Consider the following 72,089-nt stretch of genomic DNA (forward strand, 5'->3'; position numbering starts at 1 on the left):
TAGAAAATGACAAAACAAATGGGATGAGGGAGGACTAAATCTGATGTTCCTGCAGGAAAATAGGGATTTTTTCCAAATGGAAACATGTTCCCCAAAAGGCTATTTTTCTAGCCAAAAAATGATCATGTGCCTTTTGTGCAGGGCAGTGAATTTTTGAAGCAGTGTTGTAAGCAGCTGTCAGGAAGGAAAGATTAGGCTTTATTTTAAGTTGGTCCTCACACATAAAAGAAGCTCCTAATGACCTGTGGAGCTTCCTATCCTCGGCTGGTGCCTGCTCCCCCAGAGATATAAGACAGACCAGTACAATGATACTGGGCAGGCACCTATGTGCAGGCAGCCAGTGTCATCTCTTGGCAGGCCTTGGGGAGTACTAGCTGTTAATGCTTGTGTGTGGGAAGAGAAGCACTTTAGGAGGCAGAAGTTGAGCTGTAAAAAATAATGCATTGCCTCGGGTACAGGTGAGTCCAACTGGACTTCTCCATAGAACTGGAGCCAGCTGCTAATTCCTGCTCAGACTGAGTGGGAACCGGTGCCTGATCCCTCCGTTCTGCTTTGGGACGTCTCAGCCAGTTTTAATGCAGCTGACAGGGTTGAAGTCACATGTGAGGACACAGAAATAATTTCCCCTAAGTACCCCACCAATGTAGATCTTGTTGCTGTTGTAGCGCTGCAGTTCTCATCCCTTAGCCTGGAGGCAGGTGTGCTGGCCTGGCAGCAGCTGTGACTGGGAATGCTTTGGGAGATGTTGATGCTCCACATGGTACATGTCAAGTTACAATGGGCACCTACTTAAGCACCTGGTGCTGAGTGGGCAGGTGCTTTTGCAGGACCACACTGACACTAGCACAGCTCCTTGTGTGCATTCAGAGCCAGGGCACCTTGCTGCAGTGTGTGCATGCTTTGCAAGTCAAGAACCAGGGACTCTGTCCCTAAACATTCAAAAAAGTATGAAAATGATTGCAATATAATCTAATATCTTCTAACATGTTGTTTTTTTACATTTCATGCATCTGCAGATGAAGGACTTGCAGGAGAGTGGCTTTCTTGACCTTCTGGTGCAAAAAATTTTAATTTATTTGCTTAGGAGAGGTGAAATCTGATTTGAAGATGCATTTGCCATTAGTAAGTGCTTGGCACTGGTATTTAAAACAGCTCTTTTCTATCTGTGGCAGCTTTTACCTTTGCTTAAGCCTCACAAACCCAAGATTTACAAGCTAATGAACTCTAACTGACAATATGTAGATGATACCCTGTGCACTGGCTGTTTGGTGTAGATAACTGAGGCTTGTGAGTTTACTCTCAAACTGACTGCCTAAGCCTGGATATCTGCTGAGATACTTTATCCTTTTATGAGGGTGAATCCAGAGTGCACTGAGTAATGCATAATAAAATTAGTTTGGGGGGAAAGCAAAAGATAAGCACGGTAAAATAAGCTCAAATGACTTCACTGTTCAGTAATGACTCCTACCAAATAACTGCATTGTAGTTTTATCTTTCCAACCAAGATTGTGTTAATGCTCTAAAATTAAATCTCTTGTGAAAGTTATCTGGAATTTCTCAAACAAGTTTTAAAGGGGTTTATTTTTTCATCAGAGGTCATGCCTCAAGAATTTGTAGGAATTCCGCCTGGAAAGTAATAATCAGTGGAAACTGGCAGTCAAAGCTAATTTATATTGCTCTTCCAGATAAAAATTCCTTCCGTCTTAGACCTGCATTTCAAAAAAGATGATTATCACTCTTGAGAGAATACATCAGTGAAAAAAGAGAAGGAATGACTTAAGAGATGTCTCCTGGATCTGTAGATCTGGGGTTTATGGTGGTGCGTTTTTTTTCTTATAATCCTTCCTTCTGAAATGTGTGAAGGACAGAGACAAAAGGAAAGGAAAGGGAGAAGGAGAGGTATGTATGAGGAGACACCAAAACAAATTAAAGAAATCGGCTGCCAGTGTGATTTCCCAGGAGTTTCAGAATAAATGACTTCAAAACAGGGTGATGTCTCACCAAACAGAGATGCTAGAGCCTATTCTTTCTTTTTGTTCAGCTTATGGTGTTACACCATGTCTGTCACTACTGTACCTGGCTTTCTGTCAGTATTTCAGTTTAATAGGTTAACTGCTGCAAGAGGAAAAATAAAGCCATCTCTCTAACTCAGCTTTAAAAAGTTTCCGTCTCTGAGTGCTGGTGGGCCAGTTGTCACTCACTGGCTCGCAAACGCCCCGCGCCACCAGGCAGAGGCTGGAATGGAAAAGCTCCTAATGCATTTACAGAGCACAGCCTGGATCTGCCTGTCCCCACATGGGAAAGGGATTCAGAGGAGTGTGCACTGTGAGGTCAGAGGAGCAGGAGGGGGTATGCAATCAAGATGAGGGCATCCTTGGCAATGACACCTTAGGTAGCTGACATGTGCCTTCACCTTTCTCATATGCTGGCCCTGCTGGCAGACAGTGCCTGCCTTGAAAGCCCCATGGAGTAAATTTTGTCAGAAGTAGTGTTAGCGAGACCTGGTGCCTGATGTTAATCATCTTCTGCAGGGCAGCGTGGAGCGATGGGCAGAGCTGCCTCTGCTGGGTTTGTCATCAGCCTTGTAGCTGAAGCACTAAACTGCCAGCAGCACCAGTTCACGTCATCTGCTTGTAGAAAACGATGTCAAACAACCCCTCACACAGGCACAGCAAGGTTGTTTGTTAACTGGATCTCAGTCCAAGATGCTGCTGAATGCTATGCAGCCCATATGAATGTTACAAAACAATATGTTTTTGCTGTTCTCCTGCATAGTCATGCTAGATTAGCTATTTCCTGTTCAAGCACAAAGCAGAACATTTGTGAATAAAGGAAGCCTTCTATTTATTACAAATTCAATCTCTCTATTGTAATGTTTCATCAAGTTTTTTAACTTAAATCTGTCAGTGTCATACACATGTGTGTGTATTTATTTTTTCCACAGAATTCCAAATCATAATTTTGGTGTAAGGCCATCAATAACCCCATGCGCTTCAGAGAGTAGGTAATCCTTTAGGAGTGGAAACAGAAGACAGATTTGATTCCAATGGTGAGCTCATTCCTAGATCACCACTGAAAGCAGAGAGAGAAACATGCTCCAAAATAAACAACAGTTTGAACTCGAAAGCATTTTTTCTTTTAGGGTGCCCAGCTTTGCATGAAGGCATTCCTGCAAATCCTCCTTAACTGTTCTGAGGACTCTCTTGGTTTCCTAGGTCATTAGTCTGTGTTTCCAGAGCGCGCTGTGACAATGCACTGACTCTGAGGATCATTTTGAAGAGAAGGATTTAAAAGAAATACATAACCAGATCCCTCACAGTTGAAACTACTTGGAGAGGGGAACTGGGGGGTGGACACAAACCCCGTTATGAACTATGCAAATAAATACCTTGATGTAGTGAGCAAGACAAATTTGAGTGAGCTTCAGGCAGCTTAATTTTTCCTAACCTATTTTTTCAGCAACTATTGGCTTGCAGGTCACTCTGTAGATTTGCATCTGTAGGTTCCTGGAATCCTCCTTCTATTAAGCAAACAAAACACAGTTTCAAGTAGGCTACACAGAGGTGATTAATGAAAACTCCAAATTGGTTACCCTTAAATAAAGCAAGAAAAAGCACTTGCTTGTAGAGGTCACGCATGTGAGGAGTACCATGTTGTGTAGTACCAGGTGAGGACTTACCAGACCGAGGGATTTCTGTGGCAGAGGAAATCCCAGACGTTAAAAACAGGCTCTTTTCCAATGACCTGACTCTTGTTCAAAGGGATATCTGCCTTTTGGACACCCAGGCCAGTGACTGGTAAGATGCGGGTTGCCTCTGATGTTAAGGCAGACAGCTGACAATTTGAAACAGCAGGAGCAAGCCCCTCTGTTGCAGAGTATTTGGTTCGGGGAGAAGCAGAGCAAATGGTTGGGTGATGTCAGATATCCCCGGTGGAGGACTCAAATGCAGAAAGTAGATGGACTTATCTGCAAAGACCAGCCAGCTCTGAAGAGGAGTTAGGTAGGACTCGGGATTCATGCTGGATGAGCACATGGACGGTGACCGCAGTGGAGTGCTGTCCCTGCAGAGAGAGGACCACAGGACGGGAAGGACCTGGCAGGCCTGTTAACTGAGTGTTGTATATTTAGGTGGTTCAAAGTTAGGACACGCTGCTGCTGCCGGGAAATAGGCAGTCTTTAGTTTTTGTCTGGTGTTGGATGCCAAATTTGGGGAAAGCTCTTTTCAGAAAAGCAGCAGAGTTTCAACACAAGTGTTCTACTAATTTGCCATGGCTTTATGTAATTAGTCTTGCTGATCCTCAAGCCTTCCCCAAGCTGATATATTTCTTTTCTGCATTTTTGAATGAAAACATTTTAGTATTTGATAAGCAAAGTTACTTTTCGTTTAAAATATCACCTACTTTTATTAAAATGAAAAAAAGTGAATTTGAGACAATGGAAAAAAGGACAAGCCAATGAATAAGAGAAGCTATTGATATGTTTGTTTGAGACCTTAATCTCATGCTACCCCCCTGACTCATGCTTGCATTTGTTCTGCTTAGCCAAAAGTATGCTTTTGGGGTTGAAAGCTCTGTCCGCTGGGGGCCATCTCCCTCCCTCCCCAATGGAGGCACAGGAAACTGGTCTTAAATGTATTTCCTCCCATCCATCCATCCATCCATCCGCCTTAGAGACAAGGGGTGGCCTCCATCCAATTCTTTCAGCGATCTGCTCTCAATGCTGTCAAATAAACAGATTATTTAACTCCTGCTAATCACATCAAATAACCCATAACTATCTTTGAAAAAAACCAACACCCAGCTTCCTCACAAAGCGATTTCTTCATTCCCAGCCCTCTAACTACAGCTACCATCAGTCTTTGTAACAATCATTACTTATTCTCTTTATAAGGATAATTGCAGTGATGAAGATTATTTAAGAAAATAATATAGCTATGGGGAAGAAGTAAACCCTGAAGATCCACAGCCATTAAATTTAATAGGTAAGCCAAAGCTGCTGGGAACAGAATTAGTTTGAGCAGAAGGTATCTACCTGCTTACCCCTGTCAGAGCTCAGACACAGCCGTAACCTCAGAGGCAGCCTTAGGGGGATCTGCTGAGACCATCCAGACACTCTTTCTGCAAAGGATGGATTAGTGAGTAGTTTCCTGCTTTGGGACTCTCCCGGTAAAGACACCCTAACTGCTGGAAAGAGAATGGCTTGTCTTTGCATTCACTGCTGGGAAGGAGAGATGTGCTACTGGTGTCGTGGCAGCCTGCTTTCTCTTGAATGACTGTGCCACCTTGTCCTTTGCCTTTTATTCCTCGGGGGGTACTTTCTCACCGTGCTTCTCCTCATTACTCTTGGTCTCTGTTTTGCTTTGATGGCTGTTTTTGGTTTTGTGTTGGGTTTTTTTTTTATATATCCCTCAGTTTAAACTGCAGTCAGCGTCATTGAATCACTCTGATCATAGGAGCAAAAACCTGTCATAACAGGACTGAGGAAAGACACTTTGAATTTGCCAGTATATGGTAACTAGCCGGGTTTAGTACCAGTTGCCATTCTAAGTGGTTAAATGAAGAGTCCAACCATAACTAGTGATCTTTGGAGGTTCCTTGCAGACCCTGCGACTGTGGGCTTGGGACCTGGGCTTCAGCCTGAGTCCTCACAGCTCCTGGTGCCTGTGCAGGTCTGACTGTGCCCTGGTGGGAGCAGGCAGAGGCGAAGCGGTTCCTTGGGTAGGCAAATGAAATGCAGTTTTGGGACTTGTTTGAAACAGATTGTCACTGCCGTAGAATGATGATACAGTGAACTTAAGAAGTTTGGTATGGCTAACAAACAGTATAGGCAGGATCTCGGTGAAAAATCAAAAGGCCATTTTAAGTCTGTTTCCATGGTTTCAGAGAAGACAGGACACTTTTCTTTTTACATTCTCCTTTTTTTCATTCCCTGCCCCCACTAGTGCAAAACCAGTGAATTCTGAACTCCCCCTTCCCATGCTGCCTCCTGCTCTCTGCAGCAACAGGGACGTTTGTAGCTGTCTTCCAGCAGAAGGCTGGAGAGTCTGCTGAACAACCTCTATTCCCTGTTTATTTTCTACCAAAGTGTTCTCAGCAGGGTCTCCACTCGGGATGAGGGGAGAGATGTTCACCCTGGAGTCTCTGGCCAAGTGTTTTTTATGGGGGATATAATCCAGTGGCAGGTCCCGATTTATGGAAGAGAACTGGGCTGTGATGAGCAAGTTACAGCTCCCACCACGTATTTCAACATCTGCTTTCAGGCAGGAGCTTTTAGGCCTTGATTTGTATGTTCCTAAAAATGGAAACACTTCCTTGTTGCGGAATGGGAAAGGAAGAGAGAATTCTTTTTTCTCTTTTATTATATTTTTTTTTTTTGCCAGAAGGCAGTAAGGCAAAGGGAAGTCACTACAGTTTGTTCTCCCTGTCCTTAATCAGTTTGCACCAGCTTATTCTTTTCATTCCTCATTTCTGCCTGCTCCTGCCCTATTCCTGAACTGTTACTGGCTGCAGCAGCAGGTGAATCGGGCTTTTCCTTTGTAATTACATCTTAATAAAGTAGTGGTGGTTATACTGTCTCATGTTGTCCAACATCACTCTGAATTGACTCGTGAAAATTTTTGTGGAAACCCCCTGAACACATCTGGGAATTGTTCATTGGCATTGGAATGGTGTGGTGATGATTGTGTTGCAGTTTCATTCTGAATACTGGTGATGCTAAAGGGGAGGCAGGTGCTGGTTTAACAAATTCTGAAACCTCAGATGGCTTTCACCATTGGTTTCTGACTAGGTTCAGGACCAAAAATGCCATTACAGCATTTAAAAAATTATTTAAAGGTATTTTAGGCAAGTGAAACTACAAAAAAAAAAAAAAAAAAGATATACTGTTTCTAGCTCAATTATACATATGGGCTCAGCTCCTACAAGTTGTCAAGTTCTCAGACTCCTTTGAGAAGGCACTTCTGGAAGACCTGTTATAAAAGGAGCCTTTAATGGTATGACAGACAGCGACTGACTGGCTTGTGCGATGGACACTTCAGTTTAGGGGTAAGAGATTAAAAATGAGAGCACTTTTTAAGATTACAAAAATCTTGTATGTTTACCTAGGAAAAAGTCCTGAGGATTATTCATCACTAATCCTGAGATCTACAGTATCTTAACGAATTAATATTTTCTATATACATGTAAAAATGTACTTAATTCAACAGTCTTTTCTGAAAGGCAGAATTTGTAATGTGCTGTTAAAAACAAATGAACAAAAAAACCCCACCCCAACCCGAAACCAGAACAGCAGAACGCCAGCACTTGCTCTTTCCCAGCTCGTATCACGCTGCATTTCAAAGCTTCATCTTAGCTGTTGTGCTACAGGCAGGTCAATATCCGGACTGAGAAAAAAGTAGACAGTAAACATGAGTTCTTGAATTAAATGTTGTTTCAGATAAGAACTGGTAGTGTCCTTTGTAAAAAAATTCTGTGTAGGAAAAAGTAAAATGATTGCTGCAGCACTCAAGCCATAGGCTATTTATTTTGGAAAAGAATCATCATTGTATTTGAACAATTCATCAGGTAAGTATGGTGGCAGGCACTGCCGAGGGTTAGCATGTGGAGCTGTAACAAGGCTCCTGGTTGAAACTTCTAATTCTGGACAAGTCACTTAGTGTTTGTATTCTCTTGGGAAATTTTGTAAAATATTTCTTGATGATTGCAGCACTGGTAGCCAAGTTACTTGTATTTTCCAAGAAGAGATGCAGCATCTGTATCCTGTTTTCCTTCTCTACAAATTATCAATAATATAATTTATCTTGTGTGCATGTCATGAAACTGAACAGATTAATGATGGCATGAAAAAGAAAGGAGCAAAACAACTCTGAGCAAAGCTCAGGCGCAAGCTACCACATATGAGGTGGAAGGTGGTGGTCCCATTTTATCACTGCTACTTTATGACCAGTCTTAAAGCTACGTGTGTAGTCCCCTCTCACAACTGAGGACTCTGTGAAGAGTTGCAACTGATAGTCTTATTAAATACAGCTGAGGTACCCTCCAACCAAACGGAAAGGTCTGCAGTGAGCGGCTGAACCGACACATGCAGCTTGCCTTGCGGACCAGGCAAATGCTCAGGCAATGAGTAAAGTCAGACGTTCATGCTCACAGAAGCTGGCAACAGGGAGAGAAGTCGGTGGGCAACCCTTCTGGGTTTTGGGTGACGGGTTGTGGTTGCTTCAAGTTGTTTTCCTTTGCGCTCACTGCTTAACTTTCCAAATACCCTGTAGCAAGCAATAAATAAATAAATAAAAATGTAGGTTCAGAGCCTTTACAATAAATTCCAACCCTTAATCCAGTCCTGCAATGGTAGGAATTCTTTCTTGTGGTTGGGGGCTAAATATCTTCAAATGTCACCCTGTGTTTCTGTAATGTCTTCAGAAAGAACATGAAATCCCAAGTTCTGTATAGAGAATGCACTTGTTTTTTGTTATTCCATCCTTTGTCAACATTGTATCTGTTCATAGTGCAAACAAATTCCTTTCGGTCAGTATCCTAGAGAAGGGCAGACAAGACAGGGCAAACCAAAGTAAACAAACTGTTTTTTTCAACTTTTTTTTCACTGTAAGAGAATTCACTTGTGCTCTATTACTCTGATTGGATTCAGCTTTTACATTTTGAGACTACTACACACAGTGGGTGTTTTACAATAAGTATCACCTAAATGAATTTTTCTTTACCAGCGGAACTTTAGAATTAAACTTCTGTCAGGGCTGTCAGATTTGCATGAAAGTGATGTTGCTTTTTTATCAGACTTTGTAACAGCCACAACATTTGTTTGCAGCATTAAAGATGTGCTTGCAACAAGTATGTTTTGTGTCAAAGGGAGGTATGTCTTCTGAGGAAGGTAGCAAGCATCTGGCTTTTTGGTCATACGGAAAATTAATTCTACATTTTCTTGGAAGTATGTAGTTTCTGATGGGAAGTAGATTTTGAATGTACTAGAGTTAAATTTTAATGATTTTTTGATGATTTTCTGAAGATGCAGAAGTGTCTGAGTAGATTTTTCAAAAGTGTCTAGCCATGTATGAATTACTTCTTCAAAAGAATGTTTCATTAGGATCCCACTATCTGTCTCTTTCAGAGAGTAAACATCAAATTTAATCCATAAAATCTAGATTAACTGCGTCTCCATGTAAAATATCTTGAAATATTTTGTAATATGCAAAATAACCTGTGTCTCTGCCTCAGCCAAAATTTCCTCCCTTCTATGGATAGCAGGGTGAAATCTTGAGCTGAAAATGATTTTCACCTTTATTTAAAACTGATGGTGTTTAAACCCCCTAAGTTTCAAAAATGACAGTGGCACTTAAAAACCTCAGTCTCACAGAAATCTGATGTGACTTCAGTCCCTGGTGCCTAAGGGAATTAGGAAAGTGAGATGTGGTGCTGCTTTTTTCTTCTTTTTTTACTTCAGATCATTGAATTAAACATATGAGTGCCTGTCTTAAGACATTATGTATGGATTTTTTAGAGATTTAATTGGGGAACAAGGTTTATGGCAATAACCTAACTGTGGATATACCACGTTTTGTTGTCTCTTTGTCATTGTTTCACTCCTCCTTGGAGCTTAAGAAAGACTTTGTAGTGCTTTGTCTAAACCACAGCCACACAAAGGCAGCTATATACTATTCACTGAGGGGCTCCAGGTCTGTTTTGTATGAAGTTACTAATGAGCTAATGTGTTGTTACTGCTTTGGAAAGCTGATATATGCGCCCTGATGTGCCCTTCAGCTGAACGGTGATGGGGACTGAAGCCTGCTTTATTGCCTCGACTGGAGGTTTTTCCAGAAAGGAGGCAGGCACATAATGGAGACGCTAATCTACTGTACTTCTGATCTCCCCTGAATGACCCTTATTGCAATAAACAAAAAGCTGTGCCTATTAATCCTTGCCTGTGCCCACCCAAATAATGCCTAGCTTCAGCTGCAATTGCTTTGAAGGGTGTTAATTAGCATTCTGCAGAAAACTGAACTGGTGATCCTGCCAGTTACCCAACGAGAAAGTGGATTCGGATCATTAGACAGAACGCACCTGCAATACTAGATGGAAATGACGGTCATCTGCAATGCAAATTGAATTTTAGTTGTCAAAATCAGAGTACAAATTTTTAATTTCACATTCTCAAAACATTAGAATCTCTAAAAAAGATGGATCACACAAATGTCTTTGACTTCTTATTTTTATTTTATTTTAACTTTCTAAAAACTGAGAACACTTGGCCAACAAGCACAGGCTCTTGGTGAGGTAACAAACATGCACAAGGAACAGAAAAATTTAAGAGGAAAAAGAGAAGGCTCTACTGTATTTTTTCTTTTATCATATAGGGTTTTTTTCTTGCTCCTTTATTAAAATATTTCACAGTTAAAAATCTTTGAAGCACAGGGATTTTCTTAATTTGATTTTTGTTTAAACAAAGAAGAGCGATACATATGAAAAGCAGTGAGAAGGTTGAGGAAAGCTATAGCTGTCCACATCCCTGTAGCATTAGGATGCTGCTGCTGTCAGTGTGCTCCCTGTCATACAGGATCACAGGCTGGGCAGGGACCTCCTGGGCTCCTTGGGCCACTCAATAACTGCATTATACAAGCTCCTTTCATAACTCACCATGCTCCAGCTGAAAGTAGGTCAGTGTTTCACCTATTTCGCCTGACTACAAGACTGTTCCAGACCCTGTACTTAAGCTTCTTCTGAAAGCTTCATTTATTCATGAATTGTTCAAGATCATTTGTTCATGGGCCAAGAGTATCCTTTAAGTAATTCTTTCCTTTCCCCTTAATCCCCATGACTGGCTCGCACAGATCAGTCATCTTTTCTCATTTTTCTGTGCTGGACAACCAAGGGTTCACCCTCCCTTCACAGGAGACACATTCTTTAATTTAGTTAATCCTTCCAGAGCTGCGCAGTGCAGTTCTGATGCTATCTCACCAGCACCCTTCCCCCTGGCAATCCTCCTCCTCCTCTCACTGAAATCCAGTGAAGCAAGTAAGGTTAAAAGCTTCCCAAGAAAGTTTATCAACAAGGATATCAACCGGTTCCTTACATTCTACGGAATTTTAGAAATGTGAATGTCTATTGAAAATTATTTGTATAAGAATGAAATGGGCATGGTTCTAACCAGATTTGTATTTACCAATTAACTACTTCTGTCCTAAGCAATTTAATACTTATTTTTGGTTTTACCCATCATCTAGCCAGGGCCAGGTTGGAAGGCAAGTTTTGCTGACTGATTCTGCAGTGCTCCAACGGCAGCGTTGTTTGGAATGGGTTCAGGGATTCATCGGAGTTAAGGTGGTGGCACAACAGTCAAAAATCCATTCTGCAACCAGGTCTCTTCTTCGCTCGTCAGCTTAACTTAGGAAAAAGAGGTAAAAGGCAAACAGATTCTAAGCAAACATTAATATCTTAGAATTAAGTAAAATGTGCCATTCATAAAAATAATCTAAGTTCAACTCAGAATATTTTTTTCACACAAAAAGCAAGGTGCATTGCTTCATTCTTTGGGTAAATTCTTAGGACATTATGTTGCTCTAAGAGCTCAGGTAAATTTCTAACTGAACCTTGATGATGAGTTGGTAAAAATAGTTTGTACTTAAAAAAGTGGAAGAAAAAGACATTTCTGAAAGGAAATCCTGCATTTAAAAAATTTCATAGGGAAGTACTTGGATGTTTTCTAAGTAATTCCTGCCCTCTTTGGGATCAAAAGCATGTGTAAAAATTCCATTTGCTCACCTAAAATGAGGGCAGGGAAAAGTAACCAAACTTCAAGGCAATGGAATCCTGCACCTGACTTCAGGCACTTACCTCCTGTACCAAGATCTCTGCAGTTGCAGAAGTTTGCAAATGTGGTTATGAAGCACCTGAGGCTGTTTCTGCAGGCAGCTGGCACAGCTGGGGGCTACCGGAGGGCACGGGGAAAAACCTTCCCATTTTGACCAGAACTGGCTGCTCTGAGTTGGGATACAGCTGTTCTTCAAAGACTGCAATTGTCAATGAGCAAAACCTAATCTGTGCTGAGAGCTAGCACAGTTGCTCTCAAGATCTGGTTAATTCTGGGTCCTTCAATGAACTATAAAAATATTTGGAGGGGTCTGATTAAAACTAGCTAGAACATCTGGAAGATAATTTGTTCTGTGATTTCTTTGGGAAAAAAAATTACATATTGTCCCTAAGTTTAATAAGTTAAATAACAAGCACCCCTTCAAGTGCTGTAATAAATGCTTTGTTAGTACTCTTCTAATAGCTGTAGGACAAAAAAACCCATACCTTCTAAACAGAAACCAAGCAACCCAAAACCTAAATGTTTTATTTGGCTCTCTGATGCTCACGAACACAAGTTTTATGAATACCGATTGGTCAGTATGTAAGTCAGGTTTGACTGGTGTCTGAATGAACAAATGGATCATGAACACAATTTTACCTGTGTAGAAATAGAAAATACACACAGGCATGACTTGTAATTGCAGTTATTACTATACAAAAGAGGTTTTTTAACATATTTATTGGTCTTGGTTTACCTTCATGTTTGTTCTTGTGGAGCCATCCATCTCGGAGGAGGTTTGAAAATAGATCATTTTATATTTCTTGATCATTTGTAGCTTTTTTTTTTTTTCCTAAAACCTCTTGCCCTTTGTTCCCCTCTCCCCTAAAGTTTTGCATCAAAGCCTCAAGAGCCACGGGCTTCCAGTCTGCTGTTTAGACCTCCATTGTTTTCCTAGACAGAGGCATTTCAACAGAGGAAACTTTTCATAAGTTTCCAAACCTCACATATCCAACCATGATATTGGAATACTTGCTAAAGATTCCTTTGTGACTTCCATTTGTGCTTGACTAAAGCAGAAAGTACAGACTTTCCATCATAAATGTTAATATTAAACAGACCATCGCAGACTGAAATGGAACAGAAGTGAAAGTCAAAAATCAAACATGGCTAAACTCATCTATGAACTTGCCCCTGGAAGAAATAGGGAGGTAAAAGGACACACACCAAAGCAAAGTAAGCCTTCTCTGGCCATTTTTAAAATGCAGGCTGTAATCACCCCTGGAACGAGGGGGAACTGATGAAGATCATCATTACCCCCAACATATGGTCTAGGTGATGCTTCTGTGGCTGTCAATACTTTTGTTCAAATATAGGTGTTGCGCCATAACTTAACAATAGAAGAGAGTGTGACTAGTTAACCTAGAAGAAAAAAGATCCTGTTCCACAGATCTTACTGCTGTGAAGGTTCATTATAAGTGGGTGAGTGTGCATGTTTTTGTTTTAGAATATTGTTCCCCAGTAAAACTATTCAATAGGTCAAAATTTACAATTGGTTTTGGTCAAGCAATGAAGAAAACAGCCAACTCAGAGTTACCCCACTAGTGCTATCCACTGCTAAAAGATTTCACCCCTGTAGGTCTTGCTGGTAATGTGGCTGTTAGAATTAATTCTAATTTACTGCAATTTTTTTCTTTGCTATAGAAAACACACTTAAACCATGCCTTTGACTTATATTTGTACGACTGATGACAAAGAGAGCAAACAATTGCTTCATGCTGACCCAAAGCTGTAAAAGTGTTATTTCAGCAGTAAGCAAACAATGCAGCTAGAGAGAGCACACAAATTCATACCGCATTTATAGTAAAAGTTTCACTTTTAGTATATAAATAACCCCCCCAAACTACTGAGTCCATTGCTACGTATAACCTCATTGCTCTGTTTGCTGACAGGCACTAAAGACAGCACTTTCACACAGCTGGGCTAACGGGTAGCATTTGGGGGCTGGCAGCACTTTGAAGGTTTCATTCCTATCTAGTGATAAAGTCACGCTACGTGATATTCCTTCCCCCCTCGCCCCCACCTTGCTCACTGAGAAATCTAGCTGCCATCTGGGAGCGGAGGGGCACGGTACTCACAGATGCTGCACAGCTCAACCTCTAACTGAATGCATAATCAATCTTAATTGTTCTTTGTCTATTCACCCCAGAGGTCTCAAAGACTATTTAGGTCCCTTTCAGAAAATTGGGGTATTTACACTTTCTGCTTTGCTACAACTAAAAAAAATAAATAAATTAATACGGTATGTTTTCTTACTCTCTTATTAGAAATATTTTTTGGTCAACTTACCCTTAAGATGCTGTTTGGTAACTTGCGCTCATGTGAAATCTGTTTCAAAACCAAAGCCCTTAACAATCACATAATTTTATTTTCTGTGTATTATTTCTGTACTGCCCTGTTCCAATCCATAATAATTCTGACAGTACTACTAAGTGTCAGAAGAAGCTGGCCACAGTTTAACAGCTGTGAGCTTATTATGCACTCATTTCCTGAAGCAATGACCTAGAAACTACTTTTTTTTCCTGCATCATACCAAATAACTTCAGAAGTATGGTAAGGTACAGTGGCAAATCTAATTAATGTTTTTTGGGGAACATGTGGGTTTGAAAGATAAACCTGTGCAGGGGTTGGAAAGTGATGTGTGCAATCAGCTAGTTCCAAGGGCAACACCAAGGTTATTTAGTCTATAGCAGATATTTCAGATATTTCAGAAAAACGTGAAGGTGACTGATTTCTATTACCAGCAGAGAGATCCACCCAGACTTCTTGAAATTCTGGGGGCTTCCGATTCCCTTGGAGAAAGTAATCGAAGCGGCATCCAACATACAAATCAACAACTGGCTATTATGTCTAGGCTTTTCAAGAAGAATTCAAATGAAGTAAAAGCTTCCAAAACTTAACCTAAGAGTTATTCAGAAGTAATCAAAGATATTAAGGAGCTGAAGAACACGTCAGCATCCTCTGAAGCATTACACGATATCTAACCACCCACCAAAGGGCTGAGTTTATCAGTGACTTCTGCTGAGGATCCCCCTCTGGCACTCGCTTTCTGTTTCTTCTCCTGATGTCAAGCTTCGCAAGCCTTTGTGGTAAGTCATTCTGGATTTCTTATTTTTCCACGCTGTCAAATACCCCCGAATACTTATTTGTTCTCAGCCTTCATGCAGTAACTAATGGCTCCACTGTCTATTATGCAGAATCTCACGCTCTGAGACCAGGTTATTTCCCTTTTTCTTATGCAGGGCACCCATCTTTACAGCAAGAACATTTAAAATCTGTTCCTTTTCATCTTTAGATCACAAACTTTACCCCTCTCTTATCAAACTGGTGTTTGGGTTTTTGCTACCCTAATTCATTCCTGTCTCACTGACTTGAATGCTGCAGTTTACTGTGAATAACCACAGTAGAAATAATGAACAGACATCCCAGTCAGAGTTTGGGTCATCAGACTGTGAGATGACAAAAAGATGAGTCCGATGGACCTTGAGTCTGAGTTTGGCAAATGACATAAGGTAGTAAAAACTAGAGAGTAGGTGGAAGCAAAGAAGCGATTGGATTGTGTTGCTAATTTAGAAGCAGTAATTCCAGAATCAACATTTTTGATGTGCAAAGACAAATCTTGATCTTATAGTTAAATCTTATCCAGAGACTGATGAATTAGGAAAGGTCTATGGGAAATTCTACGGAAGAAGGTACTAAAGTGCTCCAAAGAAAGCTAGGCATACTAGCTTAGAAGCTGCAATCACCACCAGGGTTGAAATGAGAAATTATGACCCTAAACCACATAAAATAAAGAAACCTAGACACAGACCAAGATCGTTCTGTTTGGTCCTAAACAAACACAACCACACACACACCAAAAACAAACAACAAAAAACCCCCAAACCAACCAAGGGGTGGGTGAGGGGAAGGTGTTTCAAAGTATCTTGCTGCCACATGAGTACACCAACAGGTAAATTACTTTAAAGCCACAAGGTCATGCTTTGGAGAGCATAAAGGCAATAAAAGATGGAGAGAAAACTCTGCCAGTCTGTCCCACTGGTGTCTTAAGCTGTCAACAGGTACACTACAAATACACACAAATCATATGGATACCAGATTTTATATATTGCCTTTAGCTGTCTGAGGGAAAAATGAAATCACAATGAGGCTCCCCATCATGAATGAAGGGTATTGAAGTCGCCTGCATGTGTCCTGGCAGTGCCATATGACATCATAGGATAGCTCAAGATGGATTTCATGTTGATGTAAACCACTGTTTAATTTCAGGAGTATAGGTATCAAACAGCTCTAAGACTTGCTTCATGGATGTTAAAAGAAATGTTTACTTTTTAAAGCAATTACTTAACTTTCCCAATTATCCAGAAAAATGACCTCATTGTAGCATGTAAATGTGCATTGGAGAGTCTGTATGTAAGCTATAAAAAAAATATAGCTTTTAAAAATAGATATGCAACAGGATCGAGATACTTGAGCCCTAGACACATGCAGTATATATGCAGTGAGAGTAAAGGCAGCTTTTGTACTGCTGTTACCACCCAAGCCCCACTGAACATTTACAAAATTTAGAACATCTCCCTAAAGTGTTTATAATGGTATCTACTTTACTTGCAAGTAACCAGCCAGATGGGATGGCAAAGATCAAGCTTTCACATTGTGTGAAAAACAAGTCCTTCCTTCCAACCTCCTTCTACAGCCCTTAGGATAGTTCTTACTACCTACTTTGTGCTGGCACTTTGCTCTGCATTACCTTACCAGCATATAGATAAGGCTGTGGGATGGGACCTTATTAGATAAAAAAAATCCGAGCTACTGCATCTCTCAGCCTCTAAACTGATCATAAAGCAAAACACTGGGGCTTTCATTAATTCCATTTACCTCTAAAACATTTTAGGTGGCATCTAGTCATGCCTCCCTGCAGTTTTAGTAGGAAGACGGCAGCTATAATTTTCTCCAGCAAAAAGGTATTTTTGGTGTCTCATACATGGTTTGAAAGGTTTGACAGAGCTTCTGCATTTACCAACACAAGCACGACTTGGAAATACCTTTCTTGGACAAGAGGCTTGTGATAGAAACCATTATAAAGGTAAGTAAACGCCTGCCTAAAATAAAAGGTGAGGTGCTGTAACGTCAGGAAGTTGGGAGACACTTCCTAAAAATTTTGTCCTTACTTGCCACCTTCCATTCATCTGTGTCCTTCCTTGTAAATCCCGCAGGTTTAATCTGTGCAAATTGGGAAAGAGCAGGCAAAGGCTGGAAGACAGCAGTGCCAGCTACAAATTGCTTCTCATGTTCTTCAGCAGCCTAAAAGCCACGTAGGCACAGGCATGTGCAACACACGTGTGAGAAAAATGGGTTATGTCTCAGCTTACTAAGTATCTGTAGGATTCAGATCAGTCCTGTGGGTATTCATTCTTCCAGGAGACATTGCATGTCTTTTCCCAAATAAAATAATACAGTGGAGACTGTGGGGATAAACTCACTGAAAGGCATGATGCAAACATGAGCTTTCCCTACTGTCACCTTCTAATGCCTCTCTGTAAAATATTAAAAGGAAAAATTATCATCAAAAGAGGTTTGCATCCAAGGTTTCGAGAGCGCTGGTTAATATGCACAGTTGTCCCAATAAATTGTTAAATGTGTTTGCAGTGAATTCGTAAATCACTCTGTGAGGCATTGAAATAACTGGCACTACTGTTTTGGCTCAGTTACCAGTTTTACATCAGGGACTTATTTTCCAGTTTTTTTCCTCTAAGTTGCTGTAATCATGTGCTGCAGTTGAATCTAAACTGAATGGCATGCACAATAAATACGCTCCCTCACTGAGATCATGCAAGCACTATAAAATGTAAAAGAAAACAGTGGAAGGCATTGAAGTGGTTCACACTGTGACCTTTTATAAACCAAGAAGAGAAAAACAGCAGAAAAGCAAAATTTGTCAGATTTATCTGCTCCTTTTGGCTTAATAACAGAGACTATGTTTGCTTGTCTTTTGAGGACATCTATGGTGCAGGAAAAAGCCTACCTGAGCATAAAAGAAATCCCAACTCAGAGCTTTCTTTCATCAACTCACAGATGCAACCCAACTGTGTATTTATTTTTTTTTTTTTTCCAGAATCCTACATCTGAAGTGATGACCCTTATGCAAAAGGAGTCACTGGAGTGAGCAGACACTGACTTGCAAAGCAAGCAACGTGTTTGGAGCAGAAAGACTCATTCTGTACCTCAACAACAACCCTGTCTGTCACAGCCTTGTTATAGCTTGATCTTATGCCATGTAAAACCCACAAATCTCCAGAAAGCAAAATAGCTATGAATGCCAGAAGGGACATTAGCATCTCTCAGTCTCTTCCAAATGTAAACAGCTACAAATCAGAAGCTGATCTTACAAAGTGCCCTTATCAGTGTTTAAAAACAATCAGGATCCTACAACCCCAGGTTATCTGCTTTTGGTTTTGGTTCTTATATTTACAACAAATGCCCTAAGTGAGACAGAGAAAAGCGAGCTGGGCTAACCCAGAGTACAGAAGACCTGGTTTCTGATCCCAAATCTGCCTCCCGGCTTCCTGCAGCAGAAGCTCCACAAGGAGCATCATGGAGCAACAGCTACTGCTGCCTCTGGTTAGCTGGTGATCTGGTCAAGTTAGGCTGTTTTACAGGGCAGGCGATCTTTTTGGTAAGCTCTGAAGTAAAGCTAATGCAAAGTGACAAGACTTTGATTACCGTACAGGTGATATATCAGCAAAAGGCCAGTTCTTCACATTTCTTGCCTTCACAATTGCGCTTCAGCTGAAGGAAACAAAAGAAGGCAGTAGTAAGTGTGATCATCTTAGCTTTTCTTAACAACATATAATTTTTGTTTTCCAAAACATCCTATATGACAACTCTGTGCTCATGATTTTTAAAATGCTAAACTATGTACATTAAGTGACTGGGAATGTATAAATCAAAGTTTATACAATCTAATACACACACACAGAGTCTCGAAGAATGTGACTTTGGTACTTTTCAATGCATATTAAGAAACATTACAGTCATTCTCTGCTTTGCAATGGAAATATACTCTTTTTAATGGTGCTTTACTTTTGAAAAACAGGAGCTAAAAATCTTAAGGTCTTCTGATTGTAACTGGATTTCTCACTTTCAGACTCTAGACTATTCCTGATTTTATTTTCCAAAAGAAAACTAAACTGCTAAAAACTAAACAGCTGGAAACCTATTTTCTCTCAGTTGGTCATATAGATACATACCTGTTTCTCAAATCCTCAATTCTGGTACTTGTTTAGTTGGGTTTTTTCCCTTCTTCCTTAAGGATGCTACCTCTGTAAAATGAATTCAGATTCATAGAAAAAAATTAGTTTGGAAGGGACCTCAGGAGGTCACCTGCTCCAGCCGCCTCAGAGCAGTGCCAGGTTCAAGGTGAGATCAGGGCCAGCTGCAGTTCAAAAACCTCCAAGGAGGGACTTTCCATGGTGCTTACCCACTCTTATGATGAAGGATACATTCCTCACATCCGAACAAAATTTCTCTCATTAGAACTTCTGATCATGACCTCTTGTCCCTTTGTCATTGTGTCTGTCAGAAAGCCTGATCCCACTGCCTCCAAAAGCTTCCTTTGGAGAGTGGAAGATGACAACTGGATCCTCTCACCCACCCAATAGCCTTCTCCAGACCCAGCAAACCCCACTGCCTCAGCAACCCCAAGCACCTCTCATGCTCTTGCTTCCTAACCACCCTGGTGCCTCTCCTCTGGCCTCACTCCAGTTTATCACTGTCTTTACTGGGGGCTCAATGCTACAGAGAGTTTTTGAGAAAGAGCTACTGGAATTCACCTACAAAATCACCTGGAATAGCTCAGCTCCTCAGCGAAAACAAAAGAACTACCTTTTCCAGCAGCAGATTATTCCATCCATCCAAGAGCTACTGTAACTGCTGGTAAGTGGCAGGTGCAATCTTCAGCCACAGCTGGGTGAGGGTGTTTCTCTCCTAAAGGATTTCAGATCCAGACAGAACGGTTTATGTTTTGGTGATGCTCTGTGCTGAAATCCACTTTTTTTTGCTGTAGAGAAGGGAAGAAAATAAGGAAAAGCAGAGTTGCCCAGTTTCTTAGTTGCTCAGTGCCATTCCTATAAACCCTCATAAAGGCACAAATTTTCCAGTTGACTGGGAAAGAACAATTGGGTTTTTCACTACAACAGACTTTGGGCTTTGCTGCTACATCCAGAAAAAAGCAAGTGCAGGAACAGTATGGACATAGATAAAGTGTTCAAGAGGAATGCTAATCCAACCTAAGCTAATCCACTATTTGGAAATGATTCTCAGTCACCCAGGGGATGGAGACATCACTTTTATCTATGACCTCAAGGCTGATTTTCATGGACCTCTCTCCTATATTTTGCGTTAGAATCATTCCTATTACGACCGAAAGAAATTTACCTGCTGCCCATGGAGAACTCCAGAAACAGTGAGAACATCCACACGCCAAAGTTACAGCTGCCTGGACAGCCTGGGTAGCTGTCACAGGGCTGGAGGCGAAACTGCCCGGACAAGGCAGCTAACTACAGCCCAGCTAGGAATATATCATAGCCCTCCGCTGTTCGTGCCAGGAACCACCACAGATCCATTGGGATGCAATAACAACAAATAACAAAAAAATTTCATCTTGAAGGAGAGACCCAAAAGAGAAAAGCAAGGGTACGTTATTTGCTTATGCCTTGGTTCCATAATTTGCCCCCCGCCCCGTAGGGACCAAACGAGTGGCATTGCAACTCTTGCCCTAAGGACTGAAGTAGCTAAACAGATCATTTGCACTGAAGTAATTTAGAAAATGGTTATAAATAACCCACACGTTGATCTTTGGCTTCCTGCAGCCTGCGCCAGTATGAGAAATGACTCCAGGAATAATTCCAGAAAAAAGCCCTGTCCACTTGCTGACTTCCATTCTGCCTTTTGTTTTCACATCCACTTTCAGATAAAACTGCTCCTGCTGGAATACCCTAGCATACTGCAGCGCTATGAAAAATCATATTGCTAATCTATTTCTCCTGCCTTGGGAGAGGAAAACAACCTTGATATTCTCTTCTCAGAGCGCCTTTGCATCCACTTCGGCAATGGGTTTGGATGGAATCTGGAAGAACATTTCTATCCTGCAGAACAACATTGTGGGGACCCTTATCATTTCAGGTGTTTTGTGAGTCCCACAACACTCATTCCAGCCCTATTTGCTGTAGATTTCTTCCATAAATCCGCACTGTAACTTGCTCCAAGCCAGCACTACGTTTCCTAGCACACTCTGCCCCAGTAAACAACACTTTTTGGGTATCTCCACTGGTGAATCTACCGATCGAATGAAACGAACTGCCTAGTCAATAAGAAAAAGTCCAATGACAACATAGGAAGTCAGGAAACACTGGACAGATCCAGCAGAAATTACTGGGGGGAAAATCAAATGCCTCTACGGAAAGTGTTGTAATTTAGTTTTATTCCAGGTCTAAAAGTGGAAAAACTTAAAGCTTCATACTACTTTACAGCGGCGCCGTTCAGGGTCTGCCAATGTTTCCATTATGAACTGCAATTTTCAGGGGTTTATAACTCAGCCATAAAAATTTGCTTGGGATGAAACTAGAAATAAAAGCTCTCCACCCAAAAACTAACTCTCACCCCCCCCCCCCCTTTTTTTTAATAGAGGGGAGTTAAATGTTAAATTGAATTTGCTTATTCTTAAGCTAGATCATTAAAAAAAAAAAGGAAAAGATCATTTTATGTCACTTTTTTTACTATTACAAAATATGGACGAACAGGAGAATCTGGGGTTATAGCAGATGACAAAGCAAATACATGTCAATACCATTATGCTGCAAGAGGGCACTGGTCTTTTTGGCTTGTGTTAAAAATGTGAACATTATTCCTAAGAGACAGGCAGTAGTTATTCTGTGCAACTTTGCAATGGAAAGGTCTCATCCACAATACTCTAGCCAATTCGAGCATCACGCATTAGAAAGGAGTAAACCACAGCAGAACAATAAAACTTACACAGACCTACAAAACATGACATAAGGAAAGATTGAAGAACTTCAGATTTCATCTAGAAGAATATCATGGGTAAGTGGCAACTGTTTCCCAATATGAGAAAAAAAATAATAAATTGTAAGGAGGATGGTGATCAGATGCTTTCCAGGTTCACTTCATAAAGAGTAAGAAAAAACTAAAGTTTATCTGCAAGAATGAAGTTTTAAGTTACATGCCTGTAAATTCACATGGCAGTGAAGTCATGCAGTGGAATCACCCTCGTCTTGACCTGGTCATATTACTTAGCAAATATTTCTCTTGAGGCTGGATAATCATTTTGAAGTTGGTGGTGAAACATAGCACTCAAATACACTTTATTGAAATATAGCATTCAGATATATACCCTGAAGTTGTATGACCAGCTTAAAAAACCCCCACATCATCTTTTTTACTAAAGATCATTTGACGGTAGGTTTTTTTTTTTCCTTTGCTTTGTATTTCCAGAGGTTTTAGAGCATGTTTCCAGTTTCGCTGCAATTCAGACTAAAACCAAAACGCTAATAAGCAAAAATTCTCACATAATCATGAATCTATATGAGCTAAGGGCTGATGAAATACGTAAAATTATGGAATTTGCAACAAAACAACAAGAGGTTTTAGCTCTGCATTTTTGCTATTATGCAGTTGGTTTACTTTCCACATTTTAATTGGGACAGAGAAACTAAACTGAGTAGTTTCTCTTGCTTACAGTATAACTTTTGTTTCACTTTGCTAAACTAATATAATTTCAAGTGTCTTTTAACTTGCAATCTTCTATCATTTACCTAAGGAGTTTGCCCTATAAAACCAAGGCACCGGAGCTATCTACACCAGTTTGAACAGAATTTGGGAATCAATTTTTTTCAGTCTTTTGGGAAAAAATTAGGAGTATCTTCAGAGTTTATTAGCCAGAAATATTTGCTGGCTTCTAATCCCTTCTGTGGTAGCTTATCACAAAGGCTGGGAGTTTACAGTAATTTCAATACAGTGTAAAAAAGTTGATTTATAATTTAAGATATTCAGCTTTGCAAAGCTTCTGACTGTGTTCTGCATTTGGCTAAAGGATCAGCGGACAAAGCATTTTATTTTATGCACATCACATAAATTGTAAATATTGCTGAATCTGTCCCAAAGAGAAGCTTATCTCCAAGCAGTGGCTGGGGAACAGATCATAACCTTCTGCTGCTCTGGAAGGCTTCTGACATTTTCTACTCCCCCTTTGGCCCCTGTAAGTTTTACATATTCTCTGAACTGAGGTTATGGCCCCCAGGGTCTTTCCCCTGAAGGTTATTCACCACTACTGCTGTCCTCCCTCACCCTCTCTCAGCCACGTCTCATTGGATTGCATCATGCTTGTACCTCTCTTATCTGCTTCCCAGGTATTGACTGTCAACTTCAAACGTTATCCTGCCTCACCATATTATACATCGGTTTTGATCCATAAAAAAAAAGAAAAAAGAGAAACGATAAAAACTCTCACAAACAAAACAGTAGTGCATGTCATTTTTCTTCCTAGAAGGTCAAATCCTCTGGGACCGCGTTTCTCATCCACACATACTGCCATGACAGCACCTCACTCCACACACCTCAGGCTGCAACACCAGACCCAAAGGCACTTGAGACCCAGATGTTTTGTCTCTGCATCGGCCTTGTGCAAGCCCAGCTTACTGCTGACTGAGCGGGCGAGACTGTCAGCTGCCCACAGCCAGCCACCCCAGCAGCACGCTGGCAGGCTCATGGTACTCTGCTGCTGCCTGGACACACCATGCCCTTCTCATCTGTCCATCACCCGACATGCCCCTGCAGGCAGAAGAAATTCTCAAGCACTTGGCTCCTGCCCCTGCTACAGTTCTGCTCTGAGTCCAAACCATGCTCGCTCCCACCAGGCAGACACGGAGAGCACCGGGCTCCGGTATGAAAACACCTTTGGAAGAGACTAGATATCGCTCCCCACCTAGCCCAAACAGAACACAGGGCGAGCACCTCAAAAATATTTCACAGCAAAGGTGACCAAATCAGCTTCAGTGATCTGTGACAGTAGGGACTACAGGGACAGTTGGGTTTCACCTTCAAACAGTTCAGAAGATGCCACTAGAGATGGCCTGAGGCACCGCCACAGTTTTCTTGCAGAAACGCAGGCCCAAGTATCAGGTCACGGACAGACTTGGTGCACTCACCTGGTAATAAAAGCACCCAAAGTCTGTGTGTCAGCAAACGTGTGATGCCGGAGCTCGGATTTACACAGCAAAGTCACAGAACCGCGCGGATCCCCCCGTTCTCGGTCCTGCTCGGGGTGGTGCCCCGCAGCACACGCCGCCACCGCACACGCTGCTCCATCCCGTGTGGCAGGAGGACAACATGTAAGGCTCGATGCCCCTGGACTGCTTCCTCTCCTCGCTACCCACCTCCCGCCAAGATTTTAACGACATCGACAGCAGATCCTATTAGCTGCGCAGAACTCTTGATTTTTCAGGCTGGCACTTGAAAATGTCTTAGCTGAAGGTGAGATGTGGTCGAGGGAACCTCAAGAGAAATAACAAAATGAAGCAATACTATTATAAGCAGTCCTTGAGTGGGTTACAAGTCAAGCTGCTGATGACTGAGTGAGTTTAATCACCTTTAGAGCCCTGTAACCTCCCTGAAATAGCCCAAAATGTTATGAAATGGAATTTGTATGCAGGACGCAAGGAAAACAGACCTTTAAATTTACCAGACTTACAACTATGATTATGACAATAATGGTGGGTCAGAATGTTCCCATTACATCAGTGGATCTATAATTAGCCCCTAACTTTGTTTTTGAGGGAATAAAAACATCTTTCAGCTTGCCACTTGTTGCTGCATTAATTGCAACCCAAGTGCCCCCCCTCTAGCTGTCAGCATTACGCCACCGTTTCACCTACGTTTTCTTGAGGCTTAAAAAACCCCAAAATAAAATAAAAATCATTGCAGTACTGAATTGCCCCTTCGACATCCTCTTCTACTTGATGTACTCTCCAGGAGAAGCAGCTCCTCAGCTGGCACAGGGTCAAACCCCCAGTAACTCCACTCGTGTCAGGGCCTTGGCTGATGTATATTGGCACGGTTCGACGGGTCCCAAAGGAGCTACACCAATTTACAGAAGGAACTGGCACAGACAACTCCGCTCTACTCCGTATAGCATTAACAGGTCCTCCTAATTATTTATTGAAAGAATGTTTTATTTTCCTGCTGCTCTCTAAAGCCAAGTCCCTCCAAGGTGGTCTCCATCCAGCGCCTGGAGCTGCATGTGAAGCTGTTTCTGGACGCCTGCAAGTCCTGCGTGCCACCGTCAGGTAACCTTACCAGGTCTGGCCAGCCAGCCACCAGCTGAACGCATGCAGAGCTCTGAATATGACGTTTGGGCACAAATCTGGGAACACAATTTGCGCCATTTAATTGTCTCAGTAAGCCAAAACACAATTTTGACTACAAGAGACATCAGCGCACGCAGATGTTATACATGTAAATCATTATGCACTCACTTGTGGTTATAGCCCTGGAGGGAATTTGAGAAAATAAAATGAGGCCCATCCTTCTTAGCACCACTTCAGCATTTGATTAAGTACAAAGGAAAGGTTTTAAAGAAATTGCCAGTGAGTTACATTTAAATGACGTGAGGTAATTACAGTACAATAATTTTTAAAGCCCACCTTAATGCACTGACTGCTGTGGAGGAACACTGACTTCAGACTTTCTGACACTTGTGTATGCTTCACTGCAAGAAGGGAATGACACCGATTTCAAATACTAGTACAGACAGCAATCAATGTAAGCATGCACAGAAGTGTTTGGTAGACCAGGATCCACGCTACTACTTCTGCTGCATCCTATCATGTTAGCACATTACAGTTCTGTGGTTAAAAACGAGACAGCTGCAGTAGCTTTCTGAATACTGCCTCCTGTCATAGAACACAGACTGTCACAACTAAGGAAAAAAAAAAAGGCAGTGTTTTCTGAAAAAATATTTTTTTCATAAATATATATTCCTATAGTAATAATTTTAATACTGTAAAAAGGTAAGGACAAAAAGATTTACCTGTATTTCCCTGTCTTCCATTTATCTCCCCTTTTACTGATTTCCCCTGGTAAAAAGGGAAGAAGTAGAAGAGAAATGGAGACAAAAATCCTCAAAGGAACGAAGAACCTTTATGGCATTTGAAGATAAAACAAAACTCTTTTCCAGGCTGAAAGGAAGGAGGGGGCTAGGGGGGTGGGTGGAGAAGAAAAGCTTTAGTCAAGCAAAATTTTTTTGAAAAATAACTAACAAAACAGAAATTCTTGCACTGTATTCCCCTCCCTCACCAATACTATTTGTTGCATTTCAAAACCTCATACAATAAGGGCAGCCAGCCTGCAAATCTGGAAGGGAATTCAGCACATGTTATTGGTGGATGATTTCAACATAGCCACAAGGGGAATGCATTTAAAGATCCATATGTTTAGTTGGCACCAAATCAAGTTCCATTAAATAACACTGTATTCAGCTACACAACAAATTTACTTACCATACATTTCACATGAGAACTAATTTGTTTGATAGGAATATTGCTGATGTTTATATTGGTTTACTGTAATGAAAACAGTATTTTCCAAACTATGAACAAATGCATACCAGTAGTTTTACAGTGGCTTATCCAAAGTACTGGTAGTGCTTCAAGAAGGGAATTTATACAATATGTATGTTTCTCAGCGCTGCTCGCGCCAAACATAGTAGGGAGGTTCCGCTATGAAGACGGAACTTGCCTGTAACACCGGGAGAGCAGACTGAAGCCTCTGCATGGGCCATGGGGAGAGCTGCTGAGGCCGGCTGGGCTACAGGTAATTCCAGGCTTGGCAGCTTGGTGTGTCCAAATATACCTTCAGGAAAACCGGGCATGTATGTCCAGGGCTGTTGGAGTGGAGCATGGCACGAGGCTCTCCTTTCTCATGACACTCTACAGAAATTATGAAGGCAATCAGTTACCCGCTGTTTTAGCTGAACGTCAAACCCCTAATTTTTAATATGAAACCAAGGGCCTTTATATAAAATGTGAAATTCACATACCATTGCCTATCTGGTCAACAAGGCTGCCAAATATTTTCACATACAGAAAAACACTGGTGACTGAGTTGTGCTATAAAAACAATAGAACATCTTGAGGATTTCACTTAGTAATTCCATGCGGTCTGGCATTAATCAATTGGACATCTTAAGAAAAAAATATATTTCCTTAGTGGGGAAAAAACCACTTCTTCCAAGAAAGTCACCTCCAGTGTTTCACATGTTTATATTTTTGCTTAGAGAAGCATCGGGGTTTTTTTTAAAAAAATACACATCTGAGAAGGAGCCAAGGATGATTTAATGATGCACTTACTGAAACCTCTGCAAATCATCTTTTCTGTCAGCTTTCGATATACAAAATCTGCCTTGGCACTTGCAATCTTAATATCCATTCCTTTCTTTTCACCAGGACAGTTCAGACTTCTGGTTATGAGTCACGCTAAATTATAGATACAAACGGAAGCATGGGCCACGTTCTTCCCCAAAAATATGTCAACATATTAAAAATACTGGCAGTACCATCCTTCATTTTTGATCCAGTTCATTACCCAGGAAATTATTTTAAATTAGCACATGCACTTCACATCACCTTTGTACATGCTGCAGGTGTCCACAGTACAAAAACCTCTTCCTGTAATGAAAACTCTGCATGGTTCTAAGTGTAAATCTGATGTGATGTGTCATGGGATCAAACAGGCTGATTACTCGACAGGAGAGGGAACCTGCTTCTAAAACAAGCTTCCTCTCCCTTCCCAAAAAAGCCGGGAAGGCAAGGTGGCAGTCCGACAGGCACCTCCAAGTCCTCACTGGAAAATACTCTGACATATATCAAAGAAAGGGTTCATCCCATTTCCAAACCCTGAGCTCCTCATTAGGCATTTATTTGTCAGATTGAGACTGCAACTTGTTCAGTGGAAACAGTGAAAAACATTCATTTGTCTGTACGGTACAGGATCAAGGCTTAAGTCAAGATGTGTCTATGGATAAACCTGATCTAAATTATTGCATATTTGGAAAAAAATTCCTGTTGATGGCAATGCAATTGGTCTTGTCCAAAAAGTCATCCATCACCCATTGGATGCAGTGCAAAGAGACTGAAGGGAAGCTCCATTTTCTTTTTAAGTATAAAAGAAGTTTGCTGCCAGAATGATGTATCACATTAACCTGCTAATTATCCAAACTTACATTTCATAAACAAGTAAACCCAAAAGAGAGACCTTCCTCAGACATAAGCTACCTTAACTGGGCTAGAGATTAGCAGTTAAAAATCACAGCCATGGAAGGGAACGATGGTTGAGCATTCAACCATTCTTATTACTCTGGAAGTATTAAATCACTGCCTTTGCATTTTTGGCATACTCCTGTGTAAGGTTCATAATTATTTTGGCTGCCCCCCACAAAACCTTGGCTGCACTAAAAACTTCACCCCAAACCCTCCAAACTCAAACAAAACTGGTCAAAACTAGAAAAAAGAAAGGCAGAAAAAGGGTCAAACCCAGAAAAAAATAGTGAAACCTGGACAAACACCCAGAAAAAAAACAAACAGGAAAAAACTGGGAACAAACCCTGGGAAAAAATCCTGGGAGAAAAAAAAAAAAAAGAAAACAAGAAAAGGAAAAAAAAAAGCAAACCCCCAAGAAGCAGAGCCCTGAGTTTGCTCCTCCTAAAACTACATGGCATCTATCTCGTTAACATCTTATTACGATACGTAAACACCCCTAAAGGTGTCAAGAGTGAAAGATTAGGGATGAATGAAAAAACAGTTGCATTCTTTTCCACTCTCTTCATCTAAATGTAGATACAACTGATAAGACATACCAGTTCAGGGCTCTGGATGCCCCTGCACCTGCTACTGTGACTGTCCCAACAACATGTAACCCAGCAGTGAAAAGGGAACTCTTTGTGATCCTTATAGATTCTACAAAGTACTTCAAATGCCGCCTGGCAATCAACAGGCCGGTCCCGGAGCTGTAGTGCCACTAAGCGCTGTCGAGATGCCCTTTCAGCAAACGAACCCCTGCCCTGTGCTCTGGTATCAACTTAAAAATGATTTTTTTTTTTAAGCGTAGTGAAAAGGGGCCAAGTTGAAACAGGCCAGCCAGTCAAAAACCTATCTGGATTACTTCTTGCTGTCAAGCAGCTGGGCTAATTTTGACTATTAAAGTTTTCATTTGACTAGAGATCTAACAGCAGGCCCACTGTCTTCAAGGACTAATATTGCCTCTGGCTGCTTCTCAATACCAACCAACAGTCCAACTTTTTCTGGGCTAAAACTCAATCTGTTTGTCCAACCCGAGCTAGGCACCATCTGGGACACAGAGCCACACCATCCTCAGCAAACAGGCCAGGCCAGTCACACCATCCTCGCTGTAGCTACCTGCAGACTGAGGGAAAACTCTACAGAGAAGTTCTCTAACATCCCAAAAGTGACCTCAAAACTCGGGGATTTGGGACCCCTTTACAGCACACACCTAACAGATCTCCAATCTTACGTCACAATGCATCTCTGGGTTAGTTGGGATTTCACTCACAAGCCAAGGAAGATGGAAGAAGATGGATGCAAGTGTGGGACTTCACCGTTTTCCAAGAGTGTCATGAAATGCAGACCTTACAAACGTCATGAAATGTGGACCTTTGTAAATGCTTCTCACCCTGTATCAAGGGAACGAAACCAAAGTCTGTATCCACTGCATCTGCAATTATTGACACCGCAAAAACAATCTAAAAAACTGGGTTTGGCGTGGTAATAGTTTCTATTCCTTCCATGATATCATTTCAACCATTTTGCACTATGCTCTGACCTTGTTACAAGCCACCTTGCTAGGAGCCCACCACTTTCCCACCTGCATGCGCTTGTCACCAAAATGAATTACCACTTTGCATTAGTGGCTTGAATAGTCTCCTGATAGAAACTGCAGGAAGAGCAGAAAATGGTGCAAAACTCAAAATGATGTATAATCGCCAAAATGCTACAACTTCAGCTGTCAAGGGTTCTAATTAGAGTTGGGACAAGGCAATGTTAGCTCAGCTGCCTCTGAACACACCTGTTTCAATTTAATTTGCAGTAATTAGGTAGCTTAGGGCACCAGGAAAGAAAAAATGCTGTTCACTTACTGTTTCAAATAGCCGAGTTTTCATGTGCCATTTAAAATCCTGTTTTTCAGAACAGACTGCTGACTTGCTAATGCTAGCAAAATGAAATAAAGCAAAATATTTTTAGCAGCAGGAAGTTGTTACTTGCTACTGCCAATTACATGCCTTGTACTTGAACAGTGACATTTTTTCCCCTTTGCTTATTCTTCAAGATAGGTAAAAGCTGGCTTCGGTCTCAGTGCATGAGGATTTGAACAAAACTCTTCGTCCCCCGGACTTGGCGGACTCTTCTGGAGTCATAGCCAATACTGGCAGCAATCTGCTGTGACAGAGCAAACAACAGTGTCCTAGATCCACTCTTCAAAAAAGGGGAAAGGAGAAGATTAAGCAAGAGACCTGGATCTATTGGCTTTGGCAAAAGGCTGAATACCTTGTCATGCTCAGAAAATTACTGAATTTGGGGAGAAGAAAATGGGGCAGAGGGGGGAAAATAATAATAATAATAATGATAATAAAAAGCATTAAAATTACTTAAGAATATTTATACTCTGAGTTAATTTATCAAACTGACACAGAGATGAATCATCCACCATAAAAGTAATGGGATACAAGTTTTCTTTATATCACAATCATTATTTACAACTCTTAAATATTCAGAGGAGTCAAGTATCCTCATCTTTCAATTTAAAATGCGATCTTGCAAGCCAAAGTAAAACTGTTGGCAAAAATAAGTTTCTAAAGGAACAGTGCCCAAAGAATGATATCTTCAAAACCAGAATAGATTTTAACAATCATGATGGCACTGTTTTGTTTTTCATTTAAACCTACACTATAAACCACACAGGGCTCAAGCAACTCACATAAAGCTACATCTCCGAGTAACAAAACAATGAAAGCAGGTAATAACAAGGGCCTGTGCTATAGCTAGACGCAGCTACTTACGACTTTTGAAACTACAACACAAACCTCAGTTGCTGGGGTTTTTTTGTTGGTTTTTTTGAGGCACCATACAATTCTGCTTTGATGTAGGTTAATTCCCACATGCTGAGAATCCAACTGAAGGCAATACGACTCCTCAAGTAAAAGTCCATCACTTTAATAATTGTCCAGCTTTAATGCCATTAGAAAGCCAACCATACCACTGTATACTTTTCCATCTTAGAACACACACAGAGACACACAAAAAATCTGGGAAATCCACAGCAATGCTTCCTGAATACTGTTTTGATTATTTAGGAATGGTTTTACTATTAGCAGTCATTATTTTCCATAGACTAATGTGGATGTGTACTTAAAAACTGGACAAGAAAACAGAAAAAGAAACCCGTATGATAAAATGAGTGTGAATAGTCAGCACCATCATTTTACCACTTCAGTGAACTTCATGAAATAAAATAGTATCTACCTGAAGCTTTGCTTATATAACATATATGGAACACTCATATATATAAGCCACACAAGATCTTAAAACCACAAAAATCAGGAAGTATATGAAAGCTTATCTTCTTTTATTCGTTTGTCTTTGCTGCCTCAACAGGTAATTTTTTTACAATCCAGGTTTTTAGTTTTTCTATTTCGGTTCTGTTTAACTCATGATTAAGATTTGGAAAACTATGAAGTGATGCTGATACTCCCAGTGACTTCAACATCTTGTTGGTCTCTTCACCCCATGAGTAGAGAACTAGTTCATCAGCAGTTCCATGACACTGAAATAATTCTGGAAGAACACCTTCATTTCTTTTCAAAGCCTAAATGGAGAAGAAACACAGCCACACATATCACTAAAAATTTTAAAAGAATAGTTACAATTACATGGTGACAACTTCCATAGCATTTCATTTATTAACCTGGTTCTAGCGGTCATATCGTACTATCTCTACAAAAATAAAAAATAAATATTGGAAAAAACTGTACTTCAAATTCCAATGTGCTAACTCTTGACAAACAATAGGGTGTACTTTAAGGTCTGTGTCTCTCTCTAAATAAGAGAAATAGAAAAAATTCATGACAGTAGATGGAGCTCATGAGTATTGTAATTCTCACAAAATTTCAAAGAATAGTTACACTTGCATGGACTCTAAGGACAACTTGCACAGCACTTCATTTGCTAATCTACCTTCTACACTGACTTACTTTGAATAAAATAATTGTACCGTCTGTGCAAAAAAGCAACAAAACACCATGTAAGGACAGCTTTAAAGCCTCACTTCCCTAATATTCTGCTTATTTATTTCCAGGAAATGTCATAAGTTAAGAATATTAATCAATTGCCTCAGATGAATAAACACGCTATATGCAATTTTAATGATCATGTTTTTCTTTCAGCTCAGCAGTTTTTCTGTGAAGTCCACCACACACTCACCTGGTAAACAGCAGATTCTTTGTTGAGAAAACTAGACAAAGCAAATACACCTGCCAGATCTTGATGAAACCTATATGCTAAATGCATTGCCATTCCACCTCCCATCGAAAAGCCTCCTAGGATGCAACAACAGAAACAAAGATTGGATTTTACTATATGTCTTTGTAACCCAGTGTCCAACTTATTTCTATCTTCAAACTTGTTTCTTTTATACACAATGCAATCAAAAACCATCTTGACTAACATAATGATTACACTGATCTTAAAGCATAATTCAGTTAAGAAGTTGGATATCTAAAGTACTGCTGAAAATTCATTACTGAGAGAGAAAAACAATTAAAAAAAATCAGCTAAAATGCCATTACTTTAGAAGCCATTCATGTATGATCCCTACCAGACAGCTGGAAACATGTGGCCATATATTCTCTGATGTTAACAAAGCAAAACTCTACGGATAATTTTCACTGCTTTTTAGTTCAACTTGTTTTTCCCCTAGGCTAGCAGCAATCACACATGCAAGATCTGTATCACTATTGTACATAACCAATGAACATTCACCACATTAGACTAGTACACAGAGCTGGATGGTTTTTTTTGTTGTTGTACCTTAGGATATATAATAGATAGGGAAAAATGCAATGTACCCCACCTGAGATTTAATAGGACTTCTGAATTAATGGCCTTCTGTGTTCCATATGTCTCTTCAGCTGTACTAACTCCTTACACCAGATAACTCCTCAGGGACAATTTTTACATGACAAATGTTTATTCATTAAGGAAGAAATCCTGCATACCACTTCACAAGGACACAGTATGTAGGTTATCGTATTGATTGCATCCAGACAAGAAGTAGGGTGAACAATGACTGGCTGCTGAAGTATCTTCTAGCACAGAGATGGCAACCAGCAGAAAGGTAATGACCGCAGCTCTACTTAGACCAGCACTAGCATCCATGGTGCTGGTGATACAATTGGTTTGTGCCAGGTAGTTAACTGGTGTAATCAGTTGCATAATACTGAGCCCAGACGTTTTCACCAAGAGACATGAAATCAGGGACTGAAGAAGAAATACAAAACCAGTAGACAAAATACCAAACCATTTCAGCTTGTTACCTTTTGAAGTGATTAAAATGAGACTCCAGAATGGGAGTGGCTCTTTTGCAAGGGCTATATAAGTCCTCTAGGCCTGACTTCTGTGCTACGCTGAAGTCTGGCATGGGTGCTAAACAAAACCTGGCCAGGAAGCAGTGCCCCTGCAGCACCAAATCCGAGCCAAATGATGCCCTGCAACTTTAGTACTTCACTGGATCCTGGGACCACACCAGGAATCTCTGGTGCACACAAGCTCAAGAGGCAGAAAACACTGCGTTTTGTAAATATTAACTGGGTCACAGTGAGGCTGTTCCTAAAGGGAAATCCTCTTCCCGCATGTTTGTATCTGCAAGTTCCAGCAGGTCTGAGGCCCTGCTAGCTCACAGTCAATCCCACATTATGACTGGAAGATTTGGCTGGATTTGTGTAGGAAATTTTCCTGAAAACACTAGACTAATCCAGACATAAAGTGTGTTCTTTCTTTCTCCCACACATTATTTTTTGATTTCTGATGATTTCAGATCAGAATTTCTACTGAGTTTCTGACTCTTCTTTTTACTTACTGTCACCTTGTAGTCTTGATACAATTATGGCCAGAAGTGGTAACTGCAGGTTCCTGACTTACAGAAGTTGGATCTTAAGAGAGAAAGAGCAAGACCACGCAACATGGAAGACTGGAATCTCGCTTCCCTTTTTCAAACAGTCCTTAACTGAATTAAGACAGCTGTATCCTCAAACTAGGAGATACGGCCTGGGATCCCCTACCTATGCACCCAGGGGGCTGACAATACCCTGATATTTACCTTCAGTAAATAAAGCCAGGACCTGTTTACCCTACGAATCAATCTTTAACCAGCTCAATGATAAATGTAGTATGTTTAAGTGCCCAGTGGCAGTTCAGAAACAAAGGTAGTACAGGAAAAATAGGAATGAATGTGGGTGAACAAGTTTAGAGCAGACCTTAGAAACAACAGCACCTGAAATGTTGAATAGCTTGTCTTCACAAAAATAAAAATATTGGAAACACTACTGCAAGCCTTTCATCTGCATCACTATTTCCTACCAGATATGTTCTCCTATCACACATAAAAGAATTCTACAATGAAAAAAAAACTGATAAATGCTGCATGTGTCATAGTGATCACAAAAATTCAACATCATTGACCCCACAATCACAGACAGAGAAAAATTTAGCCTTCTGAGAAAGTATGTAAGATATAACAGCTACACAAAATTCCTATGTAAACAACATCATTTTGTGCTGAAGTTTCCTTTATGCTCTTCTGTGGAGTCTGATCATTTACTTCATTTCCTTTTGATCATTCTGGATAATGCTGTCATCCCCAAACCCAGAAAGTATCACTTATACTCTAAGAGACCACTTTGCATTTGCTTACAAATAACTACATATATACTTTGTCCACATATAAAATGAAGTCCACTTTAAGTATTTTAGAATACAGGAAAAAAGCTGCATTGAAAACTCATTACTAGTTTGTAAATGATTTAATCTAAAATTTTGTACCCAGTTAGTCACACTCTGGCAACACTATCTGCAATTACTCACCAGCAGTCTTTGACAATGCAGTCACCTTCTGTTTAGAAGAATATTAGGTAATGGTTCTTTTATGTGGCTCACGCTACTATGACAAAATGTAATACAAAAGACAAGTTCTTTGAATTTGGTTTTCCAGGGGAAAACCTGAAGTTTATCACTTGATACCGTAACAGTCTCTGAGTAAATGCTGTATAGCACATGCTATATTTGAATGAGCATTTCTAGTTGGAGACAATTTTTTTCTATTACAAGAAGTATTTCAGTAAAAGCATAAATTTGACATAAAACACGCTCAGTCAAGAACTTTTTGCAAGAATTCAAATTTTGGATTAAGGAAAAGTAAGAAGCAGGTACAGATATTACACAAAAAAAAAACTTACGAAGTGGCAGTCAGAATGTAAGCAAAACAGAGAAGTACAAGTATGCTTATACACACCAATGATCTCAGCATAAAGGATATGTAAACCTCACAGCACTGCTAAGCAGATTGCGTCATGAGTGTTAAGGAAGATCGAAAATGACACAACATTTCAACCTTAGATGGGCAGAACAGAACAAGTCCTTTGCTTGAGACCAATCTAGTCCCAAGCATACAATGGGTATGCACAGTTCAGAATTTGCCAATAGATTTCACATAAAAAGTATATTAATTTTCCATTTTCCCCCTTATATCTGTTTTTCAAAAGTTCTATTTTTAAAAAGATCTGTGAATAATGCTTCAAAACAACTAGAAATTGTTGGCTCTATAATATTCAGGATACCAGTTCAGAAAAGGCAGCTAAGAATCTGCATTTATTTCCCTGCTTTACAAAAGAAGTTTATGCACAGGCTAAGAGATAAGCACATACAAAAACCCAATTAAGTATAGAAATTTTCTTCCAGTTGCAAAGAAACTTCACTCAAGTTCATGTTTATGACCTTAAATCTGCTTCTGTGTAGTGTTGGTTTCTAGGTAATACCCTTATGCAGTGAGAAGAATGCTGCCTGTAACTTGCTTTCCTAGTTGAGGAAGATCTGCTGAAATCACAGGATCGTCACGCTTCCAAATTAAAGAATTTGAATCAGAAGGAAACTTCCATGCAATACTTTACTAAAAACAAAACATTCTTTGCTGCAGTATTACCTGTAACTATGTTAAGGTAACCCCAGCCATACGGTGATGTAACACTGAGTGAAGAGAGATTCAATTTCTCGTATGCAATTTATTCCTGCTTGGATAAAATGGAAACCCTCATCACAGCTGCCATTTTTCAGTGATAAAACCTTCTTTCCAGAGCTTGTAAATGGTTTTAGGAGCCTTTTAAACTTCAAAGTGTTTGTATAAAGTCTTGAGCTCATTTCTGCTAAAGATCTTGATTTATATTAATTTGCTCCTCATTTGTATCTGTCTTAAATGATAATCTGGTCCATGATGACACTTCAACATTATATCAAGTTCAGGAAACCAAATATTTACCTACTGTCAAACTTCAGCTTTATTCATTTCTTTGCATTTGGTCTAACAATATTTGGGTTTGTATCTCAGAAAATGACTAACTTTATTATCTAGCACAAAGGTTTCCTTATTTAGTCTCTCTCTTGTGTCCTGTATACATAAGAATGCTAAAAACTCTGCCTTCTCCCCCATGCTCCACTTTAGTGCCTGCAATGACCTATTCCTGAGTTCAGAAAGCTCTTCAGGTTTTCTTCCTTCATTACAGAAAAAACACCTCTCTAACACACACAGGTTTGACACTGCCAATTGTTTCCTGAGCCATATAGATCTGACTGTAAAGTGCCTTAGTCAATTTGTTATAGATAATTATTATGGACTTAGGAAACAACAAACCAGATCATTTTTTCCATCTTTCCAATATAATTTTAAGATGTGATCAAAGCTGGTTTCCATACTAGAAATCACAGCCATATGAAACAGATTTTAGTTATTAATCACATTTAGTGCATGAATTCTGCCATCTGCACTGAGTAGAGATCTTCTGAACCTTGCAGAAACAGACCTTGAGGACTTCTCACATTAATATTAGTGGCAGAGGTAGAAACTGCTTTATTACAGCACAGAACCAAAAGAGGAAGAGAAGAAGCTAAGCCCCTGACTTTGATGCGATAAGTATTTGGACTTGGGAGTACGGGTAGGTTTTGCTGTGTTTATTTTTAGCAGTTTCTCTCTTGTAGTTGTTCTTCATCTTCCCTGGATTTCTTCAGATTTGTCAGTGCAGCTTTAGTAACAAAGTGGCAAGAGATGAATGCTACAGCATACAGTGCCTGTGCCAGCACAGTGCAAGGAGAGACAAATATCCCTCTGTTGTATAACGCTACCCCAGCACAGTTAGAAATTGTCCTTGCTCGTTCTGTTATCATCACAACACATTACACACTCTTGCCTCATTTTCTTTCCATTCTCCCTGCAATTTTCATTCTCAATTTCTCCTTTCTTTAGATATTTCAGCTTAAATTTCTTTCTTGGTTTGTTATCAGGAATTTTTCCCTAAAGCTACATTTTAGTTTACTTTCCGCCTTCCCTTGGGATGTTCTGTGATTTACCTTCTATTAATGACAACAGCAAAACCTTGTTCTACACATCATCCACAAAGAAGCTGACTTTCTGGTTTGACCTTCCTTTTTCATCCATGAATGGAAGCATTATATACATTTAACAGTGTTCATATATGAATATCAGCAAAGAATACAAATGCCAGTGGAACAGCAAATTTGTTCTCTGCAGAACTCCCTGAACACTGCTCCTGTGTAAGTGCCCAAACATGTACTTTGTCTCAAGTGGATTTCCTCACAGCGGCAAGTTTCTCCTTTTAATCTATTCATGAAACTTCACTAATGTTCCACACTAGCAGAAGTGCATGAATGGTTTCCACCTTTGGTAGACTTATGTTTGTTACTCAGTAACTAAGAGTCTTTACAAGAACAAAAGCAACTTCCCTTCACTGGCTCAGCCACATCCTCTTGTTAGGAACATGAATCAATTTGCTATCCAACTTTCTCGCCAGCCAAAACCCATTTTGAAATGCATATTTAAGTGGTACAAGTTTTACCACTTTCTTGTAAAAACAAGTGTATAATAGTTTAATGTATCAACTCGTAGCAAAACCAGAACCAGGTATGGTTTTATTTCCAACTGATATGAGTAGTAGAGGGGAACGCAACATGTATACCTAAGGAATCATCTTTTTTAGCACTAGAAGGAAAGTAAAATCCCTGAGAAGTCTGAAATCAGTTTTTACTGAGATGTTACTCTACATCTATAGCTTGCTTTATTTACCTAGTGTGCTTTCTTGGTTGTTTCGGGGATGACAGCACAGCCCTGCTGCAATACTTACCTGTCATTTTTTACAGTCAGCATAACTGCACAACATGGAAAAAAAGAATAATCTACTCTTTATACTCACGGTATTCATGATTTTAAACTGCATCACAGAGAAGAAACTAGAAACTAGACTCTCTAAAGCAAAGAATAGTGAAGCACAGGAACAGGTTGCCTTGGAAAGTTGTGAACCTGCCATTAATAGAGGTCTTTTAGAAGTATTCAGAAAAGCAAAGGTAAGGGTTTGCCTAATTAGAGCTGAACCTGCACTGACACATGAAGATGGATTAGCAAATGTTGCTAGTCCTCACTCGTCTATGAATCTGTAGGCACGACTGCGAAGAAAGAACACATTAACGTGCACTCTGTGGCATGTCTACACATGACTCTCAAGCATTTAAAAGCCCCTACATCCATTTACTTCTCCACTGAATTCAGGCATTTATTGAAGATGAGTCAGCATATGTTTTCAACAGAGTTTCTACTAAGGCTGAAGAGATCAGAATCCAATTCACTTCATAATTCTTTTTTTCCCAAAGCCATTATCTGATGATAATATGTGATGACAATAACATCATTAAATTACTTTTGGTTTTACTGCTGTATGCCTTCATTACTCCAAATCTTCACTATCATTTGCTAAGTCTGTCATTCACCATGCAGACTGAAACTGAGAACGTGCCACCTTTGCAAGACTCTCATTTCTAGATACATTAGTACAGTCACCGTCAAGAGCTGGGAAACAAAGTGACAAGTGGTGGATCCTACTGATTAAAATTATTAGCATTTTTACCTCCTACTGAACAATTTAGGAAGGAAACAAACATTCATTTGTCAGTGTTTATTGCCTGCATATCAGGAGGTAAAAGGAGTAGTAGCGAGACAAAAGAGATAAATGGCCAGTTCAGATGCAAACAAACAAGGGGAGCAAACATTTGCCCTGAAGTACAAATGCAATGCAAATTTACACTGATGCACTGGAATTTAATGAAATGTTTGCTGGTATTGTCGGGAAGATGGACTAACAGTACTGGTTTGAGCCCAGCACCTCATAAGCATAATTTAGATAAACCACAAAGCCACGTAATGGGTGGTACAGAAAGAGAAATCTCATTTGAATTGCAGTGACAAATGGCAACATAAACCCATGATTTTACCCTGTGACAGCAAGGCAGCAAGTGCCTTTAAGTGAAAGACATTTTCCTAATAAAGACAGAAGATACAAGATTAACAAGATAAGAGAATAAGAGTAACAGCAAAAGGCTTCGAAGCCAAAGACATAAAATACCAAGACTGTAGGTGATGTAGTTTGCCCAACATTTTAACTATTTACTGTTGATTTATCTTCCCATATTTACAGAATCCTCTTTCTCTGCGATGTCAAAGCCAAGACAGTCTCTCCCCATCCCATTCTCACACACACTGAGAGAGATGGAAATGCTAATATTTACAAGAAGCACAGAACTTTCATGTTATTTCCACCATGGTTCAGTAGCAATGTAAGAAGTCTAGCAATAAACAAAAAGTGGTTGTGTGTCTTGTGTTATTGTTACAGTACAAGGGGTCAGGAATCATGCATGTGTTTTTTGGCATGTAGTCAAATCTACAAGACTGTTATGGAAAGTTTATTTTCACTGGCTGCCTACACAAGTGACTACAGGTGGCGAGGCCAACAGGCTTGGATCAGCATTTCTGCACTACACAAAAAAGTGACCTGTAGAAGTAAGAAAGTAGCACTAAATTAAGAACAAAAAAGAGAACAAAAAAAGATTGCCTTTCACTAAAGTGTAGTTAACTAAAGTGTTGTGGTTTAACCCCAGCTGATAACTAAGTACCTGCAGTCCCTCGCTCACTCCCACCTCACCCAGAGGATGGCGAGAAGAATCTGAAAGGAATGTAAAACTCAGGTGTTAACAACAATTTAATTACTGAAATAAAATAAAACAAAACCAACAATAATAATAACCTTAACAGTTACCATGAAAAGGAGGGAGAACGGGAGAGGAATGAAATCCAAAGGGAAGGGAGAAAAGAAAAACAAATGATGCACAATACAATTGCTCACACCTGCTGCCCGATGCCCAGCCAGTCCCTGAGCAAGGATCGGCAGGCCCTGGCCAGTGCCCCCGGTGTCTATACCCAGCGTGATGTCCCATGGTACGGAACATCTCTTTGGGAAGTTCAGCTCAGCTGTCCTAGCTGCATCCCCTCCAACCCTTTTGCTGCCAAGGCCTGAGAAACTAAAAAGTCCTTGACTTAGAGTAAACATTACCTGTCAACAACTAAAAACATCAGTGTGTTATCAACATTGCTGTCACATCAAATCCAAGACACAGCACTGCACCAGCTACTAAGAAGAAAATTAACTCTATCCCAGCCAAAACCAGGACATAAAGCAAGCACTATCAGAATGCTCCAAATGTGAGAGTGGCCATTTCTTTCAAGAGCTTCTAACATATTATTGAATAGGACTGTTGAAATCTTTGACATTTTCCACCGAAGGGAAGTTATTTTATAATGCACTATCGCTATGGAAGCAGTTTAAAAAAAACAAACAAACCCAAACAAACCCAAGAAAACAAAACAAAGCAAAACCACCACCACCTGAAAAACCAACTCCAGCTTTAAATAGAAAAAGAACTGATTGTCCCACATTTCAAACTCTGGTTATTTGCTTGCTTAGCTAATTTAGCAATGAATTCAAGCATTTAAAAAGAAAGAATACATCTAGTTTTTAAGGAGGGATACTATCAAGGCTCCAAGTGTCAGAATGTGACTAATTTTATCATCCTCTTTTACCTCCAAAGTCAATATACAGCTCTTTACAGGATTATTTGCAAGTGCTTTTGCCAGGAAGACCAGCAAGAGTAACTCAAAAAGAATGTTTGGCTAAAAAGTGACTTCCATTATCAAATTCTGGGGATGATATAATTATTTTTGAATAATTATATACTGCAGTCACTTTCCCTTCCTTCCTCTTCCAAGGTCAGGGGAAATAAACCTTAATGAACCAGAAGTTTACTTCTTTCAAACAACTTCTGTATTAAATGGAAAGCAACTCATGAAATTGTCAGGAAATAGGAATGGGTAGGTGAGCCATGTACTACTGTGTACTACTTGTTACACTAAATTGATACGGAGGTTTTAATAATAAGACACTATTTACCTTGAGTAAATTAAGTAATTTAATTCTTTAGAAGTAGATACGTTGAGCAGCTGTTAAAAACAAAGCTGCACCAGTATTTTCCTTGATATGGAAAAAGAGAAGTGGCATTGCACAATGTGGACTCCGTCCTCAGCTTTAGAGTTCTGCCCTACAAGCAGCCACTTGCGGATTTCAGAGCAAACTGTGCTACCGAAACAAACAGCACAGGCTATAATTTATTTCAGAACAAATGATCTTACTGTACCCACAATCTTGAGCCTTGTGGAAATTTTGAATGGCTCCGGGAGAATCATCCCCCAGAACACCAGGTGCTGGCCTCATTTTCCACTGCTGAGAGCCTGCTTCTGCTTCCCCTCTCTTCCCACTCGCTCTCCTTTGCATAGTGCTCCCTCAGACCCTGCCTTCTTGCCCCACACCTCTGAGCTGTCAGCAGCTGCCCACCTTCCTGCTTGCCTAACACCTTGCTCACCCTCATCTAACAATATCTGACACTCATCCTCAGCCTGTAATTTCTAGTCCGCTCTTCCATAAAAAACCATAACCTTCAACCTTGTTACCCTCCTCATACTCATTTTGTTTTCTTTCCACTCATTAAAACTCCCACTCATTACAAAACAGACAGTCCCATAACCCAGTTCTCCTTAACCCTTTAACAACCGTTTCATTCCTTGTAACTACCTCTTCGTGCAACTGCTTTGCTCTCTTGGCTTCTGTGACCTACTCGAAAAGGCCCCCACTGCTCTTCACAGAACCCCAAGCCCTCCAGTCTCTTCTCTCAACTATTTTGTCTCTACTTTCCATAATAAGACACATACCAGCATTCCCATTCTGGATCTTCAATATGACTCAACATCACTGAATGCACTGACAAAATATCCATAGCAAAATTTCACCTTCATATCTTCTGCTATAATTGTCTTATTTTTCTCTTCACCTCAAGAAGGCTGCCGCCTCCACCTGTACGGTACCAGCAGCCACAAATCCACTGTCTGCTCCCCACCTGTTACCTCGAGCCTCCTCTTCTTGTACCGAATGGATATTCCTGACTTTTTCAAAGAGAAATCTAAAAAGATCTGACAGGACTTAGTTCTTTGGCATTCTAAGCAAGTGACCATATCTTCCATTATCTCCTGTACACCAATCTTGCCCAAACGCGGAAAATTTCAGGCCACCCGTTTCTCCTTTTCCACTTGACGTTACAGTTTGGTGTAGACATACTGACTATACCTTCATAACCAAACCTTGGCCTCGTATTCTCCTTTGATCGAAAATGCTATAAAGCTGTCAGGTGCCTTTACAAAATGCCTAATTTCCTTAAGAAACAATGCCAGAAGACGGGCAATTATTTGCACAAAGTCCCATCTAAAACAACTAAGAATGTCACACTGGGCTGACTCAGAATGATACTAAATCTCCCCTTTATGCACACAAACCTTACAGGATCTCTAAGCTTCATTCTCCACTGCATCAACACTGGTTAATCATAAAAACCACTGCAGAGAAGGTACAGAGTTCACATGGAAGAACACAATCTCGTGCAGCCATAAATGACACTATTCTTTTTCCACTAGTGAATTTCTTATGCATCCACATGGGTCCCCGTCTGAACTTTGGATGGAGTCAATTCAGGCCTGCTTTATTTTGATTGTTGCACCAATATCAGATTGAACTGTGAAGATGTATACATCGAGTCTCTGTCACAGAGGCAAGGAAACAGTGCCTCACTCTAGAAGCCTGAAATCAAAGCTCCCAAGAGTGAGAAAATAAGTGCAATTATTTCTGATTTACAGATGAGGAATGCAAACACACAGATGGGGACTTCCAAAGAATCTACAGGCTGAAACAATCGGCGCATACCAACTTCCTTACTCTGCTTATGACTTGTAAAACAACTTTCATACTCTGCAGTCTCACTATTTTTAATTTTAAAGGCTCCAGAGAAAGGAAAAAAGCCTAGTAGTAAAGTGGATTTGTACACAGAACATCTCCCAGCTCACTCTACAGAAAAGCACCTGCGCTTCTTCAGCTGTTCCAAGCCAGCAGGTATAACACAGGAAAGAAAAATCAAAGAGACTATGCTGACAGCCATCCAAAACAATGCATTCTGCAGCCAGGGCAATGAGCCAAAAAGAGAAAGTAAACAGAGGCCTTCAAAGAGCAACATGGAGCTGGACCAAGAAAAAATGTGGGCTGAATGGTAGTGGCTCCACCATGCAGGATTTTGATGGCATGACTCAGTTGGCCATAAATTTGTAAGTTCCCACGTTAAAGAGTTTTTTTCCCCAACCTGAAACAGTTTGTGGTCTAGGGACGGGACAGGGAGCCAAGGACTTGTAAATTCTCTGTAGCCTCTCCAGGCTACTCCATTGCCCTCGACTCCCATGCCTCAATATCCCCACTATCTATTCCACAGTGGTACTGTGAAAATTACTGGAAATTTGTGGAAATTAAGAGGAACAGAAAGATGGACACATATGAACTATGATGGCTAATACTTCATTTGTTATCAGGTGTTAATCTGTAGTGATGTGCAACATGCAGATTTTTTCCCCACAAATTAACTTAAACCAAAATGACCAGAGCAGAAAGGAAAAGCACATGGTTGTTTAGATGCTCTACCTCCTCTCTCCAAAATACAAGTAATTTTGGGAAAGTATACGCTTCCATCCTTGGAGAGGGCTAAAAGTAAGTAGTACATATTTTTACCATTTCAAATAAATCACTGCCCACTCCGTATTTTAAATAACGGGTAAGGTACAAATGACTATTTACAATAACACCAGTTTTAAGTTACATTTTTGAGGACACTGCTTACAGTTAGCCACATTCCCCACTTGTTACAGGTTTAAATAATGATTCAATATTCTTGAGAATTGGCTGCTGAAGAGGCTGTTCAGAAGTTGCAAGACATGCTCATGAGCTTTCAGGATGAAGTAAATTCAAAGTAGATGATCTCTTAACAATTAAAACCCATTAAAAGAAACACATTAAAACCAAATCTCTCTTACCTATTAGTATCCTGTTCTTTGCAATGCCATTTCTAATCTCATCGTTGATCAAGTCTGTAAGTCCCCGGCACATAGAATCAATACTTTCGATGTGCTCTGGACAGTCATTTGAGATCTTATATCTGTCAAACCACACAGTGGAAAAGGCTCCTTTCATAGGTGTATACGGCCTGGAATGGTGGAAGAAAAGAAAACAAATGATTAACCAAGCATAACATCACAAGCCTTCAGTGTACGTGATACATAAAGACAATTCAGTGTCTCTCCAGCAATGGAGAGAAGGAACCTCCTTCAGATCTAACTCAATTTACATCCAGTCACATTGCACTTCTTTGCATTCAAAATGTGGTCCTTCAAGAACTAAGACAGCATTTTTAAGCTATGTAAAATGCAAGTTTCAGTCAGTGTCAAGGTTGGTCAGCTCAGCTAAACTTTTTTTAATTCTTAACCCTGTGAAGAAGTTCCTAATCCCAAACAAAGGTAAAGTTGTAATCCACCTTGGAATAAGACAAACTGAATTAGCTGCTAAACAAGACACCTTTGTTGGAGCTAGCTTTATGCGATTCAGTTGTCTTGTTGTCAAAATTGACAGGAGATAGGTATTATGAACCACTAGGTGTTTACAAAAACTTCTTCCTTCTCTTGATTTTTCTTTTTCTTAAATAAATACAGCCATCCTCACCTTAATAGGGCAGGTATCTTCATAGAAATAACATGAAGAAATGCCACGTGCTTATTGGATTGGTGCACAGATCAGAAACATGATACTCCACCATAACACTGTGTTGTCAGATTAGTATTTTAAGGGCTTTAATAACATGTTGCCCAAACCTCAGATAATCAAGGAAGCTACAATTCAAAGGAGCCTTTTCTTTGTTTTTAAATAAATATGATGAACAGAGCCCTGAAATCCCAAGAAAGGTGATCTAATTGCCTTACAATGGCTCTAAAATTTAATACCAAACATACTGCTATGAGATCAATGCTTCACCTCAGAACCAAGCCCCCTAAAATCCTTAATTGCAATGTTTAATCAGGGAGAAAATTTTTCATTTTTACTTAAACTCAGATGAGCTCAGATCAGATGACAATCACTGCCTACAGACAGCCCTTGATAAATTTGTCTGGATGGGAACCCACTGAAAACACTAACATTGACTTCTGTGCTCTCTCTGGATTTTTTTCAGTACTAGGATTAAACAAAACCACAACTAGCCTAAAAAGAGAAAGCCGCTATTTTAATTGTTCTTAATGAAGGAACAAATTCTGCCATTATTAATACCAGAGAGGCTTCACATATGTAAATGGCTATTTCTAAAGCAGAAATACCGCCACCACTACACACATACAAAAGGCAGTATACTATTTGCATTGCTCAGACACGAGTCACATATGAAAGAACACAGAATTTCTTCTGCCTGGTGCCATGAACATGAAATAAAGTCCATGACTGAAAAGCTGGCAAGCCAAATCTGAAGAACGAGGCAGCAAACAGCAACAGATGGTTACAGGCAGACTACACTGCTTCATCTTTTTGATGGAAGGAGCACCTAAAATCTACTGTTACTCAAAATGACATACAAATATGTCAGTGTATACAGTGTGTGCCTTAAGTAGCCCCTGATTTGCTTAATTCCAAACAAACCATATACTTAAGCACCCGAATTAACAGGTTTCTTTCAAGTTAGCCCTTGTCTTTAAAACAGAAAAAGGTAACTCCTAAATTAAAGGAAATTCAGTAGAAATATGTTGTACATGCAAGAAGCCAAATTTTAAAAATGTCATTAAAATGCCTTCTTTTTTTTTAACTTCTCTTTAGTATTACCACTGTCTCCAGGATTCTTCCCAAGTGAATTGATCAATACCTAAGAAACAAAATTACAGATCTCCAATTCACAAAAGTAATTTTTTAAGAGGAGATGTTCCAGTCAAAAATATCAACAACAGCAGAATCAGTGGAGTTTTTGGAAGTCACTTGGACAATGTGATGTACAACAGACTAAGCGCTGGGGCAAACAGCATTTAATTCAGTTTTAGCTTCTCTCTCAAACACTTTCACATCAATCCTGGTTAAAATGCTTAGCAGCCAGAGTGCTTAATTTTCTAGTAAAACCAGAGTAACTTACATTTGTCTGAGAAAACATGCATAAGGTCTTAGTATTATTACAACAGGTTCACCCGGGATTTCCATGGAATGAAGATACATATTTGTATTACATCACAGAAATTTGCATTTACATTACAGAAATATAAAAACAGATTTTCCCACAACCGAAAGTCAGAATCAAACAATTGATAAAAAGGAAGAAATCCATTATGAGATTGTAATACTTGATCAGATGATGAAAATCAGGACTTTTAACTTTTGTCTTTGCAAATTCTTCAATAAGACAGATGAAAGACTAATGTGTCAATAGCCCACAGGAAAAGATCCTCAAGCAAATAGACAAGATGCTTTTAGCTGTCTCAAAAACATCTTTGCAACCACTCTTAATTTCTCAGAAATTCATTAAAAATAACCTTTACATAAAGCTGAGAAGTAAGATTCTTTTAATGGTTCACCCAACTGGCACATCTGTTTTAGTCATTCACCTTGTTCCTTAAATAAATCCCTTTGTTAGCTGGCACACTACAACTCAGACATTACCATGGTAAACAAATATGTTTGGCATAGAACCATCTGTACAGATCCAAGAATACAGCACAAAATTTTTTCATACAATTAAACCACAAAAGAAAAAAAATAATAGAAAAATCCCTATATTACAGTGACATGAGAGGCTGGACTGAAATACACAAAAGCAAGAAGTACAAAGTGGAGTGAAAACCCCATCCAGTAAGACCAGCACGGTCAGTTAAGGACAGCATCAGACCAAACGGTCAGCTTTAAATTTGGATTTTTTGCTTTCCCATGTTTAATCAAAATTTGTAACATTAGTCCTGATGTTTTCTTCCTCTGTATCTTGCTTTCTTTATATTCTTTTTTAAGTGATTAAAAAAAATAAATAAAAAAATAAAGCTCTGTGTCTCTAAAACACGTGTGGTTGAAACTTGGAATGAAAATACATAGCCGCTCAAGTTGCGTGGGGTTTTTTTTTTGTTTTTTGTTGTTGTTGCTCGTTTAATGGTGGGAGCGTGTATGTTTTGCTTGCTTTGGAGCACACAAGATTCAAATCTATGTAAGAAAACAAGAACCAAGAACCCTCTCTTCTGGGTACACCTGACTTTCAAACTTGAACACATTTTTAATAGACATTTGAAACACTATTTCCTAACAATTCAACTAAATCTTAACATACGAAAATAGAGAGAAAAGATAACATAATGGAGACATGGCTAAAATCACAGACCGTTTAAGAAACTGCAAGCACCCTGAGGAAAAGAATCTTTAAAATGCTTCCCAACATCCTCAAATCACTCTAGATCATGTTTTCTGATTACAGGTTTTATTTTTTAAGGGTGTGCATTGATCTACAATTGTTTTCTCACACATACACTTCTTGCATGAGACAGCAGTTTCAAGAAGATCCTACACACTTAATATTTGAATGTCTTAAAAGGAAAATATATCCTGTAATATCTCTTGTCAGTTTTTATCAATCTTTCAGTCTTTTAAACATGTTCAAGTAGAAATAATTTTCACTCTTGATTTCACTGCAAAGTCTCAAAGTAATATGGATCACACAAGTTTTCACAAACTCAAGATAGGGTAGCTTCTGCCAATGTGAGTTATGTACTAATGATGAAAATATCATGAAAGCAGGAAGCAACAACACTATCTTCGTCCACTTTCCTTGAGCACATATTAAATACTCTAGACCTTAATCACATTTAGAATTGTGCTAAATAGTTTGACATTCTCGTAACAGAAGTGGAGAGCAAACAAATGATGCTACACAAGGTTCAAATTCAGATCTAAAGCCGCACCAAATTCTGCCTCCAGAATGATGCTATTAGCATAGCAATTCACATAAAACTACAGGTGTTTTTGTTCATTATCCAATAAATCACTGTCCCTGTGCAACGTTTTAAGTTAAAAGACAAGTGAGCATTGCTAGCTGCTTTAAATAAGAAACATAAGAGTAGCAGACAGCACATTGATAAATAGTAAATATTCTTCCCCCAGCAATTTCTCCTGATGCACAATGGTATCACTGCCTTCACATTCAGCACTGTGATCACCCTGCTAACGCAGTCGCATAAACCCCAGACCACTGGAGCTGGCTTACAGCTTTCTTTAAGTTCCAGACAGAACTTCCTGAGATGTCAGACAGAACTCAGAATTTATAGTGAAGTTAGGCTTCAAAATTCAAAGAAAGAAAGATCACATTTTTTTAAATTCTCACTTTTGCTTCCTTCCCAAACCCATCTCCTCTCAGGAGGCACAAAGTCGCATGAGACAGTGTAACATCATCTTTTGGAAGACTACGTATCCCTTTGAGGAAATCTACAGAGCACGCTGCTGGACTGCTTAAGCTCTGCTTTACTCCACTCTGGTCAGACCCCACCTGGAGTGCTGCGTTCAGCTCTGGAACCCTCAGCGCTGGAAGGACATGGACCTGTTCAAGCAGGTCCAGAGGAGGGCCACGAAAACGATCAGAGGGATGGAACACCTCTCCTATGAAGACAGGCTGAGAGAGTTGGGCTTGTTCACACTGGAGGAGAAAAGACTCTGCGGAGACGTTATCACAGCCTTTCACTATTTACAGGGGGACTATAACATGGGGACAAACTTTTTATCACGCCCTGTTGCGATAGGACAAGAGGCAATGATTTTAAACTAAAAGAGGGTAGACTTAGACTAGATATAAGGCAGACATTTTTTCCAATGAGGGTAGTGAAACACTGGAACAGTTGGAAGGTTGCCCAGAGAAGTAGTAGATGCCCCATTCCTGGGAACATTCAAGGTCACATTGGATGGAGGCTCTGAGCAACCTGACCTAGCTGAAGACGTCCCTGCTTACTGCAGGGGGGGTGGACTAGATGGCTTTTAAGGGTCCCTTCCAACCCAAACCGTTCTACGATTCTAGAAGCAAAGCTTGACTCCCTTACAGCTGATGGGAGGTTTTTCCAATGAAAGCAAAGTTACTCCCCTGTGACAAATTCTCTCCTAGCATATTCTCACTGCTGATACTAGTACACTGCAACAGAAAATCTAGTTCATAATTCTGCTTTTTAATTCTCACTGTCTGCTTGAACCAGAAAATGTTAAAAGAAAAAGGAGGGAAGGCAGAGAATCCATCTACTCAAATCAGAAGTGTAATTCAAAGCTCTAGTGCAAGTTATATCTTATGTTAAAACTGATGTTCAATGTACCTTAACAATGAAGTTTTGCAATATGGTAACAGAACATAAGATGCAAATTCAAACAGCTTAAAATTGGAAGTACACTTAAAATTAAAAAAATGAAGGCAAGAGTCATTTCCATGAGGAGCAATTTTGGCTGTTCCGGAGAAAAGGCTGTGCCTGTTCACACAACCACATACAAATGCTTTTGATAGTTGTTCTGGATGTATATTGTGTGAAATGACAGCTAACTGAGCTGGTGCAGAATGGTTACCTGAAGAAATACTAAGTTGATAGTTTCTGTTACTTGGGACAAGGAAGCGCAATAGAAGCCAAAACAAGACTCAGCAGGACAAATTCTGCGTTTGCTCCGGTTTCTTTGTTGGGTTGGTATTGGGGTTTTTTTGGGGGTGTGCGTGAATGTAAATTGTGGGGATTTGTACTAATCATTGAAATAGCACTATTGTTATGGTTGAGAAGACCATAAATGACCTTTTCTGCACACTTCCAGTTCCTCAGCAACCAGCAAATAGTGGCTGCTTTATGAATTCACTGAAGGTAAGTGGCAAGAGGCAAACCAGGGTCCAATGTGAATCAGTTCTCCATTATGGGGTTTGTAAGACACTCTGGGATTCAAAGTGGTATCTTTCACACAGTGATGGCAAACAACACTGAGGATGGATGAATGACAGTAGGTAAACACCCCCCCCCCCAAAAAAAAAAAAAAAAGACAGCAAAGCGAGAGCACAGAATGACACAACTCAGAACACCCAACTGCTTGCTGGAATAGCCATATAAAAACCACTGTCTCCAATTCTGTCCTGGAAAACAGTTGAGAGAAGAAAAACAAGAGGAAAGATGTCTAAGAGCATGATGTAGTTAATGGGATCAGAAATCCAAGATTATTGCTATTATGTTCTACTTTGTTTTCCCCAAGCATGACTGAAGTATCTCTGACAACTGTTTATTGCATTCCACATGTTATTTAGAATATGATGTAACCCTTACATGTATGCATATTCATGTTTTCCTCACCTAATGCAAGAGGAAAAGTAAAAGGAAAATATGAAGTTCATTCAAGCATGCTTCCATCATTATTATGCAAATATGTTAAATTTCTACTTACAAAAGGAGATGAAAGAACCACCCCATGACACCAACCAAAACCCTTTCGATTTGTCCTTCAAACGTCCACCTCTAAAAAGACTTCTTTGTGTGAAATTTATGAATGAGGTTAGGGCTTACAAATGTGAAGGATTAATAACATTCGCTTGAGCCAAAAATAGTATGATAGGCACCATGCACGCTCCCCTACACAGCTCCACCAATCCATCTCCAGTCTGACCTGCAGTACCCCTGCTGCTTTTCCCGTCCTGGGCCTCTCACAAGTAGAGACTGCCAATGTAGCTGCATGGTGCCAAACTGTCTGGTGGTTTTGCAATATAGCCAAATGGGGACTACGATGAGATGAAACTCATTTCCACCCATATGCTGAGCAAAGATGTGAACTTAGGTGAAAGGATGGAGTACCAGGCCATATAATGCTGAGCAGTCCTTACCAGCCACTTACTTAGAGACAAGGGAAATTAGAGTAAATTGGGAAAAAACCCCAACTAGACAACAAACTCTGCATAGAGACTTATTGGCCACAGAAAGATGTGTTGAGTGAATGTCAAAAAGATCCACAAAATAGCCCAAGAAGTATTTATAGTTTACTTTCTGACTTGCAGAAGAGGAAGACTGTCAGAATGGAATGCTAGACAACGCAAAGAATCTTTGACCTAGATTTTTTGAGGGAATTATAGAAGGTAAGGTATACTTATTAAAATAAGTGGAGCCTAAATGGTTTTAACTTTACCACGTTAGCTCCTGCAATGCCAATTTAAACTATCACTTTCTATTAAAAAAAAAAAAAAAAAAAGGAGGTTAAATTGGGTGGTATTCAGTTCTGATTTAGACACTCAATAGAAACCTAATGTTTAAGTCACAGTTGTAGCAGCTGAAACAGTATTTAAAGCTGCAGCCATCCTGACCCAAATAAAAAAGGAAAAAGGAAACCCTTTCCTTTAAAACTATTACTGTAGACGTGGCTTTAGGGATTGCATCAGCTGCTAGGGCTACAATTTGAGCTTCTTATTTTTAATTAAAGATATACATCAGCATTAAAAGGGAGAGGAAATAGAATTCTGCTGTGTTTAACAAGTTTAATCGATGTACAGAAGCACCGATCTTAAAAGAAAGGTGAAGTTAAAAGAACAACCTATTAAAACAAGTTCTCTACTCATTTTTTAGTATTCCAGTTGCCTACATTACAGAGAAAAAACAAAACCTCCCTAAGAAATGTCAAAAAGTTTTACTTGTAAAAAAATGTGCATGCCCCAGCTACATGAACTTCCAAACATATTCCAAATTCAGTGTTCACTACTCTGACTACATCACGCTGAGACTTCAAATCCACATATTTTTTCCTTTTTCATCTAAACATGCTTTTTACCATAAGCATTTTAATGAGAAAGTTTGCAAGTTTTTCCTTTTTTTTAAATAGTAAATCGTACTATCTACATTCTGTTATTTTTGCTCAGGAAAACCAAACATGAGACTCACAGGACCTTCCAAAGTGATGGGGGCAAGTGTGAGAAAGTGTTGCAAATATTTTACCTGTCCAGGGGACATCTGGTGATCATTCTCTACACAGACCCTGCACATTACAAAAATGATTAAAGAAAATAAGTCTTTTTTTAAAAAAAAAAAGTGTAACTTTTTACAGAAACCTAGAGAACAGTAAAAAATAGTTTTATAAAAGTAGTCCAGTAGTGTTCTAATGCTTTTACCTTTAAAATGGAAGTATCCTCTCAAGTGTTTGCCAAAATCAATGCTAACGAAGTCAGTGAATATGTTTGAACATTCTTCTAGGTTATATGCTAGGCTGATTTTCCAAAATAATTTTCAAACATATTGACTCTTCAATCAAAACATGTCTGAACCCCTGATGTTGTAGTAAACGAAAAATATGTATGCTTCAGTGCCTGGGATAAAATCTAAACAAAACATAAAGAGAAACCCCAAGCATCCTCCACAAAAAAAAAAAAAAAAAAAAATAATGTTTAATTTGTTGAAAAATGTGAATCCCACTGCTTTACAGAACTCCAAGACAGGTGAAGAATGTACAAGACCAAATCTATAGATCTATCAGCAGAATTATATCCATCAAAAAAGTGAAGAGGTATTCCTGACCTGCAGTTTATCCTGCCAGAGCCTCTAGTGTTGCAGTTATAGCATCAAACCTGCTTTTACTGGCATAACTACTTTGACAGAAAGCATTCAATGTGTATGTGGTAAGTTATGCTGGAAAAGACAGGAGTTTATAAAGTATGAACTACATCCACATGAACAGTATTATGCCAGAAGAGCACATTAGCCAAGCAATCCTAGTATGGTCTTGCCTAACTTCAGGCTTTTCTTTGATTTCATCATCAGTGTAAAAACCTGCTGGCAAGCTTTTGCACTCTGCTCCTATAATTGACAATGCAGTGGCAGGTTGTGCCACCCACAGAGTCTCTCACTCACATCAGTGTAGCTTTCCACCAGCATATCACTCTGTCTCTGCGCAATTAAAGACTGGATCAGAAACTTCTTCATCATATCTGCACACTCATAACTGTGTATCTATAGGTCTCATTATCAAGGACTCTGAATTTCCCTGCTGGTGCCAGAAGCATTTGGAATTCTTATCAAAACATACACACACACAAAATCAGACCATATATTCAAGTTCCTAATGCAGATACAGCTATTTTAATGTCTGCCATTCAAGCCTGGATGTTCTAGGCCCCGTTTTTCCTTTCTGTGGAAGAAAGGAGAGCAACCATTACAAATGTGTCAAAAAGCATAGCGTGTTTTGGACTTGAATACCAAAACAACATGAAATGGATCTGTAAAGGCTTGTTATTTCTGTTTCAATCAATAACACGTATCTTCACAAACTTCACTCCAACATCGCTGCAAACAGTGGCACATTACTGTAGTTAAGGGCATCTGTTTTATTTCATTATGTCAGCTAATGGTGCTTATCAGCAGAGGGCTGTACACTAATACTCCCAACGTACTTCATATTGCCAGTCAAAGACAAACAGTGTGGGTATTTTTTGTTCCTCGAATATACAGCTTTTCACAGTTTTGCTAAAAATCACTTCAGAATCACCTCATACATGACCTCTATCTGCTCTAGTGAAGAACAAGAGCAACCCCAACTTAAAAAAGAAAGAGTATGGAACTGTTTATTCACATCTTTTAAGTACAACACTACCTTTCTTCCCATTTGTTTACCAAAGTATTTAAATCCAAAGTCTTAAGATATAAACAAATTACCCACAAAAGCCACTCACTTGAGTCAGGAGATCTTCCTGGTTAATCATTTATACATAGTTTACATCTGTAGTTATCCAAAGAAACCAAAATAAATAAGAGAAGGACTGGACCCCAGAAATGCAGTGAAATGGAAAAGCAAAGCACTGGCCTAACAGATGTGGTCTGAGGTGTTCTGGTAACATGAAGAAAAATCATTTCATAGGGAAACAAAACTTCCTGCATTTCTCCAGTACCTGCTGTATTGACAGGAAAGAAATGGGGCCCATCACTATATGTCATGTGCCACTGATAACTCTAGCATTACTTTAGCCTGTCATCAATAAAGTAACGATCACGTTATTTACAGAAAATCACATTCCCTACCTAACACAAACCACACTGCTTCAAAGACTTCCACTCACAGGGTTGATTTTTCTGGAACACAGTGACTACATTCACACTGCAATCTCTCAATTGCTTTTCCTGCCTAAGTAGATCATAAAAATACATGGTCAAGGAAAGTGTAGTGAGTGCCAGACAAAATCTGCTATTATACTCGTTTATACCCTCCAAGAAATTTCTTCTGACTTTCAAACCTCTGTACCTCGAAAGTCTGTGTAGAATGTCACAATTTCCTTCTCCTTTCAGCATGCATCCACACTTACGCACAAATTCAGAGAGAAACTTAAGCCCCATTACCTTTCAAGGAAACATTTTCCTAACATAGAGCCACAGACACCTTAAAAATGAATTTATAGTAAGAAAAATCAAACATCTCTGAAATATAAGTCCATGTCTTTAACAGCTAATATGGAGGTAGGTGTCCAATTTTTAGCCTTTACATTTGACCTCATTAACTTTCCGATTCCCAGGGGTAAGCATTTTTATCTGTATTTCCAGTCTACCACTGGACATACAAGTGCCATTTAATAAGAACTGTTCCTACAGCAAAAGTTGAACTAAATTCTCTTTGAAACAGTTGGGTCAGGATTAAAAGTAGAAGAAATGTGTAATTTTAAACTCCCGATCCTTTCTCCAGCAGCTGAAGATCTTTCACATCCCACTTGCCAAAAAGACCTACCACCTTCAGAACTGAAACCTGGCATTAAATACAAAAGAATAGTTTAGTGGTTAATAATTTATGGATGTTAATGTAAGTCAGACTGTGATCCAGAACATGGCTCTGTAATGCCATTACAACACACATTGGAGTATCTTCTTCTATTTATATCAAGGAGATGGAAAGACACTATGAGGACAATACCTGAAATTGAGTTAGAGACTGTGACTTCTACAAAATCTTAACCATTTAGAATCTTAACGACCTAAAATCATAGCACCTGGGCAGCAATGCACTGCTGAGCTTCAGTTTTGCCAAAAAGCACACACATGAAAAAGAAGAAGGAAGTGTTACAACAGTCTGTACCAATACTCACAAGCATATTTTACAGTACTGGAATAGAGAAATTTAATCCTACAGTTAAAATATATTAAACAATACCTGGCAGGAGCCGTTGGGTAAATTACTTTTATATGTTGGAAAGCCATGTCTTGATTCAAAATTTGTTTTATCCATGCTCTTGCTCCTTGGCCAGTATCACCTGTATCACAGAAAAGAGTACAACAAGAATTATTCTGTGCATTTAGCAAGAAAACTAGACAATGTCAAATATATTTACATGAGACTGACCTGATTTCCAAATCACAGTGTAAATCCTCCAAAATGCTAGAAGAGAACTTTCTAGAAAACCTTAACACCCTTCCCAATGAAGATGGACTCAAAACTTCCTAGAAACAGACTACTTTAAAGGTCCCACAGCATTAAGTTTAATAAATGCTTTACTACATCCAATGGCTTAAGCACATCCTAATCAGGCACAAGGCCTTACCTCTTACTTGTAGCTCACCTTATTTGCTGGTAACAGTGATATAAAATACTGATGAACATCTTAAGAAGGAAGATAAAACCTGCTGCTCCCATTAGAAAAGATAAGTTACTTTTAACACAGAATTTTATTTTAACCCACTTCAAAACCTAGTCAAGAGCAAGACAAAGGATCTTCACATTATTGTAATTATGCTGACATTACACACAGGCTTAAGAGAAGCATCAAACACTCCCAATGTTTTGTGAAAGTGATCAAGAGATGAGTTTGGGTTAAAAGTATCTGGCAGGCTCCTCCAAAACCTTAGTCCCACAGTTCTGTTTGAAAGCTTGTTGAGATCTGACTGTGTATTTTTTCCTAGTCAGATTATAGCCTAGACCAAGTCAGATTATAGCCAAATCCCTGCAGCCTGAAGTGCTATGCGTGGATATACAGGATAAATTCTTATGCAGACACTACATGTTTCTTTCAAACACACGCACACATATGTACACCAGAACTCACCTCTGCATCACTGTATCCTCAACCGTAACTTGCCACCCTGCTTGAACAGCATGCACACACAAGTCTCCAGTAAGAGTTAAACAATGCTTTAAGCTTGAAGAAACTGGACCATCAAGGAACATGGTTTACAGTTGGCAGTAATACAACATGTAGTAATGTTCAACCTAAACATTTGGTAGGGATTCAGCAAACAGGAGCTTCACTCCTGCAACTCTTACCATAGGGCTTTAGTCTTGTTTGAAGTTGGGGCTCCCACATATTATCAACTCATGTGCTAATCCGAGTTAAAAGTATTCTCTGTTACTTGTTCTCAAGTTGATCAGTTTGACTTTAGAACTCACCCTATTTTTTTCAACAAAATCACTGAACCACAAGAATTAAATGTCACTGCCCTACACCAGGCTTACTGCCACATCACACGGGTTCATCTGAACAATATCACATAAACATGATTTACTGTTATGATTGTAATTCCCCAACAGAGAAGATGAGTCTTTGCTTTAGCACTCAAACAAAATTCAGCTATCTTTATTTACACATACATTTAATGAATCTTCAGAATTAAAATAGAAGGCAACAAACGCAGCATTTTTTTCCTTTTGAGCCCAAATGGCATAACAATTAAGTTCTGCTTGACAAATACTCCGTGACAAATAAGCAACAGGGTTGCAAAACTGACACAAATCTTATTCTGTGCTAGGTTAAGCAGTAAAACCAAAGTTACATCTTTAACTGGATGCTTCAGAACACATTCCCATAACCACTTTGTTTATGTGAGTAGTATGGTCTGAAGTCCAAATAAACTTCTGATTCTTAGTAGACACTTTTCATCTGGAAGGGTTTCTTCATGGTTCCTTCACCAAATTTACGAATGATGCATCTTAAGGAGACTTGAATAAACATTTTTTTTTGTATACACACCTCTTTTTACAGTTAGAATACAGAAGTCTAGGCTTTGCAAATACTTGCACAGGACCAACCCTCAGGTAGGTCAACCTAAGCAACTATCTGAATGCTGGGACTTTGGTCTTTACAAACTCCTTAATGGTGCAGGATACATCTGTTATCCCAAATCTAGGTTTTTCACCCAGTATGCAAGAGCCGATCCACACACAGAGAAGAAATATTCGTTTATTGCATGTTTGTGCAGAGATGGGTTATAGGTGGTAATCCACAAAGTTAACACACCTCTTAACACACAGCATAACTTTTCATACACTTCAAAAAATTGTTTACAATCATGTTTAGACACACTTAATTCTCATTGATTCTCCTAAGTCTCATCTCCATTAAAAGTACAGTGGGTTTTTTTTTAACCCTGCACTTCTGTAATGAGGGGGCTTTGTTAGTAGTGGGCTCTCAAGGGTGGATCTTTAGTATGCCAATTAGAACAGCTTACACATAGTTCCAGTAATTTTCTGTTTAGTCACATTAACCATTTGGTTGTCCTTGAGCTTTTCTTGTTGTGCCCCAGCTTGACATATTTATGGTGTCTGTTCCTTCTCCCAAGGCCATGTTTTGTTAACTGTTTGTAAGGATTTAAATATTATCCTCTTTTTTTTTCAAATTCTTTCTTTTCATTATAGATGTTTACTTTTTTGTTTTTCCTTCTTTCTTTTTAAATTAATTCTGATATCACATCTTTTATTACTCACAATTCCTAAGCTTTGCCAGTATCAGCAGAAACATTTACAGTTAAGGAAGCTACTTAGTCCATGAAAAGTTCATAGAAAACTCATTAAGAAAGAGAAAATTTAACTATGACCTTCTGTGTGTCAAGAAGGTCCCATGGTCCAAATGTTCTGCAGCCGCTGTGAGCACTTGCATACAGAGGTAATGCATTTTGATTTGGTAAGAATAGAATTTGGAAGTGAGGAAGAAATGAGAGGCAACTTTGACACCAAAGAAGACCAAACAACTTTCTGAAAGGTTTGTCTTTCAGTTTGTTCTTAAGATTCTGGCATCATATGCTTTCCTGGACTCTACTAAAGAATGTCAAACAATGCACAGACAGTTCTGCTTAGTCTGCTTACAAACCTGAAACAGACTGATGACAGAATTATCTTTTCCCCTTCCTCAAGTAAAATATGAATTATTTTCCTTTCAAATATAGCTTGAATTTATTTCTATACAAAATTTAAACTTAACATGTAACACGTTGATTGGATATTAGGAAAAGTTTCTTCAACAAAAGGTGGAAGAGGCTGTCAAGCACTGGAACAGGCTGCCCAGGGAAGTGCTTGAGTCACCATCCCTCGAGGTATTTAACAGACATGTAGATGTGGTGCTTCAGGACATGGTTTAGTGGTAGACTTGGCAGTGCTAGGGTAATGGTTGGACTTGATGATCTTAGAAGGTATTTTCCAACCTAAACACTTCTATGCAACATGAAAAGTTGTAAACTTAAGTCTAAAAAATTATTATACATTTGTTATGTCCATCTGCCTTCCCTGCTGAGCTACCAAGTGGATCCTCTAACTAAATTTGATGTACAGTACCAGAAATCTTCTAATATTTTTCTATACCGTTTTGCATTCACATTCTCCACTTGTTATAATTTGTCTGGAGCAAGCATTATGAACAAAATGGATCCATGCCATTTGACTGCCACTTTCCATCATAAGCGCTCTACAGAAGGTTTACAATTCAGGTTTACAGGCCAGCCCACAGCAACAGCACTGTGGCTATTTCTGTTTTAAATTTTGTTCTGCGGAACTGCTAAACAAAACCAAATAAAAGCATCCTTGTACTTCCCCACTGCAAACATTATGAATGAAATTGTATCAAAAACGAAAAATTGTAGAGTACTTTAACCACATGTGGAATCAACCTCTAACCATAATCTTCCCTTACTCCTCCAACATGAGAGAAAATCATTTCCTCAAGCATTAAAGCATTAGCATTAACAAGAAGGCTGAACACATCTTAGGAACTCTTTCACTTTCATTCTTTAAGTCACAGAATTTGAGAAAAGCAAATTATAAAAATGAAACTAATAAACATATCCATCTTTGTTAAACTAAACAGAAGCATCAGCTTAGGAGAAATGCACTGGAAGAGCTGAGCATTTGCCACACACACGTGAACAGCTCAACAAAACTGATTCCCAAGGCCTTGATCTGATAAAGACCAAGTATTACTGTTGTTCTTTAAGTCGTGTGGGCTTTGTTGTTGTTATGTAGCAAGTTAGAAATAACCTTTTAAGAAAAACAAACAAACACAGCACACAGGCCCCTCCTGCCCTCAGACCAGTCCCCTTCTGCAGGTGGTGGCCACTCCTGAGAGCAGCCAGCCCAACACCGGCTCTCAAAAGGTGACAACAGTGCTCTCAGTCTGATCCTAAACACGCCAGGAGCAATTTTAAGCGTGAAAATCACTCTTCGCTTGTGGCCGCCCTTAGAGGGGAGGAATTAAAAGGGGTCTTCTGGAACAGGGCCGTGCTCCCGGCAGATCAAGCCAGGCTGGTGTCTAACGGCACCGCCCTCAAACACGCCCCACAGACCCTCCCGGGGCCCAGGGCCCCGAGCGCCGCACACCCCCTGCCCAAGGAGGGCTCCTTCTCACGGCCAGCGCCGCGCCGTCCCCCGGGCCGGCTGCAGCCGCAGGGACAGGGACCCCTCACGTCCCTTCCCCTCGCCTCGCAGCCGCGCCGAGCCCGACAGCCGCCGTGGCGGCCGGCCCGTCCCGCTGACCGCCTCACGCAGCGCCGCGCACCGAGGGGTCGCCCCGGCCTCCCCTCTGCGCACCGGCGGGGGCGGCGGCAGCGGCAGGCACCCCGGCCCCGCCGGCCTGCCCCGGGCGGCGCCCTGCGCCCTTCCCCGGCGCCAAGCCCCGAGCCCCGGCCCCGCCGCGGGGTAGGAGGGGAGAGAAGCCACCTGAGCCGTGCAGGAAGATGAGGGAGGCGGTGTGCCTGCCCGCGGGGGACACTACGCTCCTCTGCAGCGCGCCCGGCGCCGCCATACCCAGCGCTCTCCTCCTCCTCCGGGCCCGGCCCTGCCGGTAGCGCGGCCCGCCGCGCCGGCGCAGAGCGGCCCGCCGCCCGCAGCGCCCCGCCGCCGGGCCGGGAGGGACCCCGGGGCCGCCTCCCGCGCCTCGCCCCGCGGCCCGGTCCCCTGGGCCCGCTCTGCTCAGGCGCCGCTGCCCTCAGGAGCGGCTCCCAGCCCCAACCCAGCAAGCTGCTCACGCTCAGTGCCGTGCCCTGTCTCCAAAGCCTATTTATAGAAAACACTGTCTCTCTACAGACCCCATATGTAGAAATGCCGTATGGTGGGCAAACCGCGGATCAAACCGTAAAAGGGGGGGGTCGACCCTCTCATCTTCTCATAGGTGTTTGGAAAGCCGATGAGGCTGCAGCCTCGCCAGGTGCAGGCCTTGGAGAATAAAGACCTGGCTGGTGAGAGAACTGAGGGGAGGCAGGTGGTGGGGGCTCGGATGGCTCCTTCAAGGCTCTTAGGAAAGTGCAGGGCCTGTAAGGGTGGATATAAAAAAAGTCCAACACAAAAAAGGTCCAACAGACTTGCAAGAGCTTGTCTGACCGTAATCCACGTCTGAGCACAGCTACTCTGATGATCCCGGTAGTTTCTACTGAACTGCTGTAGGGGAACGAGGAATAGGAACTTTCTTTCACCCTTTTAGATGACCTACACACATTCAAGGCCATAAGACCTTTTTTTTTTTTAATCCTAGTGAAGTCTAGATTAACCACCTGCCTTGGTGCTTTGAGGTCTGCGGCGGTGGAACAAGGATGACCAGACATAAACGCCGCTGTTGCCATTTCACTAGCCAGGTGCAGCACGACCCAGGGGGTGAGCAGCCAGTTTACAGATTAGTTTTGCAGTTCATCATGGAAGTTTTTTGGCAAGCCATAGGGGCACACCTGTTAGTCCTTAAAAATGTAATGAAACCTTAGCCTCTTGAGGTAGCATGTTATTACCTTCAGAATGGCCTGTGGGTTAAGTAGATGAAACATCAGCATGTATGTAATATGAAGAGCATGCTGTGCTTGTATTTCTGTTCAGATTACTGTCCTGACTACTATTTTCCTTTATATTTAGTCCATGAAATCTTAGGGCACCAGTTAAACGTAGACTGTCAAACAGCATGTTATGATGCCCCTTCAGAATGTACGCAGCTGTCTTTTTAATGTATCTAGAAGCATTCTGCAGCGGGTCTGAGAAGCAAATAAAGAGAAAAAAAACCCCACCCTGATAGATGCAGAAGTGAGAAAATTGCATGGCCGGGAGGGATGAAAGACGTATGTAAAATTTTCTACAGTGTTAGTTGCTCGATACAAGCATACAAAATCTCAGCAAAGTAGTGCCACCACGAACAAGTCAGTATTGCTGGTGCCTAATAGCTGAGACATACCTTAGTTTCCATTTGACTTGCAGTACACAAAAATAATTGTGGTATTTGAGACATCAAGGCTTTTTTTAAAAAAAAATAAATAAAAATTACCTTAGCAGGGAAGTTTAATCATGATTATAGGGTATATTCACTCAGTTAACTACACTTACTTGTAGTATTTTAATTTATCTTGCCAGCTTTCATAAGCATTGTAATTTTTGAGGGCTATTATATGTGAAGGGTGACTGAACAAAGGTACAACAGTGACGTGTGGCTTTGGACAAACTCTTCTGCACAGTTACGGCAACAAACCATGATCAAGCCTTTTTAAAGCTTATTGTTTGTCATTCCCTGCCTCTGAGTTACAAGCTTGGAGGTACAAGATTTTTTTTATGCCAACAAATAAATCTTGATGCCAGGAACAAAACAAAGGATAAAATATCAGACCATGCGAACTAGTACTCCAGGTTTGGAGGGTTTTGTCTGTTGTTTCTTTTTTTTTAAGGGAAAACCTCAAGGCATATGATTTATTTTTTCTTCTCCATTAAAAAACAGGCAAGGGGCTATCTTCCCCTGAGCAGAGAGGACTCCAGAGCTTCAAGGGAAAGACTAGTATTTTTTAAAAAATTAAAGGCAAAATGGAGCACTAATAGGAGCTCTGAACAAACCTAAATGGAAAAGATCTGAGTTACAATTCTGATGACTACAAATTTACTGTAATACCCTGTTATTTATTACCTTGGGTAATAAAAATATTTTCTTGGGGTGTTTTAAAGTATATTATTTATATTGAAAGTTAATGATATTAAAAATGTATTTTAATTACATTTTTAAAAAAATAACCACAACAAAAAAACCCTTCTAACTGTGATAGGTCTGAATCAAGTGCTCAGAAATGGCCAGAAGATGATTCTGTTTCTTCTGGGAGTTTGCTGTCATTAGAGGGATGGTGGAGCCCCCTTCCCTGCCAGTTTTGCCTCCTACCTGAAGGAGGAGGCGAAGAAGGTAACATCCTTGGAGTACGAACTAGAAAAGGGTTCTGTTTCCCTGGGCTGAACCTATGAAGCCCATGAAGCAGAGCGATGTAACCCATGAAAAACATGAAGATCATGACTGCTGCTAAAAGCTAGCCTTAGTAACCGAAAGAGCTAACCTGAATTAATGGTTTGTTAATAACTGTAGATAATTATAGGCAGTATGAAAATACCTTGCACATTTTGTTAAACATATGCTTGAGTTCTGATGCTTACAGTGTTTTATAAGTCTTTTCGCTGCTGACATGTAACATATCCAAAAGGAATTTATTATATTTCACAGCATCAATCAAATGTCCTCCCACACCCTTAAAAACATATTCTGTTGCAATTGCTTTTCTTTTTATTTTGTTTCCAGGGTTAATGAAAGAAATTGATTAAAATTTGACTTAAATGCTAAATAAATATTGAAATATGTGGCCATATTTAAGTTTTCTAAAGAAAGTTAAAAGTTTAGTGTGAGCTGTGTTTTGTTCCTTAGGATAGGCTCTTGCTCACGGTGTTCTCTGTTCCAACTTTGTTCTCTCACGCTGACTATTCAGAAGAAACCAGAAGAGTTTAATTTACCTGCAACCATTTTGATATTTTTCTCATTTAAAATGGCTTTGCACTTTAAAATTAACTTTAGCTGAAAACAGTATGTTGCTGAGTAATTTTTATGTCCAGCATGTGTACATATATTATGTCCAGAAACAGAACTAAGGCTCTTGCATCCCACATTGAAAAACAGTTTGTAGGTATTGTATGGTTACTGTTGGTTTTGGTTTAGTACGTGAGTTAATCCACAGATGCCTCATCGATGATTACAAAGAAGTATACCTGATTTCTAGTTGATTATATTTAAATTCAGGTGATTTTGACAGAAGCAGGGATTTTGGTATAGAAATAAAAATATCAGGGTTTTGGATCTTTCCACACATACACCCCTGTATTTCTTTCTCATTATAATGACATTATCATCACCGTATCAGAAGATACTTGAGTGATAGCTATGCTATACTTGCTTTCTTCATTATTAAGGCATTAAGTTGAATGCTGTATTTCTTGACTTTTTTGTGTGCGTTCCTTCCCTGTCCTACCCTTCTCCCTTTTTTACAGGCTGAAGGGTCTGTCCACAATTTTTAAGACCATCATGCCAGTTACTGTGATCCAATAAAAAAACTATCCTCAGATTTGCAGGTGGTTTCATTCCTTGGCAGTACTTTGATGTAGAATTTATATGGCATGGGGTTTTTTTAGGTCTCCCTTTCAGTGTACATCTTGGCATAGTTTATTCTAAAAAGTTCTTGTAAAGTTCTCTGCACAGCTGCCACAGTAGAGGTAGGAAGTGCTATAGGGTTTGCTATTCAGGCATACAACCTAGTGGTCTGTTTATCATGCTGAACTATTCATACCCTCACTAAACCAAATGAAAACTGTATTTTCATTCATAATTTTTAATTAATATGTTGAGGTTTTAGCAAATGATCAACATTCAAAATATGTGGATTTTGAAAAGTTGTTTTCCTGTCCAGTCAGAAGTATATTTCGGTGCCGAGTTCTGTTCCGTACTACAAAAAAAGGCTCCCTAGCTAGGAACCATGCCTAATATTGTGCATCACATGTATGATACACTGTGGAGTTGTGTGGGGCAAGTCAGTCCACAAAGAGAAAAGCAAGTTGCCTTCTGCATCTGAATACTGCCTGGCACAATGGTATCTTGACCCAATGTTTCTAGTTACCACAGCAAGGTAAACAAGTAATAAATAAACAAATCATGTTCTTTTTGGCCCAAGACATAAATGGTGTTTAGGGTCTTGTGAGATAATTTTGCTAGCAGGCGCCAGATATTTACTGCATGCCATCCAATTTGTTCAAAAACAAATGAGGGCACAGTCCCAGGGACAACAGGAGGCAGATTCAGAAATCCGAGCCTGCAGCTAGCCAAGACCCTGCCAAAACAAACCCAGGCTTGGCTACAGTACTGGTGCCTGTGTGTTTCTTTTGCTCGTTCTTTGCAGCAGATTTGCTGCTTCTGAGTCATTTTGGATGTCCACTCAGCTGCTGCATCTGCAGGCATCTCCCAGGCAAGCTCCTTGGCCCATCTTGTTCAGCTTATAGCCTGCTGGAGCCTGGAGGGATGTTCCTCAACCAGAATTCCCCAAGGAATCTTGCAGACATGCTCGGGGCTTACCAAAACCACATTAACAGTGTTCTCAGCAAATAGCAAAGCCGCTTTCTGTTAATAAGTGGACTGGTGGTGTCTGCCTTTTGTTCAATACGTTGCTGATTAGAGCTACAGCTGCTAACTGGTATGACTGGTTTTACGTTGACAGCTGCTGGCAGAGCTGCTCTACATACCAGACAGTATTTCCAAGATGCTCACCCTGGGTAGTGAACACACCTTGGCTGTAGGAGATGACTTCAGGACTTTTGAGGGAAACTTGAAGTGCCACTAGAGGGTTTGCCTTCATTGGAGCTTTGCCTGTGGGAAGATGTTGGTGCTGGGACCACAATATTATTACAGTCTTCAGTAAATTTTCTGGACTCAGAATGAAGGATCCATCATTGATTTAAACTGTGTATCTGGCAAGTTTGTTACGCCTTGTGATTTCATTGTGTTTTGGTATATCTCTTGAGGACCAGTGTTCTTGTATATATGTTACTGAGTATGAAGCTCAGGTTCTTGTTGCTTCAAAAGGACGTAAGCACTCTGAATTGAGGAAAAGGCTGTGAAAACATGAACCTTAAAATCCAGACATACAAGAAAAAAAACCCAAGATCCCTATTTTAAAGCTCATAATTTTGACTCATTTATTTAGGTTCTGATTTATGAATTAGGAATTCTCAAAATTAACAGGAGCGCTCTAGTGAGATTACTGCACTGGAGTTCATAAATGAGTGTGCCCAGATCTGTGCTGACCTATTCTGTGTTCATGTGAATTGGGCGTGTTAAACATATCACACTCTCAAATAACATAGCTGTGCTAGCGAGCTCTCTCGTTTTCTCCATAGAAATATATTCTGTCCAACCAGAGTATCTCATGTCAGTGTGGAGTACTTTTGCCAGTATAAATTGGAAGTCTGAAAGAGGGCTTTGCTCATATAAATATATTGGCAAGACTTTACACAGTCACAACAAAATCTAAATTTGCTTTCTTAATGCTAAAATCTGGTTTTGGTTACATTACTGTCAGTCTGGAGTAAGTCCCTCTGGTTGAACCAAAGATAAGTTGAGCCCGAGAAAAAAGTCTTTTGGACTCACAACCCTGTAATGACATTAGAACACAGAAATGGCAGAAATCACTTTACTAATCTGCAAGTGTCTGTGTTCACATTGGTTTTGGTTAAGTTACCCCATCTGAGCCTGAGCAGGTAAAATGTAGAAATTTGTATCAGCACTGGAAACATATAATACAGAAGTCCCTGACAGACCTGTTTGTTGCTTTCCTCCTGCTTTCCTACCAGTGGGACTTTGTTTGTATGGCTTCCACATTTTGGCATTTATTTGTCAAAAACCGGGGCGTAGGTGTAAGCATTTTTTTGGGTGCAAACTTAGATGATGCCATAAAGCAGCATTTTTCATTTTTCAGCACTTATTAGCTCAGCTCCTCAGCTGTGCAGCACCACACCCTGGGGTGCAACTTATAGAGGGATAATTCTGGCAGGTTTATATTGGCCTAAATTTATAGCATTTAATTTGGAAAGATGAGTATCTTGTTCGCATTTCCAGTACAATGTTGTGACTATTTGACAAGATCAACCACCAAGACCTTTGGAAGACTGGAAATCAGAATATGTCCTAAAGATACATAGATTCACTTTGAGACGGTGGATTAATGGAAACCCCATTTCTTTAAATCAAATGTGCTACGTTTTAAATTATTTTGGTGTCAGTGCACCAAATTCTTCCAAAACAGAGCATCCAACATGTATATACATACATATACATATAGTATTAATATTAAGGTAAGCTGAATGTTGCAATACTGTACTCAAAGCTTTTAAGATAACATTTTTGATGCCTTAAGATAAAACACAATGGTGTATCTTTTTCATCACACAGATATGGCATAAGGACACAAAATATACATCAAAACATTTTTCCTACATATAAATTTATGATTAAATATGAAACCAGTATGCGGAGTGACTATCATACATACATTTGTTATGTTTTATTTCTTTTTCTAAAATGAAATATGTTCCAAAAGGGTAGTTCCGGAATGTCTGATAATAAGTTCTGGGTGGACTGTTTTTTCTATGTGCTAGGGATGAAATTGATGGTTGGTTGTTACTATTTTGCTTGATTGGACTCTAAGGGTGCAGGTATATTTTTCTGGGTCTGTAACACTGGTAACACTGGTCCTTTTCTGTAGTCAGTAGAGGCAGTGGGTCTTCTCTATGGTCTGTAAAGGGTGCCTATGGCTATGAGCTCAGCTATAGCCATCTGAAATGTGGACATGTCAAGTTAGGTGAGATTAAGTGCATCCTGAGTCTCTACTTTGGTTTTGTGTTGTTGGATTTCAGGTCATGGCCACACCATTCCTAGCAGGCCACTGAACATAATATCTCTCAGAAATCTAACTGGGTCCCAGTTTGGATCTGTAAACTCTTACAGTTGGAGTGTGGTGGCTGAGTGACAGCAAAATAGCTATGACCCAGTTCTGTCATACCTGAAATGTACCTACATTTTTAAAATCAGCACCATCAAGCTAGCAATAACAAGGATTTGTTTTGTTCCCTGCCGCACAGGAACTATGGAATTAGAGAATGAAAAATATGAACAGGTCACTGTAGAAAGGTTACCCACCGGGGTGTTGGGGTGCTTTAAGCCTAGCTGTAGAGCAGTTTTTCCATTACGTGTCTGAACGAATTCTCAGACACGTGAAAACTGCAAAACTGGCCACCTGTGGATAACTGGATGACTCCATTCCAAGTCAATTAACACAGAGAGAATTATGCAGAAAATTAAATAATTAGATTTTCAGTCAATGTGAAACATGTAAGTTACATTTGTGTAACTTAATCACTGTTTTCAGAAACAATTGCAAAGACACCTAAGCATGCAGTACGTAAACAAATCTGGCATGAAGTGTTAGGTATTATATAGGTGCAGATTGCTCACCTTTGTCTTGAAATGTGGCCTTTATTAGATATCTGTGAATTACAATAAAATTTGATACATTAATGGCATTAGAACCATATTGCTTTAAAAGAACCGACAACAAAATACTTAAGTGTTTTAATTAAGAAGATCCTTATTCGGATTTTTACTTTTTCCATTATGCAAAGTTAACCCAATATTTTCAAATAAATTGTGTGCTTTTTTTCAGATTCAGAGGGAGTTACTCAGCTGAATGAACTGCTTTAAGTTGGTCCTGTCCAAATGAAAGCCAGTCTTAATGTGAGAGCAATTATTTTTCATAGTCCTTAGCATAAACCATGTGATGTTGGGAAGTTCTGAACATTTGAATATGCTAATTATCCTTCCCTTTGCTCTGTGGTAGATGCTGGTTCGCTATATAAATTGGCTCAGGAATCTGCATGTTTTTGTGATGTGCTAGTTGCCATCTGCTTTGGAGATACTCCCATGCACTTTTGTTGATGCAACAGCTATAGTGTTTTCAAATGTTGACACTATAAAAATGTAATGTGATTGGGCTTGGACAAGTGCCTTAAACAGACCACCCATCATATTTATTTTGCTGCCAGTCGGAACAGGCAAACTCTTGGGTAGAATGTTGAAGTGCTTTGAACTTTCCAGATAGATAGTGAATAATTTGTGGTTCATTTTAAAGAAGATTTTGACAGTCCTGAAAAAAGTCCTGTTTAACTAAAAAGCCACCATTGTCATCCAGATTTTAAAAGCTTAATATTTAAGTTGATTTTATTTTTTTTATTAGTAATTATTTCACAAAAATTTAGTTTAAATGCCTTATTTTTGGTAGCAGAGAAAAAAAACTTGTTAAAGAGTAAGCTGGAAAAGGATAAATTTATTATTATATATTATTTTTATATTGCTCTAAGTCAAATGCAGAGCAAGCAGCTATATTTGCTTATGTTTATAAAATGACTGGATTTGGTGGACAAGGTACATCGAAGATTCTGTGTATATATAAACGAGAATGTTTAATGTGGACAGAGCTGCTTAGATGTGGTGTGGACATTGAAGCTTAGATACGCTTATGTCACAAACTTGGAAATCGCTGATTTTAAATCCAGTAGGAATGTTTTATCACCACCAATTCTAGAAAAATAAGTCAGGGTTCAAACCTCTGATACAATCAACGTTCACAAGAATATATACTCATGCATGTGTTGTTAACCTATTTGATGTCTTGGTTTTACCTTAACGGTAAGCAGGCAAAAACATTGACTTAAATCTTAGCCTTTTCAAGCATTAAGGACTAGAGGTGACTGATACAGAATTCCTGGGCAGAAAACAGGTTGTTGAAATAGATTGAAATGTAAGTGTTCATAGTGAAACAGAGCGTTGTCATCACAGGTCTAGAAAATTATCTAATATTGGATCAAAAAAAAAAAATGTGTTTCAGAACAGGAATCCTTCTTGTACTAACTGATATCACTGTTACCAGAAACAGAATAGCACAGAGGGGAAAAAAAGGGATCCAGTGAAAAATAACAGAGCAGACAGTCAGGATCTTGTTCTCTAAAAGGTTAGATGCAATTAAGAGTAATTCACTTAAATTGTGGCACTAGAAGATTGGCATAGATGAGAATTTTGTGTATGGTCACTCCAGAAAAAATATTGGACTTGGAGTTTAATTTTGAGGTGGCCTTGGGCAGGGGGTGGGGGGGTGGGGTGGGGTTGCTTGTTTTTACATAAGTGTTCCATAATAATTTTTACAAAGAAAAAGTGTGCTATAGACAGGGGATTGCCTAAGAAGATTTTCCTAAGAAGGGAATCTGTAAGGATCTTCAGAACCATAGCCACATTTTGGACTTAATAAAGGATGGTGGTGTGCCAGAGAGGAAGAGGAGACCAAGATGTGGTTGCTTGTTACTGAAAAAGAGATAGTGTTGACAATTTTTAATAAGAAAAATGAAGTCTCAAGAGAGGATGGCCTAATGGCAAAGCTATTAGCTACATCCAGAAAGATGGTCTCACATCCTTGCTGAAACATTCAAATTACATGAGAACACAGTGTGCTTTCCCAGATGGGTGAAAGAGAAACATAATCATTGCTGCCTTTAGAAATGATGACAGAAATAGCTGAGAAAATTATACCTCAATTATCTTGATCGATCTCGTAATAAACTCTACACACAATCTATCTGTCTTTGCTAGGAAAGAGATCAGGAAGAAAAAATACACCTTTGTTTTTAAGAACAGGACCAAGACAAACTTGGGGTGGAATTTTTTCAAACGGATGTATTTATTTATTAGGGATACTGCGGAAGCAAAAGTGGCTGGTCTCTAAGTTTTGTTTAAGTTAAGCAGAAGTTCAGTACAGGATCAGATAAGAGATTTCTGTCGTGGTCTTGCTTTATAATGAATAAAATCAGTATTTTTTACTGAACAGTCTCATCCAAAATACTGCAGTAAGCTCTTGAACAAGCAAATACTAATTTACAAGTGCTAAAACAGCAGTTTGACTGTTTGTAAGCATTTGAGCTTAGCTTTAGTTCCTAGTCATGATATGGCTTTTGTATCATGTTTTGCTGTTCAAATACAGAGAATGAAAAAGTCCTGAGGTCCGAAACATGGTGCAAGCATTTACTACCTACACACATAGGTACAATTGTGTAGGCAAGACAGGTGCAACTCAGATTCTAGTGTATTTTATATGTACACATAACACCTTCGGGTGTGCTGTCACAGTGACTGTAAGCGCAAATTGTTCTTGTACTTCAGTTAAAGGAACACTGGCGTTTGAACCCTTGTATTTTTTATCAAAGATGGTTTGCTCTAATTAATTTATGAGTGTAGAGAAATGATCTAGAGACCACTGGTGTGAGGAAGATGCCCTTCTCATCACATCAGTGAATTTAAAAAATAGTTCAGAAAAATAAATAAGGAATTTTAAGTACTGAAAGGATTTTGCAAGTCAGGTAACAGCTGCAAAATGAGAATGTATTGTCCTGTTGTATCTCGTTTAAATTGATGTTATAGGCAGTGAGCTTGAGAAGATAGGACTTCATAGCAATGGAACTTGCAACATAAACACATTTGTCACACCATCACATTCCCTTTCTTTTGTTCCGTGAGGTCTTATGTGAACTTAGTTCTACTGACTGAATAGAGAAATTGCAGACTTAAAAGGAATCTCACTTTTTTTAATAGAATGGGCCACAAGAGATTTCCGTAGAAAGGTACTGGAAACACTCACACCTCCCACCCCGCTTTGATTAGCTCAGAGTACTGAAATTAAATTGCATTGTCCTCAAATGGGGAACTGCAAGATATGCACTAGGGATCCCAGAGTACGTGTGACTGTTATGTATCTGATGCCAATGCTTAGGAATACAGTTTTATTCTTTTTAATTAAAACAACAAATAAAATCCTATTGAGTAGGTTTTGGGGTGAAATTCTTTTCTACTCCTCTCCGTCCTGGACACTGCTGTTCTGTATGGTAACTATTGGAAATAGTCAATGGGACTGTTAGGCAAAGCTTTTTAACTGATTCTTGCATTGTATGACCATTTGTAATTCTGAACTTCAGTTTTAGAAGGGCTTCAAAAATCTGGACCACTATGACCCCTTTGAATCAGCTGAAGTGGTTTAATATTAAAGCTTTTCTGATAATGATGTAGAGGAGTTACTGGTTTAGACACCCTGTCTACTGAGGTTTACCAGTACCTTTCAGCCTTTTGATACATGAGGTTAGGGTGTGTATATTTACTAAAGCTTCCAGTTTTACTATATTTTATTAAGGGAGAAGCAAGAAAACTGAGTGATGCTCAAATTCTCCAGTGCCTTCTCTTGTCAAAAAGCTGGAGGAGGAAGGAGAAGAGGGACATTACTGACTGTGAGTCGAAATTCTAGATTTTGATCTAATTTATGGGGCATACAAGTATAACTCCCATTTGATATGGTTTTGTTTTGTAGTGGCACAGGAAACACCTATCAAAGCTTTTAATATTAAGGCAAAACCCACAGTGGATAAAGTCCTGCCCTAATA

At 39.8% G+C, this 72,089-nt stretch overlaps 1 protein-coding gene across 1 annotated transcript; it reads right to left on the reverse strand.

The window, feature by feature from the left end:
• Positions 1-31,546: 31,546 nt before the first annotated feature.
• On the reverse strand, positions 31,547-60,615 carry LYPLAL1 (lysophospholipase like 1). Its single transcript, XM_056356921.1, has 5 exons — positions 60,459-60,615; positions 55,695-55,794; positions 44,561-44,730; positions 32,422-32,537; positions 31,547-31,807 (listed from the first exon to the last, which is right to left on the reverse strand). Exons 1-5 carry the CDS (start codon positions 60,541-60,543, stop codon positions 31,568-31,570), a joined length of 711 nt encoding a protein of 236 aa, XP_056212896.1. The 5' UTR covers positions 60,544-60,615; the 3' UTR covers positions 31,547-31,567.
• Between the last annotated feature and the right edge of the window lie 11,474 nt (positions 60,616-72,089).

The sequence above is a fragment of the Falco biarmicus genome, chromosome 12 (genome assembly GCF_023638135.1).
Source record: "Falco biarmicus isolate bFalBia1 chromosome 12, bFalBia1.pri, whole genome shotgun sequence".
Classification (NCBI taxonomy): domain Eukaryota; kingdom Metazoa; phylum Chordata; class Aves; order Falconiformes; family Falconidae; genus Falco; species Falco biarmicus.

What these genes read in the sequence shown, in the direction of transcription:
- LYPLAL1 (XM_056356921.1), bottom strand. Translation starts at nt 60,543, where the DNA reads ATGGCGGCGCCGGGCGCGCTGCAGAGGAGCGTAGTGTCCCCCGCGGGC. An exon ending in CATCTTCCTGCACGGCTCAG is followed by an intron (nt 55,795 to 60,458) that starts GTGGCTTCTCTC and finishes TCTGTGATACAG; the next exon opens with GTGATACTGGCCAAGGAGCA. An exon ending in AAAGAACAGGATACTAATAG is followed by an intron (nt 32,538 to 44,560) that starts GTAAGAGAGATT and finishes GTTGCATCCTAG; the next exon opens with GAGGCTTTTCGATGGGAGGT.